This window comes from Gopherus evgoodei, chromosome 23 (genome assembly GCF_007399415.2).
Source record: "Gopherus evgoodei ecotype Sinaloan lineage chromosome 23, rGopEvg1_v1.p, whole genome shotgun sequence".
Taxonomy (NCBI): Eukaryota; Metazoa; Chordata; order Testudines; family Testudinidae; genus Gopherus; species Gopherus evgoodei.
Window position 1 is genome coordinate 2,248,782 of NC_044344.1, and position 68,030 is coordinate 2,316,811.

A 68,030-nucleotide genomic window follows, 5' to 3' on the forward strand; every position below is an offset into this window, starting at 1 on the left:
TGTTACACAGGAGGTCACAGGGGTCCCTTCTGGCTTTAGAATCGAGGAATTTATTAAGCCTCACATTTCCCCTGGCCACATAGTTTTTCTGCAGAAATATTTTCAGCTCCTCCCGTTCTGCAAACGTCCTGCCACCTCGGTCGCCTCAGCTGCTGCTGTTTGCTGGTGGCTGCTGCTGGGCCAGCTGGCTTGGCCTGTACGTGTCCCTGGATGGACGTGGCTGCGGTGCCGCAGGCCACTCGCCGTCCGTACACACCAGACAGATGGAGGCAGATACCGAGGGCAGGCAGCGCGTGCGAACCTCAGTGCCCCAGCTGGAACCAGAACCAGAACGTACCGGCAGGCCGGGACTCCAGCCCTGCTTTGCATGGAGCTGAGAACAGAATCAGTTCCTCAGGCACCAGCCCCACTGGTTCACCTTGTTATACCCACATTGACTGCCCCAGGTGCGCAGGCCAGGTCCTGGCTGGGGGCAACTAAACTAGTGCTTGATTAACCCTTTTTCTGCTGGCTCTCCACCACGGCTGCTGTATGGAATGGGAGGGCAGAACAGACCTGCAGAAACAAAGCTGGTACCCTCAGCAGCACAGCATGGAGAGGGACTCAGGAGTCCGAGGTCCTTGGCCTCGGGCCTGCTGGGTGACTTTGGCAAGTCACTTCCCCGATCTGTGCCTCAGTTTCCCCATCTGTAAAATAATGATACTGGCCTCTGTAAAGTGCTTTGAGATCTGCTGATGAAAAGGGCTAGAGACAAGCTAGGGGTTAGGGTTACCTGGGTAAACCTGGGATAATTAGCAGCACTCAGGTGCCTAAGCCAGCTTTTGGCTTCCTGTTGTTTCTCTTCTGCAGCTCAGACACGGCCTCCAGGCTCAAACTTTCTCACTAACCAGCTTTTCTTCCCCAGCATTTGCTCTGTCTCCTCTCTCCCACACGCCCGGCCTCGAGGCCCCACTGGCTGGATTCTTCACACACAACACTTATTTGATCATGCTAACGACCCAGAAAGGGGGGAGCTGAGTGCTGGGGAGTTGCATGTTCTGCACTCTGCAAGGCGCGCAGCGGCTCTGGTGTAAGAGCCTGCACAGAGCTTTAATCGAGCTCGTGGCTCTAAGAGGCTGCGCTTCTGGCTATTGGGTCTTTAGCTGGAACAGCGTGAGGCAGGCCCCAGGAGCCGGGTGGTGCGATGTAGCTGTTCCGAATGCCTGAGGGGCTTATCCCGTACCCACAAGGTAGCCATTCACAAACAAGTGCTGAGGCTGGGAGGTGTTGGCTGGGGCAGGGAATTCCTGGCAAAGCAGCTGAGCTCCTGGAAGGACCCCAACAGCTGTGGAAGCGGAGCTGTGCCTTACCCGAAGCGGAATCGCAGTCTGATGTCTGTATTTGCTATTCCCAGGATGGAGTGTGCCGGACATTCAGTCGTGTCTCCTCTTTATTCAAGGGCACCTTTCCAAAGGGGTCTCGCACAGTGTGCTGGCCACGCGTCCCATTGCACGCAGGGACATGAGTGTGGGCGTTCTGAGCACACGGCACTAGCAACATGTGCAATAGCGGGATTGGTGCCACGTGAGCCGTCCTGCTCTCCAGCCTGTGTTCCTGCCAGAGAGGGGCCCAGGCACTGGCTGCCGAGGAGGCCACTGCTCAGGGGGGCTGGGGCAACCTGAACATCAGCTGGGCCCGAGAGCGCTCAGCCGTGGCTGAGGTGGGGTTTGTGCGATCCGTGCGTCCCAGGAAGATGACTCCAAATGTCACGCAGCTGGCAGCGGGTCTCAGGGATGCTCTGCCTGGCACCCATAACACTGGGTGTCCTTTGGGATGCACTTTCCTTGGCACACTGTGGGGACTGGAACACGCTCTGTAAACACACAGGGCCAGATTCTGTTCCCCCTCAGCCAGCGGCACAGCTGAGGCTGACAGATCAGAATCCAGGCCTGGCCTCCCTCTTGTTGTAAAGCAAATTTGGCTGAAAACAGAAGAAAACAAGTCAACAGCTGTCTGTGTTCCAGCTGGTGAGTGCAGCGCTGCTGGCTGGGCAATAGGGCAGAGGTCAGGTGCATTGCCTCAGCCCCACTCCCTATATAAGGGAACTCCCTGGGGATTCGGTGCAGTCTGACTCCTTGTCACTCTGCACTGGGAGGGATTTGGGCTGCGAGGTGCCTTCAGCCGACCATGGCCAGTTTCTCCCGCTCTGGGGTTACTCTGGGGCCCAGGCAGAGCTGGGTCTGCATGGTGGGGCTGCAGGCGGGTGTTCTGGGAAGGCTCAGTGTCTGCGGAGGGGCTGGAAGCACCAGCAGCCGCCTGTTTTCTGGCAATGCCAGTATAGTCGGGCCTGGGCTGGGAGGAGGTGCCAGGGAAACAGGCCTCCTCAGCATGAACGAGAAGGACACCATGCAGAACCTGAACGACCGCCTGGCTGCCTACCTGGAGATGGTGAGTGTGCGGGACTCGAGGGGCTGGAAGGCAGCCTCATGGCTAGCAGGAGAGCAAGTGAAACCCAGCAGGCAGCAAAGCTCTAGATAAGGGAACATCCTGTGAATTCTTCCTGTTAACCCTGCTTGGTATGGCAGTAACGAGGGGCCAGCTGAGAACGGGGCCCCATGGTGCTGGGGGCTGGACGAACACAGGGCAGCCGATACACGCACCAGTGGGTTATACAAATACCAGGGCAAGTGCGGAGCTGAGTTCTGGTGAGTGCACAAGCCACGTGGGTGCAGAAATCTCTCTTGCTAAGGCTGCCCATCACCATAGTCTCTAGGCTCCTAGAGCTTTAATATTTAGAGTCTGGCCTGAGGCCGCTTTGAAACCCAGCCCCCAAATGTACAAATAAACCTGCTGTAAGCAAAGTATTTCCCCAAGGCCATGGCCCCTGGCTGCTGATGGTGGCATTGCCCTCCCCTTAAGGCAGTGATGCGGGTTTGGCTTTGTTACCAGAATCCATCGCGGGGAGAGCCCAGGCCCCCAGGCCCTGACAGGTGAGGAGCCTTTTCCATCACCATCCGCTTGGGTCTTCACCTGCCTTCAATGCCCTGCCAGGTGCGGTCTCTTGAGGAAGCCAATGGGCAGCTGGAGCGGCAGATCCGGGAAGTCTGTGCAAAGAGAGCGCTGGCTGGATGCCAGGACCTGAGTGGCTACTTCAGCACCATTGCGGAGCTCAGATCACAGGTACTGGGACTCCGAGTCCTTCCCCTAAGGGGGGAGACCTGGCATGGACTCATGGCTCCATGTCCCCCCCTGCCTCCAGGAACTGCCCCGTGTTGTTACAGGGGCTGGATTTCAGGGGCTGCCCTGTGGGGGCTTGGTGACCTTTCCTTTAACGCACACAAGCCATTGTATCATAGAATCACAGATTATTAGGGTTGGAAGGGACCTCAGGAGATCATCTAGTCCAACCCCCTGCTCAAAGCAGGACCAATCCCCAAATGGCCCCCTCAAGGATTTAACTCACAACCCTGGGTTTAGCAGGCCAATGCTCAAAATTAGGAAGCTAATCTTCCCATTGTGACTCTGGTGTGGCTGGTGCAGAGACACCAGCCTGAGCCGTGTTTGGCCTCAGCCAATAGCTCTGAGTGGTGTGAACTGTTGCTGTTCATCTCAGAAGGGTGTGGACTCTGAACCCTAATAATAGTAATTCAATGATCAGCATCATTCACTATTTCTCTGCTGAAATAGGGACCAACATTTTGTACTAGTGTGAAAAATGAATGTAGCTCAGCAATGGAAAGCAGGAGCATTCAGACAGAGAGGTAGAGTGTGTGTGTGTGTGTGTGTGTGTGTGTGTGTGTGTGTGTGTGTGTGTGTGTGTGTGTGTGTGTGTGTGTGTGAGATAGCAGATGGTAATTTCTCCTCATTCTGATTCCCATCATGCTCATATTTCCACTTCAACTGCAATGGGATTTTAAGAGGCACTATTCTGAGATCTGCTGGGGCTGACAACCCGCCCTGCAGCACTATACCGCTGAGAGCTGGAGTGTGGCACACATAACAGCAGGGGGTAGCCAACAGGCCACTGACTGGACCTGACCTACCCGGCTGTCATCCAGTAAAGCAACAGCAGCATCGTTCCCTCCTTCTGCAGCTCCAGGCAGCGTCAACGAGCAACGCCCAGCTGATCCTGCAGATTGATAACGCCACCCTAGCTGCTGACGACTTCAGAGTGAAGTAAGGGGTCGTCACTGGGCACCCTTCCTCCTCCTCCTCCTCCGCCTTTTTCTTTAAGGACAAAATTTTCAGAGCAGCCTCTGAAATGGCCCCAGTGACATTTGCAAGCACGTCCTCTGCAGGCAAGACAGACATTTGCGCAAAGGAGGTCGGTGCACTGGCAGATGTTATTTATTTAGGGTTGCTACCCGGCCTGGTTTTGGCTTCTATGTCCTGCCATGCCCCACCAGCCCCTAACCCCCACCAGCCCCTGCCTGCAGGTAGGAGGCAGCCCTGGCAGAGCAGGGGTTGGTGGGGGTTGATAACCTGGCTCCTCTCCCTGCTCCAGGTAACCAGGCTTTTGGTCAGGTACCATTTAGGGTTGCCAGGTTCTTGGTTTTCGACTGGAAAGTCTGGTCAAAAAGGGACCTTGGCAACCCTAAATGGCACCTGACCAAAAGCCTGGTTACCTGGAGCAGGGAGAGGAGCCAGGTTATCAACCCCCACCAACCCCTGCTCTGCCAGGGCTGCCTCCTACCTGCAGGCAGGCTCCTTGAGATGATCCAGTAAGTGACGGGGTGACGGGGCAGAGGCGCAAGCGATGGGAGCGGGACCTGGGGGGAAAGGCGGAAAAGGGGTGGAGCCTCCAGGGAAGAGGTGGAGTGGGGGTTGGGCCATGAGAGAAGAGATGGGGCAGGGGTGTGGGGCCTTGGGGATCTGGTTACCAGCAACTCTCTATTTATGACGATTTGTTTTGTGCTAGTGTCTAGAGGCCTGAGTGTGGGTGGAGGCTGCATGGTGCTGAGAGCTGTACACACGTGCTCCCTGCCCCAAAGGGCTCACGATCATGACAGCTGCTTTGAAAACCCAGCTGAGGTGAATGTTTTCCTGGCTGCAGCCACCCATGCACTCTGCTCAGCCCCAGGCACAGGGGCTGGCTGATGGCGTCTGCATGAGGGTCCCAGAGCAGGGCCATTGGTTCGGTAGCACTCCTAGGACAAACCTGGCCGGGTTTCCATGCTCAGCCAGCAGGGTCCCTGCGGGTGTCCAGGACCCACCTAGCGGGGACTGGGTCACTGAGACGCAGCCTCTCCATAAAGGTTTGAGTCGGAGCTGGCCATCCGGCGGGGCGGGGAGAGCAACATCACCGCCTTGCGCAAGGTCCTGGACGAGCTGACCCTGAGCAAAGCCAGCCTGCCGGAGGAGCTGGAAAGCCTGGAGGAGGAACTGGCTCAGCTCCAGAAGAACCATGGGGAGGTGCGGTCACTCGGGGGCCTACAAAAGGAAGACTGAGAAGCTGTGTGTGATTCAGTAACAATTCCCCTCACTCCCCACACTCAGCGTCACAAACGCACCTTAAGCCCGACCCGCAGCCCCTTCTCCTGTTCCAGCCCTGGGCCTCTCACGTACCCAGCTTGGTCTGCCAATCCTGCCACATGGGATGTTGCATCCATGACCTGGACAAACATCCTCTGGGGATTAACTAAACTCCTTCCTTCCCCTTCCCTTGGCTAAGTCACCCACCCCACTGCGCTGTCTGGCTCCCCGCCGCCCACTGCCCAGTCTCCTGCTCCTTCTCACAGGGACTGGCTCCCATTACATCCTGCAGGAAACGGCTGCTCTCCGAGGTCACCTGGGAGGCTCGGTCAGTGTGGAGGTGGATTCTGCTCCCGGTGTCGACCTGGTGAAAACCCTGGCAGAGATCCGGGACCAATACGAGGACGTAATTGAGAGCAACCACAGAGAGGCTGCGGCCTGGCACAAGGAGCAGGTAGGGGCCTCTCAGCAACAAGCCACAAGCTGGTCTGTGCCTGCCCTGTGGCGGATGGTTTGCTCTGCTACTGCTGATCTCTGGCACGTGGTCCCATTCCTGCGCATCGCAGGAGGTTTGGTGGTGGGTGGCTGCACTGACCCGGGTCACACATCCCCACGGTCCAGGTGTCTCTCTCCATCCCAAAATATCCCCTGAGCCATGGGATGGCACCTGCCCTTGCTAGTGCCCCCGGCCCCTGAGGCTCTTCTCTTCTGTGCAGTGTGAGATGGTCGCCCAGGAGTTGGCCACCAGCGCAGAGGCCACCCAGGGAGCCAGGACGAAGATCACAGAGCTCAGGCGCGTAGTCCAGGGCCTGGAGATTGAGCTGCAGTCACTCCACAGCATGGTGGGTACACAGGCCTCTTGCCACCAAGGCTGGGGTCAGAGCGGCTGTAGAATGGTGCTGTGAAAAATGTTCCTTTTGGGTCTGCCTGAGATGCTCCCCCTCCCGCCCCCAATTGTTTAGCTGAACCGAAAAATCGGTTATTGGCCTCGCTCGAATGAGCCAGCCAGGGTGTCACTTCCCCGTGTGCACCTGGGACGGCGTCTGCCGCTGGGCTCATCCCACCTCTGCTTTCAGAAAGAGGCTCTCGAGGGCACACTGGCTGAGACCCAGGCTGGCTATGGGAGCAAGCTGACGCAGCTGAGGGGACGTGGTGCTAGGAAGGAGGCTGAGCTGGTGCAGCTGAGAACTGACGCCCAACGCCAGGCTGAAGAGCACCAGCAGCTGCTGGATCTGAAGACCAGGCTGGAGATGGAAATTGCCACCTACCGGTGCCTCCTGGAGGGTGACGATGTCAGGTCAGAGATACGCAGCTCTGAGCTCCAGGGCCTCAGGCTTGGGGGGGCGGAGACCCTCAGACGGGCAGTACTCGCTGTACGGGTAGTGTGGTTTGGGGCAGGAGCTAGGGGGATGGGAGTCAGGACTCCTGGGTTCTATTCCCAGTGACTCACTGTGTGACTGTAGACAAATCCCTTCCCCTCTCTGTGCCTCAGTCTCCCCCGCTTTAAAATGGGACTAGTGATACTGACCCCCGCCTGTCACGTTATTAATGAGGGTGAGCTTGGCAAAATGCCTCTCTTCGAGCACCCCTTGTGGCCACTGATCAGCACAATGGCAGCCTGGAACTTGAGGAGGAAAGTGAAGAACCCATGAAGGGCAGGGATTGGCCAGGGGAGTCTCAGAGAAGGGCCAGGCCCAGACCACTAGGCCATGCTACCTCAGTGCTGAGGAGAGCCCCGTGTAAGGGTCTCCCCCCTCCCTTCTGTTCTGGGTATTGGCCCCATTCCCTGGTTCTCCAGCAGCCATGAGATGGGGTCTCTGGTGTCTGGCTCAGTGCTGGCAAGGGAGGGCAGGGCCCATATGCAGGTGCCTGGACCTTCCCTTTGCTGCAGCATTTTGGGAGAATCACAAGGGATTTGGGGGCTGGAGGGGCAGGAGCTGCACCTGATCAGACTCCTGGCCAGGATCCCGAGGAGGGAGAGGCTGAGCCCGGGAGGGGCCTTTGGTGGCTTCGGGTTGCTGCTCCATGGCTCAGCTGGGTGCCTGTCCTTTCTCTCTGCAGATCTGATGCCAAGGCACCTGGGAGACAGACACCCCCAGGTGAGTGGAGGAGGGAGAAGGGCGCTGGCCTGACCCACGGGCAGCATCCAAGGGGCTGTGCCCTCCTGGGGATCACCCTGCCCCTCCCCTCTCTTTATTCTGCCTGTTAAATACAGAGTTTGGTGCTGGGAGCGGAGGGGGGCTGGCTCTTGGGGACGGAGGCCCCTGGGTGTCACAGAGCAGGTGCAGCCCAGCCACGGCCTCTGGGACGTGCCTCACATGTGACACCCAGGGCAGCAGGGCACCCGGACTCTGCGGCCCAGCCAGGCTCAGCCTCTCTGCAGGGGCTGCAGCCAGAGACCAGTGGCGGTGCTGGCACTGGGAGAGCTGCCCTCTGAGGGCATGACCGAGCCCGTGGCCCGAACACCCTGGGGGGAGGGAGGGTGACACTGTTCAGTCACTGCTGTCCTGGGCCAGACGGGAACTGGCAACAGACTCGGAGGCTGACTACACCACGGCGGGCAGGGGTCACAGCATGGCATGTCCCTGTGCCCCCTGCAGTGGGGCTGGGGTTCTCCCCACTGCTGCTGGGCAATCACGGGGTGCCTGGCACCGTGTGAGCAGGTGATTCTCCACCCACCCGCGCTGCACAGTTAATCCCGCAGCCCCACTCTCCTGTTTTCCTTCTCCCAGAGGCTGTTAACAGCTCCCCCACCTCCAGGAGGGTGAAGACCATGATGGAGAAGCTGCTGGATGGCACGGTGGTGTCTTCCCACCCGGAGGAGGTGGAGCAGCCCCTCTGAGGCATGCTGGGATTGGGGAAGAAAGGGGGATCCCTCCCCACCAATTGGGTCCCAGCTACCCCTGCCCCACTGATTTTGCGCTTGGTTTTCTGTGGCTTTGGGTTCCAATAAAGCAAGTGGTGCAGCACAGGCTCAGGACGGGGCTGTTGTGTGGGGCTCTCTGGGGTGCGGCCCGAGGGAGACCCAGCAATCTCATGGCATGTGTGAGCCAAGGCAGGATTCCAACCCAGCGTGAGGGCACCTGTCCCCCGCACAGCCTCACCAGCCCCTGCACTGCCCCACCAACCTCCCCCTGCCTCACATGCTCTGCCCCACCAACCTCCCCCTGCCCCACATGCTCTGCCCCCCCAGCCCCTCCACTCTGTGGACTCACATCCGTAGCAGACCATAAACACTGGCTGGTGCTTTGCAGCACTGAACGGTGTGGTCGCAGCCCCGGAGGAGGGAGAAAGTCAATGCAGGAGACAGGCCCCCTTTAGCTGCTGGTGCCTTCTGGAGGCACTGGGCTCCCCTCTGGAGCTGCAGCCAGACGGCAGCTAGTGATTAGCCTCCCTGAGCCTGGTACAACTGCCCCCAAGGAGAGGTCCCTATGCAGGTCCCAGAACTCCAGGAGAGAGAGACCCGCAGTCCTGCCTGCAGGCAATAGGGGCAGCAGCGGCTAGTTCCTCCCTGGCTCCCTGGCCCAGGAGCTCTGAGCTGAGCCCCAGGGAGGGGAGCTGGGTCCCTGGCTGGGGTCTCTGGGCCTGGCTGGGAAGGTGCAGCCGGACAGTTACCTGCTGCACACAGTCTTCAGAGGCCCCCACAGTTCTGAGACCCAGTCAGAGCAGGCTGGGAGAGGGAGCATGTGACCTCAGGCGCGAGGTCACAGCGTGGCCATGGGGAGCTCCCGGTGAACAAGCCCCAGTCACCGAAGGATGGGTCAGATTTAGCCTCCTGCCCCCTTTCCTCCTGTCTGCAAGGGGGGAGGTGGACGTTTCAAATAACAAGGGAGCACAGATCCGACTCTGCTCTCCTGGCCAGGGCGTCCAGGCCTGGGCGCTTGACTGTGGGGCATAACCCTGCCTTGGCAGAGGCCAAACGGAGCTTTTCCATCCCTCTGTGCCATCGCTCTGCTGCTCATTCACCCACCCCGGCGCCCCTTGGTGCCTGAGCAGTTTGGGAGACACCAATGCCTTTGGCCCAGCAGAAACATCCCAAATCCTGCCCAGGGTGTTTGATTCACATTTCCCTGGCACACGTTTTTGCTCCGGCTAAAAGCTTTGTGTCCCCGGCATGGCCACTGGGTGTCAGCACAGACCAGCCTTGGGCACTGCGACCCAAGTAGCCTACATGGAAGAGTCCCAGCTCCAAGCATTTGTTCATCCTTGGAGGAGACAATCCGAGAGTCACCTCTTTTCTGCTCCCCGACCTGGCCGGAGCGGAAGGCCCAGCCGGACTCATTCCCCTCTGGTTGTTGCTAGGGCAGAGACAGCGACTGCAGGGTGCACCCAGGCGCGTTGGGTCAGAGTCACGGCAGCTGCACATTCAGCGACAACCCCCCCTGGTTTGGCTATGGCTCCCTGGTGGCTGCTGTCCCCCACCCGGCTGCCTGTGGGGGAGCAGAGCTGCCAGGCAACGCCCTCAGTCTATACAAGGCCTTTCCGAGGCCCCGGTGTCCTGGGCCTGCGGGATGAAAGGGTCTCGCCTGGGGCTGCAGAGCGACAGGGTTACCAGGGTGTTAATAACACTGGAGCTGGGGCTCTAAGCACTGCAGCTGGAATAGGCTCCCGTTCGGGCAGAGAGCAGGATGTCAATTCGAAGGCCAATATCTTCAGCGGGATGATCCGAACAGGGAACTGGCTGAGCCGCATCCCTGGAATTCCCCTGGCATGTGTCTCTAGACAGGCTGCCTAGCAAGGAATGGCCCCATGCAGTCTGGACAGCAAAGCAGTGACCATCCAAAGAATTCAGCCCTTTCCTTGCCTTTCGATTAGCGGGGCCTGGCCGTACAGGGGTTTGCCAAGCCCCCACTTTCTCCGTGCTCTGAAGTGTGCCAAGCTCCTTTGTCCACACGATGGCAGCAGAAGTGTTCTAATCCAGCTGGGTTCAGCCTGCTTCTCCAGCCCTGCCAAACAGGCAGGTAGCGCCTCTCCAAGCAGCAGAGTGGAGCACGTCTGGGAAGACCTGGGCATTGCTGAGGTTAGGAAGGCAGCCTGGTCTAGTGGGGATACCCACGCCTATTCCTTGGACAAATCACCTGCCCTCCCTCCCTTTGGACTGCAAGTTCTTAGGGGGCAGGGACTGGCTCTCACTGTGTCTGTGCAGCGCCCGGCATAACAGGACCCGATCTCAGCTGTCTCTGTAGCTGTTACTGTAATGAAAATAACAGCAAAGGTGATTTCCCCTTCTCCCTGGCACTTACTGATCATCTGCCCAGTAGCTAGTCTGTGGTGCTGGGTTCTCTGCTCTGAGAATGGGGATTGGTTTGGGGCATCGAAGTCCCAGGAGGGAGTGTTTGGGTCTGCACACAGCCCACCACGTGCCAGTGTCTTTTTCACCCAGAATGTGGCTGGGAGGCCGGAGTGGGCCCGTGTGCTGTCAGAATTCGCACCGGGGATTCCTGCAGCGCCCAGCCCCAGCGAGGTTGGAGGGAGTGCGGTGAGGCTGCTGTAATTCATGGTGGACGCAGACTTTGTCGTCTCCTGCCCTTGGCAGTGCTGCCAAGTGCTCTAAAGCAGAGATGGCGAGTGACGAAATCCCTGCACAGAGCTTGTTAAAATCCCTTGGGACCAGGCACTATCCAATCACACCATGACGTTCCTGTTCCCTCGGGGTCCCTGTGCTGCCGGAACGGTCACCGGCCAAGTGAGTGTAACCCACCCCCCTCCTGGGGGTGGGGGTCTGGCCCAGCTCGTGGCACCAGAGCCACTTAGAGAGAGTTGATGAGTCTGCTCTGTAGCCACTTGGCTGTTAGCTCGTGCAGTAGAGGCTCCCACACTAAGCTCCAGAGGCCCCGGGTTCGATTCCACCTGCCGATGACTGGGCTCTGTCGGGTTACATGAGTGTCAGCCAGGGCCTCATAGAGGATTCCACAGAAGGGATATCAGGTGGAATCAGCCCGCTGCCCTGGGTCTGAACCCTGAGAGCCTCTTGGCATAGCCTGGGCGGCAGGGGCCAGAATCAAAGGTGTCCTGCAGCAAGAGAGGAGCTTTCTGGGGAGACCTTGCAGATTTGCCAGTGGCAGCCGGACATGGTCAGGGCTTGGGGAAGAGGGCTGAGTCAATGTATGAGCTCTTCCCAAACAATCCCACTCCTCTGGTGGTGCTGTTGGTTCATCCTGCCCAGCCACAAGTACATGGTGGAGGACAGCAGGCAGGCAATGGGGTAAAAGAGCAGCCCCAGGCTGGAGGAGATGAGAGGGTGGAGAACATCCTTCTGCCAAGAGGTTACATCGGGATCCTGCCATGCTGCGTTCAGAGCATCAGGATTTCTCTGCCTTGTGCCCCCTTGATGCTCAGGCATCTGCCCAGAGCCTCTCAGATGGCAGCGAAATGACTGTTTCCAGGTGCAGCACAAAGCTACCAGTGGCTCTGTCAGTAAACAAGGCCTCGACCTCCACCTGGGGTGGCTCCCGGAGTCACTGCAGAGAGGGCGGCTGCAGCCTGTGGTCTCTGGATCTGCCATCTCCAGCTGCCTGTGCAGGGGCAGCCCGGGTGACACCCCAATGGGCTGGTGGCTGGTGTGTGCCGCTGGGACCCACGAGGTTCTTCGAATGCTTTCTCTTCCAAGCCCTCCGTCAGCCCCTCAGCAGCAGGTCACTTGTGCCGGGGGGGAGGGCACAGCACAAACCTAGGATTCATGTGAGCAAGAACATCTTGGGGTGCAGCACACGTCCTGACTGGGGTCCCCAAGTCCTGGCTATGTGAGATATGATAATGGGCTGCAGGACTTCCTGGGCCAGCATCAGCCATGCAGACAACCATGGAGAATGGCTGTTTGCTGCTAGAAAGCTGAGCCCCCCAGCGTATCTGTGCCCAGAACGCAGGCCACCCCCAGGTACTGGGGGGCAGGTGAGTGTGGCTAACTGCCAGCTCCTCTGCCACCAGGCTGTTACCAGCCAGGGACAGAAGCCGATCGGACCCAGATGCTCTTGAGTGCAAAGGCAGTCACCGAAATGAGCAGGAAACAAGTTTCCAAACGTTAGAACCTTGGCAAAGGCCAGGCCTGAACTCAGGTTGGTTCTTCTCCAGACTGGCTTGCTCACCTCTAGGAAGCACCATCCATTGGGTTGAGTGTCCCTCTTTGGGTCAGCACCAGTGCCGGAAGGACAGGAGTATGGCTGCTATCAGCTGGTCCACAGAGCAGCAGACGAGCCTCCCACCACGGCCAAGGACTCTGCACCGCCGTGAGCTGCTGGGCGTGTACCGCCGTGGCAAAGGGTGAGAAAAAGAGGGATGTTTCCTGCCAGAGCCAGGGCTGGTGACAGCCCATTGTGGTGTTTATGGAGCTGTACGTCGACCGGACATTTACAGCCTTCCCGACAGCCTCTGATAGGGTGTCTCGCTGTGCAGCCCTGGGCTGGTCCCTGCTTACTGCGGAGTTAGCCACAAACCAGAAGGCTCCCAGAGGCCAGGGCCTTCGGAGAGAGCCGGGCAGCAGGCGTTTCCTCTCCGGTTAGTGCTGGCAGTTCAGCTGAAGTGGAGATTAGACTTCTCCGAGCACCTGTCACAAGGGCACTGCCATCCACTGGGGCGAGCTGGCTCCCTGGTGGGAGAGGGGACAGAGCACAGGACCTGGGCCACACATGGGAGTCCAAAGGGGGAGCCGGGTGGCATGTGGGGGGGTGGGGCCTTTGGACATTTATTTCCAGGGCTCTCATAAGCTCCTTGCTCCCCTCGCTTCTCAGCTGTATGGACAAGGCCTTGCTCAGCGAGGTGGGCAGGCAGCCAAGGCTGCAGAGCACAGTGTTCTGGGAGATCCTCTCAGCTGGGAACAGTGATTTGCGTCTCAGGTCTCTCTGCAGGACCACACCGGATCTGAAGGCAGGCAGCATTTGTGGACCTGCCTGACATTCCGGATCCGTAGTACTGCCCAGCAGTTGTGCATAACCATTGCACTGCACGGCCGGCCTTCCTTTCCTGCCTCGTTGCCTAAAAAACAGCAGCTATGCAGAGCGTCATGGGAATGACACGTGGCCACTGCAGCTAGGTGGGGCCTTGCCCGGGTCAGCAGCAGCAGAGCGGTCTCAGTGGAAGGCTCGGAGGGTCCAGCCAGAGGCTGCATTTGGTGGGCTTCAAGGCGTGATTTTTTTACTCAGATGTTTGGCTTGACAATAGGCGACTGAGTAAGAGGCACCCCCTGACAGCAGCAGAAGGGGAGGTTTTCCACCTGCACTTTTCGGAGGTGTTGGATCTTTGTGTGTTTTCCATGTTGCCAAGGTGCACAGATGCGACGATGAGGGGTGTGTGGAGGGAGGAAGCAACTAAAAGACAATTTGGGGAGAGCCGTGATTTTTACATTTGGTCTTTATTGTAGAGCCAGCTGGACAGACGGATCAAAGAAACCCTCCCACCACCCTTTGTGCAAGATTTCATGACTAGTCTGCGCTTGACTCACTTTTGTAGCAAGCCCTGCCCAGGGAGCCAGTAATTACTTGCACAGGAACTAACCTGGCATCAGCAGCTGGGCTGTTCTTCCACATCGTGATCTGTTTCCACATGCCAACGAGCCCATTGGTGCTAGACATGTCCTGCTTTGCTGGAACTATTGCCAGATGCCCCAGCTATGATCACATCTATCTGGAAAGGCACCAGTCTCAGCAGCCAAGAAGAGGGGAGCTGGGAGACCCTGTGGGTTCTGTCCAAACCCTCATTTCTCTCTAAATAAGAGAGAAAAAGCAGAGTTGGTCCCATCATTACAAGAAACAACCCGTGTGTCTGAGGTCCAAAAGTAGACTTACAAATATTAGCTCTGCTTGGTTTGTGCATCCGAACCTCAGAGTAGGGGAGTGATGGCTAGTTGAGGTCGGAAATGTCTTCTCGCCCTGCTTCCCGGGGGCACTGGCCTTTCCTTTCGTTTTGTGAGAAACCATGTGGGTCTGTTCAAGGGACAGGAGGAGAGCCCTGGGCTGTGCAGTCACACATGGTATCTCTGGGGTCAGTGCAGCAATTCAGTGTGGCCCCCCAGCCACAGACCCCAGGCTAGGCCACCAGCCCCGCTGATCTCCCGGGCCTGGGTCCACACACAGATTGGCCAATGCACTTCATCCTTGACCTGCAGCCTCCACTGCCATCCAGCACCCGGCCCTCCCACAGTGCCTGACCTCCACTCTCACTGCAACTCCAGGCCTGGGCCCATTCACCGCTCTGCCAGTGCCCCTCAGCCTTGACCTGCAGCCTCCACTGCCATCCAGCACCCGGCCCTCCCGCAGTGCCTGACCTCCACTCTCACTGCAACTCCAGGCCTGGGCCCATTCACGGCTCTGCCAGTGCCCCTCAGCCTTGACCTGCAGCCTCCACTGCCATCCAGCACCCGGCCCTCCCGCAGTGCCTGACCTCCACTCTCACTGCAACTCCAGGCCTGGGCCCATTCACCGCTCTGCCAGTGCCCCTCAGCCTTGACCTGCAGCCTCCACTGCCATCCAGCACCCGGCCCTCCCGCAGTGCCTGACCTCCACTCTCACTGCAACTCCAGGCCTGGGCCCATTCATGGCTCTGCCAATGCCCCTCAGCCTTGACCTGTAGCCTCCACTGCCATCCAGCACCCGGCCCTCCCGCAGTGCCTGACCTCCACTCTCACTGCAACTCCAGGCCTGGGCCCATTCACCGCTCTGCCAGTGCCCCTCAGCCTTGACCTGCAGCCTCCACTGCCATCCAGCACCCGGCCCTCCCACAGTGCCTGACCTCCACTCTCATTGCAACTCCAGGCCTGGGCCCATTCATGGCTCTGCCAATGCCCCTCAGCCTTGACCTGTAGCCTCCACTGCCATCCAGCACCCGGCCCTCCTACAGTGCCTGACCTCCACTCTCACTGCAACTCCAGGCCTGGGCCCATTCATGGCTCTGCCAATGCCCCTCAGCCTTGACCTGCAGCCTCCACTGCCATCCAGCACCCAGCCCTCCCACAGTGCCTGACCTCCACTCTCACTGCAACTCCAGGCCTGGGCCCATTCACGGCTCTGCCAGTGCCCCTCAGCCTTGACCTGCAGCCCCTCCCCTTCAGCCAGTCTCGAGCCACTCTCTCCTGGGCAGCGTGGCAATGAGGGCAGACCAGGAGAAGGATGAGACCCAACAAAGTCATTGTGACTCGAGGCAGGATTCCAGCACAGGATGCAAGAGCTGAGAGGTCAAACCCCCTAACCCTGGGCCCACCTGGCCCATGCAGTTGAATGACTCCCTGCTCTTGACACACCAGCGGCTCGCTGCCCTGTATCCTCCCCATGGGGTGTCATTCCCGGGGGTGGGATGCTTCACAGCCGTGCTTCCCTTTCTGCCCCCTGGGATGATTTTCAGATGCTGGAGCCTTTGTCTCTGGCCCGGTCCCTCTGAGCTAACACGTGGGTTGTTTGTTATTGGGATTCACATTTGCTGCAGACCTGGGGCTTTGGTGCCACCTGGAACTGCTGGACTGAGACCTGACTGGACAATAACTCCCGATTCCCAGGTGGGATTGCAGCGTCGGTGGCCTCCATCTTCACACTGCTTGAACACCATGCAGAGAACCAAACACCAAGGGAATGAGCCTGCAGTGAGGCTAATGGCAAAGGCCTTTCAGCCGATGGGCCCTGTCTGGGGATTTGACACGGACAGTTGCATTGGCTCCCCATTCATTTTGGGTCCAGGCCAAAATAGCCCTCCAGGGTTTAACCCTCCATGGACCTGCCCAGCAGGGATCACGCTCATTCCTTGTCCCTCCATCCCGGCCCGTCATTGGATGCGTTCTCTTCTGTGCAGCTCCATGTTACTGGCTCTCCCTCGCTCTGCAACCCCCATCCCTGCGCCTCTGGAACTGTGGTGTGAGTGGGGCCCAGGTCTGGAGTGAGCCTCGCCCTCTGGGGTTAGTTCTGCCGTGGGGAGCTGGGTCACTGGTACTAGATCACACAGAGAGCTGGGCTCCCCTTGTCTCTGCAGGGTCTCTGTGGACGGAGACGCTGGTGTGAACGATGCTAAGGACACTGGTATAAACCAGGGACAGCTCCGCTGAGCTGACAGAGATGCCACATTGGCATACCGGGGGAGTGAGAGGAGAATCAGGGACATGTTGTGTATCCTATTCGCCACCACAGGCGAGGGGGAACGTCGGAAAGGACCCTAGCTCTGCTGCCTGCGCCTGCTCTGGGCCTCAGTTCTTGGCTGCTTTCCTCCCTCTTCAGATTCAGGTTTCACTTACCAGGCAATAAAATCAAAGGGAGGAGCACGTCTCAATCTGCAGCACCTTGCTGGCTCCAGCCCAGCCCCTGCATTCTCCCAGCCCCAGCCTTGCCCCTCGGCCAGGCACCGGCTTGCTCCCTGCCCACACACCCAGCCTCCCCCTGAGGGCCAAACACTGGCTACGCTCCAGCAGCTTCCCTCCTGTGTACCTGGCAACAGGAGCAAAGCTTCCCACGGTGCACAAACACCCCACCCAGCCTGGAAGGGACAACACCCAGCCCACAGTGAGATTTCCATCTGCACGGCACCTTCTACACCCAACGGAGCCATTCTGAGATGGGGGGCACGTTCCCTGGTTGGGACACATGGGGCCAGAGTCATTCCTGGGGTCCCCCTGCTGACTTCTCTAGGGTGACGGGTTTGGCCTGGGGAGTGGGCTTTGCCCAGGCTGGATCCCTCAGTTGCCCTTCAGAGCAAAGCAGGAGCCCGTTTTTTAAATGGCTGCTGCGTCAGGGGCCCAGGCTCTTTTTTACATCAGTCTCCCGGCACAGCCAGGCACCGGGAAGGCTCTGACTCTGGGGATCCGCTCGGGCAGTCGAGCCCAGGGCATTCAGCACAGAAGGGCTGTAGCCTTCCCTTTCCCTCCTGGATTAGGCCCATGCAGTTGTACATTGTTGGGGCATCCCAGCATGTACTGGGCTGCTGGGGTCACACCCACCACAGAGCCTGGCTGCAGCATGGGGCTGGGTCCATGGGCAGCGAGGGGCACAGCCCTTGGGGTCTTGTGATAAAGGGTCAGAGGAGTATTTTAAGGTGCCAATTATTTTTTAACAGTTGCTAAATTGTGCAGGGTAGTAACATGCGGCACCATTGTACTGGCCAGGGGGCAGATTCCTGCGATGTCAGCGCGGGGTGCATGCTGGGACGCTCTGGCGGGAGCTATGGGAAGGTATGTGCTGTGTGACCCATGGCTCTGTGGGGTTGCTGGGAGCCATGCCCGGTGTGGAGCCTTATGGCTGCACGCTCTGCTGCTCCCCACACAAACCCGCCCGTTCTTTGCCCACTTTCGGCAGGGCCGGGGATTTCCTGCTGTCCTGAGCGAGTGTTCTCAGCCTGTCCTCCCAGGCGCATTGGATGGCCTGTGAGCGCACGAGCACATCCCTGCAGGCGACGCAGACTGGGCACAGTGGCGGGGAAGCCTTTGTTTGGGGGATTAAACTGTCTCTGATTCTGGTTACTGGCAAGAAGAGAGCAGAGCATGTCCTTCCCCAACAGCCGGGCTTCCTCGTAGGCAGCACGTGTATCCACCTTCTCCACACTGCCAGCAGCTTACTCAATCAGCCGCACTCGTTCTACCCACCGTGGCTGCAAAACCAAACCACGCTGCCAATGAGCAACGAGGGCCCCAGACATGATCCCACCAGCCCCTGTCCCTTGGCTGCTTGTCCAAGCGGAGAGCTGGCTGGCAGGGGGCCGTTTACTCCGCAACAGGAGACTTGTCTCTCGGTTCGTGACACCCCAGATCGGACGCATTTAACCCTCCTCGCGCCAGGCAATGGGAAAGTCCAGCAGTCACTGCCAGCGGTGTCTGGTAGTAGCTCAACCTGCTAAGAGACCCCAGCTCCCAGCGGCAAAGGATTAGGTCAAAAGCTGCTCTGGTTTGCTCAGTGCGATGCAGCTCTCCAGGCCGGCCAATCTGTACCCATCACCTGTATCAGGGTAGCACCTAGAGACCCTGAACCAAGATTGGGCCCCTTGTGCTGGGCGCTGCACAGACAGTCTCTGCTGTAAGAATTCGCAATCTGCGCAGACAAAGAGGGGAGAAGAAACAGGGAAAGCAACTTGCGTGAGGTCATATAGCAGGTCAGTGACAGAGCTGGGAACAGAACCCAGGAATCCTGACTACCAGGCCACTGTCCTAGCCACTGACCCTCACTGCCTCTCTATGAGGATGATGTTATGTGCTGCTTTCCCCTAATACAAACACTGCTGTGAGTGCACTGATCCGATAGTCAACTGCAAATGTGTCCAGTGTTTTTATAAGCCCGGGGAGAAAGGAGTCTTTCTTGCCATCCTGTGGAGGTGCTCCCCCAATGGGCAAGCGGCCCGTGGGATGTGTCTGCCTTTTGTGCAGCGACTGGCTAGGTCCAGAGTGTTGGCTGTCTGTCCAGCTCCTATGGGCTGATCCCCACTGGGCACATCTGACGCTAGGTACCTGCCTTTGCTCTGGACTCCCCAGCTCATGGCTCAGGCTCCCCTCAGCAATGGGGCCTCTGAAATGCTGGTGATTTGGGAAGGGTCAGTTTGGTTGGATCCGGGAAAGACTGGCCCAAGCCTGCAGCCACATCTTTGGAGAGGGAAGCTTGTCTAACGTCTGCAATGTTCTTCCTGAGCACCCTGGGTCCAGCCTGGAGGCCAAAGCAGAATCCTCCCATGAGAAAGGCTGTTCCCGGAAGCTCTCCAGCCTGGGTCCCACCTGCAGCAGTGGAACTCCTGGGTATTTCCCCAGTGGAGTCTCACTGCTTGTGAGCTGCCCCCTCACTCACAAAAGGTGGGTGCTGCTGGGCTGACGTACTTGGGGCGAGAACATTCTCCCCTTCCGAAAGCTTTAGCTGCTGCTTTGAGGCCTCTCATTTCCCCTTTGATCGGAGACAGATTTGGTTTGAATTTTGGTCTTTGTTTTATCAGCTGTCACTTGCCAAATCCCCTGTAGAGTTTGTCCCAGATTCACTCCTGAGAAGAGGCAAAACTCCTTTGGGACTCTCCTTGGTTCTGGGATTTTCCCCCATGTGTGAGGGGCTCCCAGTTGCCATGGCAGGGGACAGACCCTCACACTACGGTTGCTGCCCACTTGGGCTCTGTGCCCATTGAGGCTCCCAGCATGGAGCTCCAGGCCTGGTGCTTGGGTCAGAGGGATTCATCCCCCAGGAAGGCCAGTGGTTAAGGGATGAGGGTGTAAATTCCACAGGCAGGGAGACTCCTCTTTTAGCTGATGCTTCTGTTTGCCTTTTTCTCTGCTGCTCCCCACCTGCTCCCGCCTTGGTGTTAGTCACTGATTAGCAGGGAGGAGATGTGGCAGCGCCCTGGAGAGCTTCCCTCTGTCAGCACTCCTCGGGCCCACGCTCAGCCAGCCTGCTCTCTCAGGCCTTGCCAAGCCGGGCGTGTCTGCATAACCTGCGTGACTGGACCTGGCTGCCTGTGGCTGCTCCCAGAGAGAAGCTGGGTTTTACCTTATAAGGAAACAAATTGCTGCTGGCTGCCTCAACTGGGAATGCACTGACACAGCCAGCTCTTTGCCCTGGGGCGGCACTGGGCCAGTCCCGACGCGGCCGCCAACACAGCCCCTCTCTGGGCCCTCCGCAGGGACCGCTGGGTGCTGCAAACCAGAGGGATTCAAATCGAAGTCACAGCCCCGCTGGATCTGACCTGACTGTGAGCTGCAAACGTAGCAGCACCTCCCCTGGGTCCAGCCGTCTGACTGCGCCCTCTCCCGCTCTATGGCCTTGGGAAGGAGTGCAGCAGAGTAAGGACATAGCGTGAGGAAGAGGAAGCAGATGGAGAAAGGGCTTCTTTGGGCTTGAGGCTGGAGCTGTCCCATGTTGCAAGACCCCTTCCCCAGTGCGTGGCCTGTGCTGCAGGACCCCCCCTCACACATCCCCAACTGCAGGGTTAGCCTGTGTTACAAGACCCCACCCTGCTCTCCCCATGGCCTGTGCTGCAGGATCCCTGACTGGACGCAGGCCCCACTGCAAGGCCCCTGCCCGTCAGAGCAGTGCAGAGCATGGATGACCATGGAAGGGCGGACAGCACAGAGCACAGACACTCATTCTGTCAGTCTGGAGTATTGCCTTGTTTTCATGCCAGACCTTCCCTGTGCACATGCCCCCCGCCCCCACCCATTCAAAATTCACCTGGGTGACACCAGACTGTAAAACCGCATACTCAGTTCTCAGGAGGTGTTAGTGTCCTGCTAAGGGCTCTTCAGAAAACCTGAAATTAGCAAAGGCCAATACAAAATCAAAGGGTAAAAGTCAGAGGTGGATGAAACAGTGAGTGGTAGAGAGGAGGCCAGTGGGATTCCACGCTGCATCCCACAACACTCTGGGAAACTCAAAGGTCCCATAGTTTAAAAGGACACATGTAAATACACTGATAAATTAACCCCTGGAGCACACAAATAGTTTAATGATCTTCACACCATGACCAGCTGAAGAACAGCACATGCAGTGTGATACTAGCTACCAAGGGACCCCGTTCTCATGCTACAAGGCATTAGCTGGCCCCTGGCTGGGATCAGGAAGAGAGGTTCACAATGGGACAGGATTTCAGATTTAGGTGTATTATAGGGGGTTGGAGAAAAGGGCTTCATACCTTCCAGGCTTCTCTGGAAACAGACTATCTCCCTAGGTCACTCTCTGCCAGTGTCCCATCTTGCAAAGTTAAGTGTACGCCAGGCTGCACTGACAGGGCAGCACTCAGGCATGTTCGGTACACAAGAGATTTTCTGCAGCAAGGCAGCTCTTACGGGGTGTGTGTGGGGGAAGCTGGAACAATGTGTACAGTGGGGGGCTGAGAGCCATTGACCCAAACTGTAAACCTGGATATGACGGAAACCACGTCAAGCCAAGAGGTGCGAATGCCCCCCTTGTTCCAGCACTTCTGCTCTTATACTGCTGCAAGGATGGGTATTTAGACGTCTGGAATCTGAGCCGGATGCCCATGGTGGGGCAGAATGCGAGACCTTTGCTGCAAAGGAAGAAGGGTGTGAAAAGCAGACGCCACAGGGTCCCAACTGGGATATTTACCAGCGGCAGCAGCTGCTCATTAATCCAAGTTCCTTGTGTGTGAACCCTCTGTCCACACAGGACAGGAATATACACCTCCCCAGGGGTTGGGAATGGGATCCCCTCTAGGCCACCAGCAAGAATCCAGCTGGGCTGGAGGGGCTGACGCTCTTTGCTGGACTGTGTGAAATGACTTGGTGGGTTTCAGTCCAGTCCCTACTGCATGGATCCATGTCCCACACTTGACACTATTCGGTGCCCTTTGTTGGCAGTCTCAGAAGAGGGGCCCGGGGACTGAATGGCCCTCATCCCTGGAGGGGATGCTCTACGTTAGTGGGAAGTTTGCCCTGTGGCTGCCTGAGCTGGGCCTGCTCTGAGATAAGCAGAGGCCTGCAGGGCCAGTCATACGATACAGCACCATTCACCAGCGTTGAGTGTACTTCAAAATTATATTATATAAGCAAAAGAATAAGCCAGACTGATGCCCTAGAACCAATCCCCCAACGCCAGGCTCCTGCGCAGGTCTGGGGGGCAGCGGCTCCTCCTGGTCAGCTTTCTGTGCCTCGGCACTCGATAGCGAGTATCCCCTGGCCCTGGCAAGCATCTGCAGGAGAGGTGGGGCCTGCATGAGTTTCGCTGCAGCGCTCCACACCCTTCGCTGGGGTGGGGATTTTCCAGGAGCAGCTGCCAAGTTCACACACTCCTGCCGCCGTGAGTCAGTGAGGAGCTGTCACTAGCAGGCCCTGGAGCATGGCAGAGGACTGGCAGTGAGACATACCGATGGTAAATGGCCCTATTGAGGGGTCTTGGTCATTAATTAAATGTACTTGCTGGCCTGTTTCTCTGAACTTCCCTGCTGCCGTCTGCCCTTTTCTGAGCCTGCTGCTAAACCACAATTTTCAAACATAGGTGCCGAAAATCAGGCCACTTATTTAGGTGCCTCTGTCAGGATTTAAGGGTGGGATTTTCAAAAGCAGCCAGTGACCTGGGAGCCTGAGTCCCACTGAAAGTTGATGATGCTCCTAAGTCACTCAGGCACTTTTGAAAATTCCACCTTTAGATGCTTCTTTAGGCCCTGACACAAGCTGCTGGCTGCTGTGCAGCTTAGGAATCAGGCTCCTTGTTTTGGTGCCTTATTCCCCGGTTTGAGCTTCTGGGACGTAGTGTTGAAATGGGGACAACACAACCGTTTCCACAGCGGTGACATCACATGGGGCTGTCACATGCGAGACCATGACATCGCTGTAGGGTCAAACAGGAAGGGGAGCAGGAGCAATTCTACTAATCAGACCCGAATGGTTACTCCAGTACCTGTCCAGGGTTATGCCACTGAAGACAACAACATGGATGTACCTGAGACAGGAATCTGGCTCTAACTGCTGTGCAGGCCCAAAGAGGAGATGGAGGCAGGATTAAATCACATCTCAGTGGAAATCAGTCGGTTTTTAGGCGCATGTGTAAGGATTCCATGATTCCCTGCAGCACCGGGGAGCCTGACCCAGCACAAAAGAACCGGAGCAAGGAAGACCGTTCTCAAGGTATTGCTAGCCCAGGCCAAGCCAGAATGTATGGAGAGTGCTCTCAAGCTGGTCAAAGCTACGTGGGGCAGAGAAGCTTGGCAGAAACATCTGAGGTCCCTGGCAGTTGTCCAGAGGCTTGTGTGAATGGGCTTAGGGTGGTCTCGATCCAGGCCCGAGGGGGTGTGTCCACATCACAAAAAGCACCACCACAGCTGGTGCTAGCTGCAGAAGCAACTGGGCCAAGCAAACCGAGCATCCCGTCTTCACCACACAGCATCTTGGCTGAGGCATAGGAGAAGGGTGCCCTGCCTGGGTCGCTGCAGGGGCTGATCTGAAGGAACCTGCTGGAGGTTTGTTTGTCACTGAAATAGGCTCCAGAGTGTGACTGAGGTGTCACCAAGCCAGGTCTCAGAGGAGAAGTGGAAGAGACCCCGTGCGTGTCACCCTGACATGACTGCAACTCCAAGGGCCCAGACTGGCCACTGTGTCTTTGAGGGGCCTGATCCATGGGAAGTGGCACTTTGGAGAACGTCTGTCCCAGGTGTGGCCCCATGGGAAGGAATGTAAAACCTTTGAAGTCTTAACTAGCCTGTAATTATCTTCTCACATGTCTCAGCGGGAGATGGGAGGCCGCCCCAGCCTGAGGCCAGAGCGCTGAGATAAACAGTACCTGAAACACCCGTCCTGGCCTGCCTCAGGAATGTGCCTGAGCCACAGACAGCCAGGCCTAGTTTTGCCTGGGTCAGGGGTATACAACAGCTGCCTCTGCCAGGCGAGCTCTGAGGCCTGCAAAACCCGAGCCTGGGAAATGCTGGAGGCAGCTGCTTGTGCCATGGCAGATGGAAACGCTCTGCTCAGTCCTGATCTGTCTGCCTGACCTTAGAGGGAAGTTAGCCTTGGGGAAAGGTGCCGACTTGAGAGCTCTGGAGGCTGAATGGCTCCGGAACCAGAACCAGAACCACCTGCTGTGCTCCTCCTGCCCCTCACCAATCCCTCAGCCCTGCCCCCTGATCAGCTTCACTGTGTCTCCACCTCTTCTCCAATCTCAGCTGAAACTGTATCTGCAGGGACTGGCCGGGATCAGACTTGCCCTCCTTTCGCTTCTGCAGACACAGGCAGGGAACCGTTGCAAGCAGGGGTTTTGCCACCATAGCGAGTAGCCACTCGTTTTACAGGCCTGCAGAGGCCAAAGAGCCCTGGTTGTACCCATCCTAATAGGGGGCAAGGGCTGACGAGGGCACAGTTCCACTCTTGGCGCAACAGAGATATTGAGGCTTTCCTAGTACTGCAGATGGGAGTTGGGGACCCATGTGGGGAGGGGTGGCTGTCCACACAGGCTCGGGACGGGGGCTTATGGAAATCACAGAAGCAGTGAGCCACTTCCAGGCCATCGCTGCTTCACCCTGCTGGGGTGAGCCAGAGGCACAGGGTCCCTGAAGTTGTTACTGCATCGTATCCACTGAGCAGCTTATTGGTGCACAGACTGGAAGCTCTGCGGGGTGGGGGCCGTCTCTTTGTTAGGCGCGCGTACAGCACTGTGCACAACACAGCCCTGGCCTCTAGGCGCAAGTGCCGTGCAGTCACTAGTGGTACTGGTAACTTACGGCATGGAGAGGGTACCAACGGGCAGGCCCCTCGGCGTTAAACCCACCCTGCTGACTCAAGGGCGAGGCCTGCCCAGAAGAGGATTGTCCCAGGGAGGGGCCGTGCCAAGGGCATGACACAGGATTAGTGAGAAGTGGAAGCTCCTCTGATGATACCAGGGAACCCGAGAAACAGACCTGCCTGCGGGGGCAGAACATCCTCAAGTTCCCCAATGGCAGCCTCTCCGCTCCCTTGTAGACATTACTCCCCTCTGCATGCTCTGACGTCCCGGGCCTAGAGACCCCATTGTGGGCGACTGATACCAGCTCCCACCGTCTTCAGAGCCTGCACCCCCACATCCAGCTTCCCCCTTTTGACCCTGCGGCCTGGCTGCACGGCTGCTCCCAGGAAGGGTGGTGGGACGCTTGCGAGCTGTACATGGCTCCTGGCCCTGGTGGCCTGGGCAGCTTGGGAGAGGGTTTCCCTCCCAGTGCAGGGGTGTCAGGCGAGAGTCATAGGGGTTTGAGGGGGGCAGCTCCATGCTCACCTGGTGCCACCAGCCTTCGCCCACTGGATTCCCAGCACCTCCGAGCTGGATGGTTAAGCAGCAGTGGGGTGCCACCTATCAGCAGGAGTCAGTACTACACCCTCCCATGCCCCACAGAAAGGAGAGGACCCCACAAGTTGGCAAAGAAGGAAGCAGGGAGTGAGCAGCGGCAGGGCCAGAGCCGTCGGTGAAGAGATCACGTCTCAGCAGCTTTAATCTGGGAAGCAGCCCTGCTCTGCCATGCTACCTGTGTAGCCATCAGCTCCATGCTGTGCCATTATTTGTACCCGGCGATGTGGGGAGACACGTCCTGGGGGCTGTGAGGCTGGCTGGCCTGGGCAGAAGAAACCCTTCCGTCTACTGAATAGGAAAGAATTCGAGGGACTCCCGCCTGCCTCTTTCCCAAACAGGGGCAGCTCTGGACATTTCGCCACCCCAGGCAGGGTGGCATGCTGCGGGGGGTGCTCTGTCAGTCGCCGAGAGGGCGGCAGGAGGCTCTGGTGGACCTCCCGCAGGTGTGCCTGCGGAGGGTCCACTGGTCCCGCGGCTTTGGTGGATCACCGGAGCCATCGGCCGCCCTCCCGGCGACCAGCAGAGCGCCCCCCATGGCATGCTGCCCCAAGCACGTGTTTGGCATGCTGGGGCCTGGAGCTGCCCCTCTTCTCAACCCTGTATTTTGCCTCAGGAAAGCCCCAGTCTCCCTTCAGTCCATGCTGTACAGAATTGCCACGGACGCTGGGGAAGCCGTGCCCAGCTCGAGAGGAGGATCTGAGCCTGTAACATTCAGACTGCATTGAGTTACATATCCAGTCAAGATTCCCGTTTTTACACGGTCCAGCACGTGTGTACATACGCACATGTATGCCTGTATATTGTCTGTGCGCCTATATTGCAACCCACCTGGGGAAAGACATCTCGGTACGAGCATAGCCACACGCAGCATGTGTAGAAAACCCTGCTGCTTTGCAAAATAATGGGTTTAATTAGACTTCAGAGTCACTGCTGTCATCTGTGACCATTCCTTACCCTGGTCACCAGTCTCGTCTCATCAATTCCTTGCAGCCCCCTCATTGCCTCTTGCCATATACACAGGCTGGAAGCTCGCCAGGGGCCATCTCTGTGTGATGCTTGTACAATGCCTACCACAACACAGGGCCCCTAGGCACTCCACACTACCAAGAAGACGTAATCATTTTAAGTCTATTTTATACACTACTGCATAGAGAAGCGGATCATGTACCCACCACCCACTAGCAGGACAGCTGTGGTGTCACAGCTAGGAAGAGTGGTTGATGTTGTGTTGCAGGGTGCAGAACGAGCTGCTATGACCAGTCACTCAAGTACATCCCCTCTGGAGAACAGTGGCCCCGTTTTTCACTTTGAAAATAGGATGCACTGGCGGGGCAGGAGGATAAATTGCTGCCTGCAGCCACTGGGAGCACCGACCTGCCCTGCACTCTGGAAGAGATGCAATTATTTCCCTGCACAGGGAACCGTGCCGTGTCAGGATCTGCCCCTGAACTACGTTCAGAGTCTGTCTTGCTGCCGCACCGTGTACAAAAGGGATGTATCTTGGAAATCCCCAATGCCAACCAGCAATACCAAGAGTCAGCAGGTGAGGGCAGCCTTGGTGAACATTTGATATGGAGTGGGCGACTCGTTCCAGCACATTCAGGAGGCTGAGAACTTAGGCCATGTCTACATCTAAAATTTTGCAGCGCTGGTTGTTACAGCTGTATTAGTACAGCTGTATAGGGCCAGCGCTGCAGAGTGGCCACACTTACAGCAACCAGCGCTGCAAGTGGTGTTAGATGTGGCCACACTGCAGCGCTGTTGGGCGGCTTCAAGGGGGGTTCCGGGAACGAGAGAGCAAACCGGGAAAGGAGACCAGCTTCGCCGCGGTTTGCTCTCGCGTTCCCGGAGCCACCCTGCAAACCGCAGGGAAGGAGACCTGCTTGCTCGGGGTTCCGGGAACGAGAGAGCAAGCCGGGGAAGGAGACCAGCTTCGCCGCGGTTTGCTCTCGCGTTCCCGGAGCCACCCTGCAAACCGCAGGGAAGGAGAACCGCTTGCTCGGCGGTTCGGGGAACGAGAGAGCAAACCGGGAAAGGAGACCAGCTTCGCCGCGGTTTGCTCTCGCGTTCCCGGAGCCACCCTGCAAACCGCAGGGAAGGAGAACCGCTTGCTCGGGGTTCCGGGAACGAGAGAGCAAACCGGGAAAGGAGACCCGCTTGATTACCAGAGGCTTCCTCCTTCCACGGAGGTCAAGAAAAGCGCTGGTAAGTGTCTACATTGGATTACCAGCGCTGGATCACCAGCGCTGGATCCTCTACACCCGAGACAAAACGGGAGTACGGCCAGCGCTGCAAACAGGGAGTTGCAGCGCTGGTGATGCCCTGCAGATGTGTACACCTTCAAAGTTGCAGCGCTGTAACTCCCTCACCAGCGCTGCAACTTTCTGATGTAGACAAGCCCCCAGTGAGGCCCCAGGATGCCTGTCTCTGACACTGGGAGCAGGGGGATCTGCTGCACTACCCAGTAATCCCAGGCTGGAAAGCGGTGTAAACGCACCAAGTAAAGAGAAATACTTGGTAATAATTAACAACACTATGTGACAGCTCCTTAATTCTGACTTTTGGTCTCCTGCCCCCATCTGCTCTCCTGCCTGTGAGCGAGTGGGGGATTATTCAATTTGGAGCGTCCTCTGGGGCCTGGAAACCAGCCTGTAGTTCCGAGCGATGGTGGTTGGGGTGCAGGAGCCTAGAGGACAGTATCTCTGGGTGGTTCTGGAACATGTCCCTGACAATGGCTCCACAACGGCTCTCCCTGAAGGGGAAAAAACACCTTCCCAGGAATTCTCTGAGTGCGCTAGACAGGGCTGGTTGGCATTACGGCTGCGTTGGTTAGGGCTGGGATTTTTATCACATTCCTCACCAACATGCTGACAAACCGTTCAAGTGTAGGCCAGGCCTGACTCCATCCTAGCCTTGCTGGCTCTCAGCACTAGCCTCTCCCTCGGGAGCCAGTCAGTATTTGCCACCAGGCTCCCAGCCGTTCCTAAAGACCCTGCGAGTGTCCCCCGAACCTGCAACTCCTGCAGCAAAGCCACTGGGCTGGCATGACCTTTACAGCTTTACAGATGAAGCTACTCAGCTCTGTGAACTGACCCAGAACTTCCCTCTCTCCCCCAGTCACTGACATGTCACCTGGTCTGCTGCGCCCTCCTCTCAGCCGCTAACCTTTGAAGAACAGCAGCTGAGTTCTGAGCACACCAGGAGCTGGAAACAGCAGAGAGCCTGGAGCAGAGCCTGGGACTGACGGGAAACCAGACAAATCAGCAGTTTCTCTTTGAGCTTTTTGATTGATTTGAACTTGAAACTTGAAGCAAAATGCAGGTAGTGACCCCAAACTAGAAGCCCCTGCAAAGGGACACGACTGAATGTCTGACCTCAAGCTGGATGGGGGAGGGAAAGGCAGACAGAAGATAAGGAATAACCAGGTTAGGGATAGGAAGCCTTTCTTCAAGTCTGAATGAAAAAGGCAGTTGGGAGAAATTAGCTGGAATATATGCAGCCGTGGAGAGCATCATACCACCCTGGCCATTATAACCATATGGCAATTGCTACTACGGGGCCAAATGTGGCCATCCCACCCAAGTGGCCATCCACCCCTATGGCCAATAGACCTGTATGGCTATTAGACCCACATGGCCGGCTGACCTATACAGCGCATAGATCCAGGTGGCCATCACACCTCTGGGACCATCCTAGGTGGCTATGCTAACTGTACCCACTCCATGGACACCCATGGACATGCACTTCATTCTGCATGGCTGTCAGCCCAGTGCCTCTCACCAGCACAGCATTCACTCTAACAAGTCTCCCACTGAAGAACACTGATTCTCAGCTCCTCAAGTTCTGTTACAGAAGCCAGCCCCGGAGTATTTCCCACTCTGCCTGCTTCTCCTGTGCTAGTGTTTTCTCCTGCCCCCAACTCTGAATTCCTGTCCCACAATGTAAAGGTTGGCCAGTGCGTCTCAGGAGAAAACGTGTGCCCCGAAGGATAATGGGGCAGTGGTTCAGTACTGTCTCAGAGGAGATAGTGCCCCCCATCTATCACTGATGCCTTCTCCTGCAGCACGGCACAGCAACCCCTGCTGCCTGGGACACTAGATCAATACTGACCCAGAGGGCAGAGCACCCTACTAAGTCACCAGCACCAAACAGTCAACTGCCAAGGTGCAGTGTTCCTTATGAGGTGCACCTTCTCTTTGCCCTGCCAGGGCAGCCTTCACGTCTCTGAGCCTCAAGAGCACTGGCAGCTGAGCAGCAGATGCCAACTTACACCATGTTTACTCCCACCGAAGTCAGGTACAGCCCTGACTCCCCAGACACTTGGTCTCCAGCAGCAGGTCCCAACAAGAATCGCCCCAGAAGACAGATTGCTTTCCTAGGAGCAGAGAAGTAGCTGTGTTCCTCCCAGGAGAGAAGAGAGACAAGGTGGGGGCAGGGACTATCTTTTACTGGACCAACTTCTGTTAGAGGAAGAAATAAACTTTTGAGCAGCACAGAGCTCTTCTTCAGCTCCAAACCTTGTCTCTCCACCACCAGAAGCTGGTCCAGTAAGAGTCATTCTCTCCCCTACCCGGTTTCCCAGAAGCGGCACTCTTTGGCTCAAGTCTGCCAGTTCTCCCTGGGCTCTCAGATCCTTTCCATGTTATATTGGGGCGGGGGGGGGGGGGGGAAGAGGCATCTCTCCCAGAGGCCTCAGAGAACTGGATGCACAGGGAGACTAGAGTCTGTGAGATGACCAGTAAGTACTGAGAGAAGAGGCTGTTTGGGCTGACTAGACGGCAGGGGTGTTTGCTACCAACGCGGTTGCCTTGCACACGCAGAGCCCTGTGAGACACACACGACTGGCCGCCCAAAGTGCTACTCCCAGCTTCCCCTGGTGGATCAGGGAGGATGGCAGGCTCGGCCACATGCAGTGCCAAGATGGGGCCCACAAGTCTCACTTCACACAGGGCCCTGCAAGACCCGTGCCCAGCCCCTGCCCAGAGAGGCTAGGGCTTTCAGGTGCTAACAGTAATGTAAGATTTCCATGGGGTCATGGTGGTGGGCCTCGGGGGATTCCTGGTAGGAGGAGGGGAAGACGAGGATTGAAGAGACCGGTGCTCCTCATCCCTCGGGGGATCTCACACCAGACCAGCACTGTGCACCCCAGGGTGGGGGGTGGGGGAGGAGGGCATGTGGTGCTGGGGGGTGTATTCCAGTGTGCTCCATATAGTGTTCAACATTGTCTGCAGCCAACTCCCTGGTCCCTTCCCTGGCCGGCTCAGGTGGGGCCTCTCTAGATACCAGACTTTCCCACATTCACTTCATCAGCTGATCCTTATCAGCCTGTCTCCAGCCTCTGGCAGCTCTCTGGCTCATTTCCTGAGCTGGGCCCTGGAGAGAGACACGAAAGGACCCTGGGCTCCTGCCTGCCCCAGAAGCTAAGCCTGCTGCCTGCTAGCTGCCACATCTCTGTTCGGACACAGGCAGAAAAGTGGCCTGGTCTCATCACCCACAAGTCAGCACAACATGGTGCTGCGACACTCAGCTTTGTGCATTCACCGGCCCTGGGCTGGGCACAGAGAGCTGAGCTCCCGACCTGCCCCTGTGCAGCACCAACTTCCCGGGGAGTGAAGCACCTTACAGGATCGGGCTCCTTGTAAGGATCAGGCACCGCAGGCTGCTGGCCTGTCCCCGCAGCCCAGGGAGGATGGATGCCATACTCTGAGGCTGGCTTAGGCCCTTTTTCTAGGGGTTTCAGTTTTATTCCTTCCCCATGAGAACTGGTAACACAAGTTCCACATCAATCATCCCTTTCTCCCTAACCTGGGGTCTTCTGCTGGGGCCACCCATTCCCTACAGCTCCCGGGAGACACCCACAAGTCGGGCGCTTTTCCTCCCAGCCCGGAGATGCCCTGCTCTGAACAGCTTTGTTCTACTCCTCCTATAGGGCGTCCGCCTGGGATCCCCACTACTGCAGGGCCTGCCACAGGAGCCAACCTGCTCCCTGCCGTGCTCATCACCCACCCCCAGCTCCTGCATCAGCCTCCTTGCCTGGGCTGCTTTTATAATCCCTGAGCCTTAACTGGCGGCTCTCAGCTGGGAGACAGCTGCTCAGTCCCAGGTGAGGCCGGCCCAGCTCCCTGGAAAAGGTCGGCCAACCTGGGACTCACACGTAAGGCTAGAGCTGCAAAGGGATTTAGGAGCCTAAGTCCAAAATTCAGATTGTCAGCCCCCTGCCCAGTTGCCAACCAACCCTCTAGGCACCTCAGTTTGCACCGTGGGTATGTGGGCACAGCTGCCCCTGTCCTGCTGCTGCGTGTTTATGCCCTGGCAGGATCCTCCAGTGAGGCATTCCCCCACCTACCTTGCCCGTGGGGCCACCTCTGCTAGGAGTGCTTACCAGATCACAGCTGAGGAGGGGACGGTTCTGCTGTCTCTCTTATTCCCACTAGCCCAATGGTTAGTGCACTCAGCCATGCTGCAGGAGACCAGGTCCAAATCCCTGCTCTGCCTGGTTCAGAGCAGGGACTTGGCAGCAGGTCCCCCACCTCCCAGGTGAGTGCTCTAACTCTAACCCCAGGATGGCTGGCTCAGTCTCCTGGTGAAACTCTTCCACTTGGTCTAAAATACTCACTTATCCCTTGGGCCAGGGAGCAGGAGAATGACTCTATGGACTAGTGGGTAAGGCATGCACCTGGGGGACCCAACTCGCTCCAGTCCCTGCTCCAATCAATATTTAAGCATTTCATACACAATGGAAGAGTTCCCCAGGAGCGGATTCCTCCCCAGAGTACCCTGGAGCCCAGAGGTTAGGGCATCCAGCGAGGTGCCTGGCTCTGAGAGCAGGTTCACAGCTAGGACTTGTCTCCCTCTGGCCAGGAGTTACAAGGAAGGGTTGTGCTTAGCCCACGCCCCTCTCCCTGGCATTTGCCATGTGCTAGTTGAGGTGGTTCCCGGCTCAACTCGCCAGCTTCTGTGGATCCCACTTGTAAGTGCCTAGCGCCCCCCATGCGCTGTCCAGGGAGCCCTACCTTGGGGCTGAAGATCCCACTGGTGGCAGGGGGCCTCGGGTTGGGTGTTTGCAATGCTGCACCCAAGTGCCCTCAGTGGGCCTGGCCCACACAGTACGTATTGGGCTAAGAGGACCATCTGCACTGACAGAAAGTAGGATAAACCACAGAGATTGTTACCGTTCATGCCTTGGATGTATGCTTGCCACCACCTATGGGGTGGGAAGTATATTTTCCACCCCCACGGTGTAGGGGACACACTTGGATACACTAGCGGGGCGGATTATGGCTTCCTCTGAAGTATATGGCATTGGCTACAGATGGAGACAGCTCACTGGACTAGGCAGAACATTAGTTTGGCAGAGAGCAGGATACTGGACTAGATGGACCACTGGACTTTTCTGATTTAAGGAATGGACTATTGGGCTAGATAGAGCCCTTGTCTGCTCCATACGGGCCCTGTATAACAGTACTCTCTAACTCAGGTACTTGCTGTTTCCAGCAGCAATGCATCCAGGCACTGTTATCTAGAGTTCCAGAGATGCTGCTGACAAAATACAAATCATAATTACCTCTGTCATGTCAAAGTTACCAGCTGTGCTGTGGGCAGAAGGCAGGCGGGGAGCTGAGCTAACCAAGGAAGAGAGCCAGGCCAGAGGCACTAATTGCACCTTCACGTACATGTCTGGCAGAGCGACTTTGTTTTCCCTTGTTGAAGTCTTGTAAATAATCATTACAGCTCCAAGGCGGGGCTGGGAACTGCTGCCAGGAGCCCTGCAGGGCCCTGCCGAATGTAAGAGCAGGGAGCAGAGAGCCCCAGTGCCCACGGGGAGGAGCTGCCATTGGGAGCAGTAAACAAGGAACTCGTGTGTGGCCAGGACACAACACGTGCTTGGGAGTGCAGAGGGGGCAGCCAGCCAGGGGACCAAGACAAGATCTCCCAAAATACAGAGAGAAACGGCAATGGGAATTGCTTAAAGAACTGGTGGGAACCTCTGGAGCTGAGGCTCATGCAGTTTGAGTCTTGACAATGGAACCATAAAACTGGTTGCCAAACACAGATTAATGGGAGGCAAAAATACTCTTGTAGCATGGGAAGCCCTATTAAAGTCTAGTTCCAGGAACTCCTATGGGCGGCGCAGCATGGGGGCAGCTCAGTGACACAGAGTGGGAGTAGCTCAGGTGCGCAGAAGGTGAGAAGCTGATAGAGGCTTGAGGCAGGGAGGTGTTTGGGGTACAGTGGGTAAATGCTCTTTCCTGTCCTGTTTCAGCATTCGGACCCTAGCTCAAGGTGTCATGTAGTGTAGTTATGTACTATGGATATTTACTATAAGCATTTTACTACACCGTGCACAATTAGCCTGTGGAAGTCAGTGCCCCTAGATATCACTGAGGCCAAGAACGTAGCAGGATTCCAAAAGGACTGGATATATATATGGCTAACAAAAAAATCCAGATCTACAGTAACACGGATTAGAAACCACGGAATTCTGAAAGGGGTCTGAACCTGCCTGTTTCAGGGCATAAGCCAGCCTCTCTCTGATGGCTGTTGGGGAGAAACCCTGTGGGCAAGTTATTCCTTAATGACCTATGGCCTCACGAACAACTGGTGCTGGCTCCAGTCAGAGACAGGAGACTGTGCTAGCTGGATTCCTGGGCTGATACAGTCTGGCAATTCCTACCTTTCTAAGGATGCTGTCACTGTAGAAACTGGGCAAACTTCCCACAGTTTAGATCAGAAGCAAATAAGATTCTCACGCTGAGGAGGAGCTTATGCACTCCAAAGCCCTGCAGCACCAAACAGCCTTGGAAGGGTCAGATTCCATGGGCAAACCCAGCCAGCAGATCAGATCCCGGGGGATTCCAAACCCTGTAGTGGGTGGAGTGGCAGCTCGCTCAAAGCCAGGTGGCCAGGCTCAGGCTTAGGCTCAGGGGGTGAATTTCAGTGGAGAGGGCTCTCCGCCAGATGTGGAAGATTGACCCTGAAAAATGAGGTGGGAAATCTCCATGACTATATTCTGTTAAACAGACACCTTTAATAAACACACAACAACTTCAGGATTTTGGCTCCTTGGAGGCAAAGAACTGCTTCTTTGTCTTGATAAAATAAAAGCTGCTTTGTTCTACCACTAGAGCTCTTTGATGTTTCAGTTATCAGTGCTCTATAATAACGTCATACGGTGTCCTCAGCCTAACCTAGGAGATCCCATCCTCACATCAACCAGCGCGGAACGCCGTAGCTTTGCTTATTAAACCACCAATCCAGAACCAGAACTGTCTCTGCGATGGCCTGCAATGGAAATAGAGAGCCCCTTAAGGACAAGAGCAGCCAGGGGCAAGTGATGACCTTCTACTTCATAAATATGGAATCTGAGTTGCTCATGGAGCCTTAGCTCCACAGTGGGGTCGGCTCCATACCACAAAAGGAGGGATAGGTGGGATTGTATTATTAAAATGAGTGCTGTAAATGAGCACTGCTCAGCCACGCCCTGCCCCGAAGAGCGTACTCTGTAACTGGACAGTGAGAGCAGTTACGTGACTAAGAAGGTAAATGAATTGCAGCGCATGCATGGGAACAGCTTGAGTTATCATCTGGAGGTTGTTGCCCTCAGATCTGTCTCCACTCCCCCAAGCAAACCCAAATTAATTGCTGTTCTGTGCATTCTCCTTCCCTTTGGAGGAGGCCACTGAACCAGGTGAATAACTCATTGTGTGAACTGAATGAACTCACAACTGTGAATCACTGGGAATCTTTCACACCCACTGCAGTGACAGAAATTCTTCAGTGCATGTTGCAACTGGAAATGGACAAGCAAGAGTTAGCCAGTCACCCCTCCCTGCCAGAGAGCAAGGGTGCAAGAAAAGAGCGTTCAGGATGGTGCTTTATGGCAGGTTGCTCATTGGTGGAGTATGGCTCAAAGAATTTGATGGGGAGAGAGCCCACATGATGCTCTGCTTTGATGTTCTGCACACAGAAAAGCCCGGGTGCTGGAAGCTGGAAGGAAGGGGTGTCTACCTGCCCCATAACACTTAATTAAATGAGAAAAAAGAAGCATGCTGAGAGCCTTCCGGCTGACGTGGCGTTAAGATAAAAGACCCTCCTAACCTTCGGACTGAGGCCAGGATGTGTATTCTGGGTCCTAACGGATAACAACTGAGCCAGGACTGGCCTTACAATTTGCAAGATCCAAACCTGTTTGGGGCGGGAAAAAGAATCAGGCCTAAAATTGCTTTCCTTCCTGGTGCCAGAGGCAGAATTGGACCTTCTGCTTTGGTGCCACAGCCTCCTTCTCCACTTCTATTGCCAAAGGGGATCAGGCCACGACTTGCCCTCTCCTCCAATCCAATCTTCTTGGCAGGGGATGGGTTGGATGATGAGGGTATGGGGGAATGAAAATGTGCAGGCCCCAAGCAGTCATGTGACATGCTTTTGCTTAAGGCTAGTTTTAAATGGGACTTTCAGAAGAGGGGGGGGTTTCCTTTCCGCCAGTGCTCCAGTCCAGCTGTCATGGGGACTGTACACAGGCCTACTCAGAAATGTGCCTCTGTTGTATACAGGTTATTTTTAGGGGTTCCTTTCATGCAAACACACTTAGGGACATTCTTTCCAGGTGCTGAGTAGGGGGCTGGTAGGAGCAGCGGGGCAGACAGTAAATAGTTAGGAAACTGGACAGAAACAAAAACAACATGCTGGACTCACACCTTGGTATGTTATTGCCTAGCAACACTTGCGTTTCTGTAAGGATGCCTGGCTCAGAGAGGAGAAGGAGAAAAGCTCTTGCATTTCCACTCCTGCCAGTACCTGAGCCCTTTCTTCATGTTACTGTCTCTTTGCTCAGGATTCTGCCCTTTAGCCCTGGACACCGGTTGGTGTCTTTTCCATTGCTTGGTTTCTCTTGGCTGTACGTATCACTGCAAGTAGCACTCACCAGGAAACTGGCCTGAAGGGAAATCTCCAATTGTTTCTAATTAGCTTTTTCATTAGATTAAAAGCGGAGTTTAGTGTTTGATTGTAATTTCTACAACGGAATTATGCAGGTCCAATCAAATCCGTTCCTCACACTGAATTGTGGCATTAGTTGCAGGAAAATAACATCTGCAATGTGCTTCTTTTGGAACAGACTCCGATACCGTCTCCTGCATTATTATTGGGTTTTATCTCAGGTGAATTTATGGCTGGACAGAGGTGCAGGACCGACAGCCTCAGAGAGTGAAGTCCTCTGTTCCTCTACAACAGTGGTTCTCAAACTAGGGCTGCCACTTGTTCAGGGAAAGCCCCTGGCGGGCCAGGCCGGTTTGTTTACCTGCCACATCCGCAGGTTTGGCCAACAGCGGCTCCCACTGGCCGCAGTTCGCCGCTCCAGGTCAACAGGGGCTGCAGGAAGTGGCGCAGCCCGAGGGATGTTCTGGCCACCCTTTCTACAGCCCCCATTGCCTGGGGTGGCAAACCAGTGGGAACCGCAATCGGCCAAACCTGCAGACACTGCAGGTAAAGAAACCAGCCCGGTCCGCCAGGGGCTTTCCCTGAACAAGTGGCAGCCGTAGCTTGAGAACCACTGCTCTACAAAATAGTTACAGCAGAGAAGGCTGCCCTGGCACTGTCCTACTAACGGGAATCAGCACTGGCCTGGGGATCTACTAGGAGTGGAGTGGAAATCTCAGGCTTAAGGGCCTAGTCAGTCCTTGCTGTCCTGCTGTGCCAGCAAGGTGACCGGCTTTGGGAGGATATGGAGACCTGTTCCTTAGGGACTCCACTGGAGGTCAGTAAGCAGCAGTTGAATGATAATGAATTTGGGTCACTATTAGCACAGGTTGGATTCAGCCCGGTGACAGAAAGAGGAAATGTTCCATCACCCATTTCAGACCATTGGCTGGTCTCCTCCTTGGCTGAGATACAGTAACGCATTAAATGAAGATAAATGCCATGGCAGCTCATGTACAAAGAAGGGACCCAAGTCAGAGATTTTATCAGTGAAGGGACATAGCAAAGTTTGGCTGGTTTTATGGCAATTTCAGCCAAATCCGGAGAGCTCTTCCATGCAGGGGCTATGGAAGGGCAAGGCTGGCACTTTTAGCACATTGACTATCTCATAAGCAGCCTCCACTGCCAATTTCAGATTGATTAAGAATTTGAGTTAAGTTGTAGCACTGGCTTTTGGAATGGGGAGCATGTCATCACAGGAACCTTGCTAGCACACAACAACAGGGAGTGGACACCCACACGAAAGGGGACAAGACCAGGAGGAGGAACAAATGTTTGTTAGAATTCACCAGACAAAGGGAGAATGAAACAAGTGAATCTGGAGATTAGAGAAAACGCCATGTGCCCAGACAGAAATGAAAATCCATTGTACATCAAAGCTGAGGCAGTGCAGCCTAGCAGACAGAGCACTGGACTGGGACTCAGCCAAGGACAACCAAGACCCCACTTTAATGAAAGATGTCAGAATGAAAGAGACACACCACAAACTGCTTCCAGAATCCCAAGAAGATCCCCATAAGTCACTGTCTTTTGCTACCCCACAAGCAGAGACGACCCAGGCCAGCCGAGAGTAGGGGAGCAAAGTGAGGGCAGCCGGCTTCAGCAATGTTACTGAGCACGCTCAGTCTGTGTGAGCATGCTGAGTACAAGCCAAGCCGCAAATTGGGCTGGGGGGAGGGCGGGAGGCACGGAACGTGACCCTGCAAGCCCTCCCCACACATGGCTCTGCCCATAAGCATCTCCCAGAGAAAGAAGCATCATTTCAAACTATCTGTCAGGGCTACCCCTGGAACCGTCAGGCCAGTGGGCTGGGTTTGCACTTTGCCTCTGCAAGTGATAGCTGGCTCCTGGCAATGTAAAACCAGAGCAGAGAACAGGGTGACCAGATGTCCCGATTTTATAGGGACAGTCCCGATATTTGGGGCTTTTTCTTCTACAGGCGCCAATTACCCCGACCCCTGTCCCGATTTTTCAATCTTGCTGTCTGGTCACCCTAGCAGAGAATGGAACAGTGCTGCTAATCCCGGCCTGGTTTTCCTGTTGCTTCCTCACACCAATAGCTGTCCAACACCGTTATTACACTGATTACTCTCAATCCCTTAATAACATATTACAGGAGCTGCTCCTTTCTTTTCAGACGGCTTTGTTGCTTCATCAGCCTTTGGGTTTTCAGCCCTGCCCTGCTCTGTCAAAACTGTCTGTTTCCTACTTACTGGTTAGTGTCCAGTGCTCAGTACAAACGCAAACACTGCCCTTAACCCATCACACACTCTGAAATATTCTCCAGTTCTCCTGCTAAATTGGCCTGGACAATATTCTCTTGTGATTGCAAAGGAGCTGAAATACAAATTCATACAGAAATACACATTAAAACTGGTCACACCCCTCCCAAAGGAGCAGCATGCAGTGTGGCCAGGGAGCTAAACTCTAATGTTGTATCAGTTTGTATACAGCCCATTCTCTAACATGAGACTAGATTCTGCCTTAGCAGGGCAATGGGCTGACGTTCTTAGATGTTTTCCCAATCCCTTCTATGATCCTAGCCAACATCAGTACATAGACAGAAACTACCAGTGGGAACAGTCTGTGGAGCTACAGTGTTTTTGCCCTGCAGGGCTCAGAGAAGTTTTCACTGCTGCTGCCTGGTCTGTACCTGTCCCATGGATAAAGGGCCTGACTGGAAGCACTCCAGTGACTTCAGTGGGCTTGGGATCCAGTCCAAAAGATTTGTTCCCACAAACCTCTCACATCAGCACCTTTCGCAAACAGATTTGTAAATATTTTCATTTAATTTAAGATGGATTCACAAACTGCTAGGTGGAGTCTGAATGTCTCTGTGTCTCCTGCGTAACAGGGTAAAGGTATGTTAAAATGTGGCCTTGAGCAATGAGCCTGCTATTCTGAATCACACCTCACCCTTCCTTTGGGAACAAAAATGAAACATAGAAACACTCTTTGTGAAGTGAAGTGTTTCTAGCGAAATGTGACAAAAGCATGAATACATCAAGGAGAAAAATGATGACTCTGGAAGTTGGCTCAGACTTTAAGGGTGATGAAAACCCTGGGGAATGTAAGAGAGAAAAAAGGACCTTGCAGTGGCAACGCCCCCTGTTGTGGGTATAAAAGGAGCTCAGAGTCAGGGAAGTTAGCAGCACTCTCCTTCTTTCATAGCTGAGCTGGGCGACTCTCTTGGGCTTTAGATCCTCAACTACCTTTCACCATGACCACCAGCGTCAGGCAATATTCCTCGTCTACATCCCTGAAGGGGTTAGGTGGATTAAGTGGATTAGGAGGTGGCTCCACACGGGTTTCCTCTGTGAATCTTGGAGGTCCCTACAGAGCCCCAAGTATTCATGGGGGATCTGGTGGCTTTTCTGTCTCCTCTTCTAGGTATGTCTCTGGAGTAGGAAGTAGCCTGGGTGGTGGCTATGGGGGGAGCTACAGTAGTAGCTTTGGAGGTGGCTATGGGGGTGGCCTTGGAGGTGGCTATGGGGGTTGCCTTGGTGGTGGCCTTGGAGGTGGCTATGGGGTTGGCTTTGGAGGTGGCTTTGGTGGTGGTGATGGCATTCTCCCTGCGGGTGAGAAGGAAACTATGCAGAACCTGAACGACCGCCTAGCTTCCTACCTGGACAAGGTGCGTGCTCTGGAGGAGGCCAATTCTGATCTGGAGATTAAGATCAAGGAGTGGTATAAGAAGCAGGGACCCAGTCCTGACCGTGACTACAGCCCATATTACAGGACAATTGAAGACCTGAGGAGCAAGGTATGACACTATTGTTAAAAAGGTCGGATGTCTCTTGTCTGAGACTCTTCATTAAACTGGCACAGGGGCACTGAATAACAATTCTGTAACTAAAAGCTGGCAATAAAAGGCAATCCAATTTTCTCCTGTGCCAGATATCAAGGAAGGGGATTTAGTAATTTATCAACTTCAGTTATTTAATTACATTCCTCCAGAAAGAACAAATGGTGTATTTCTTATTATTTGATTGTATGAAACAGACATAAGAGGCAGTGAAGCAGCAGCAGAGTCTTATAGACATTGATCTATGTTGATAATATGGTACAGTTTGAATACTCTATAAACAAACGAATCTAGAGGTAAGGCAAACCAGGATAGATTTAGTATTATTGTATATGCACAGAATCAAAGAATTTGCAAACTCCTGTCAATTGCTTTAACTCACAGCACTAAGCTGAGTGCAGAGGGTTAAAAAGAAAAAGGTCGAAGCACTGATAAATTCCACAGCCTTCTTCCAGGAATGATCAATGCAAGGCCTGACTTGTCCTATAATCTCAAAACCAGGAGCATGTGGAGCAATTTCTCTCCATTCTGTTTTGGTTTCCTGGCTTCGTATCGTGAGAGGAAAAGCCCCAGGGCTGATATTTTTCCTCTTACTGTCATTATTAATCTCTTACAAACCATCATTAGTAATCATAAGGGAAATCTGAGGAAAGCAGAAGCAGAAAGCCTCAGTGATGCAGGGGCAGGAGCAAACTAGACACATTATTTTCCCTTCCTCTCACTGGCACCATTTTTGATGTTCCTTCCTCAAAACCTGGCTTGGAGTTCTCCTCTGGAGCCTTGGGTGGATTATCTGTATCTGAGAATGTATCACAAAAATTAGATATGATGAGGACCTGCTCACTACGTTCTGGTCAGCTTCCGCAAGGAGTTAATGTGAATGAGCTCCATTACAGAACACATGGACACAGGCTTGGACATACAAGAGCACACTATGGGTCCACATGTACTGCCTGTGGCAGCCACCAATACCTGATGTTTCCGAGGATGGCTAGTCTCCCCTCCCCCTCCGACAATTGCACACAGCAGTACATGGTGGTGGGGCTGGGGAGGGGAAAGGTTGGTTCTTTCTGGAGCCACATGGGATCAGCAAATGCCCTGAAGCATGAGACTGAGTGTCCTTATCAGGCCTTGCACGTACTCAGATATTATCATGCTGCCTTTTGCAATTCATCCTGATGGATAAGCAGGATAGGGAGGCCGCAGTGCAGTCAGACACCGCCCAGTCTAACTCAGCACTGTTGCATTTCTCCATGGTACAGCTTGATAAATCCCTCTGCTGCTCCTGGCCTGTCCCTAACATTCACCACTGCTTGGATCCTACAATCAGCCAACCACATGAAGAGCTTTTGAGGCTTCTTTCCCACGTGCTCTTTCATTCTCTTTCCCCCAGATCCTTTCTGCCACTGTCGACAATGCTAGCCTCCTCTTGCAGATCGACAACGCTAGGCTGACGGCCGATGACTTCAGAACCAAGTAAGTGCTGCTTCCCCTGGGAGTGAGATCCATATGGGGATCCTTTTGTGCACGTCAAGCTTCCCCACATGCATCATGACTGGAAAAGAGGGAGAGTTCCTCTCTAAGAGGGAGCTTCCTATTCAGTTCCAATGAGACAACTGACACAATGAGGAAAAATCACTGGCAAACAAGGCATTTAAAATAAATGTGCATTTTGCAAAGCAAATAGGGACTAAACATTTGGGCAATGTCTTGCTTCCAGTAGAACCTATCTTATTTTATTTAGTTTGCATGTAGGACTTGATCTAATTTACATATCACTCAGCACACATAGGCCCGAGGCAATGGAGCTACCAGTATTTTAATGGGAGGCGAGTTACAGAAGCACTCACCTTGGAGCTCAATACAGAATATGTCTCAAAGCTGCCCAGTAGTTACTGTTCTTAGCAGAAACTTGACCAACCAGCGCTGTTCCATCCATTGGACACTGCATCTCACTCACTGTGTCTCTCATTCACGCAACCCCCCACGCAGCACAGAGAGTTCTAAGACATTGAAAGGTTGAGTGACAACTCAGCAGTGAGCACCCTTTTTATGCTTGAAGGTTTGAGACGGAGCAGGCGCTGCGCATGAGTGTGGAGGCTGACATCAACGGCCTGCGGAGAGTCCTGGACGAGCTGACCCTGGCCAGAGCTGACCTGGAGATGCAGATCGAAAACCTGAAGGAAGAGCTGGCTTATCTCAAGAAGAACCATGAGGAGGTGAGGACAAACCCAAGCACAAAGGAGGGGATTTGTAAGTTGTAGCTAAGGTACAATGAAAATCAGGCCAATCAGCAGGGCTATTTCCAAGTATTAGGGTTGTTGGGAGGGCATCTGGGGATAAAGAAGCGGGGAATAATTAATTTTGCACAACAACATGTCCCCCGTAGGCCCCAGGTCAGACTCACCAGTATCTACAGCAACAGAAACCTGCTTCCCAGGCTGTGGAGCACCTGTCTGGGATTTAGTTGCTGGACAGAGGCAACTGAATCCCCATATGGAGATTTCTTAGAAAATTATTTTTATTATTTTACTTGTTGTTGACAGTTAGGGTCACAGTCCCATTGTGCTGAACAAACACACATTAGGAGATGGTCTCTTGTCTGAAAAGCCGCAAAGTGAGAAAACCTCCTCAGAGGCACTGCAGTGGGTCTGGGTAGTTAAGAGGCAGCTGAACATAGCGTGTCTCTCTTGTCACAGGAAATGAAGATACTACGGAGCCAGCTGGGCGGAGATATCACTGTGGAGATGGACGCCGCTCCTGGGGTTGACCTGACCAAGATCCTGGCCGACATGAGAGAGCAGTATGAGAGCTTGGCAGAGAAGAACCGTAAAGAGGCCGAGCAGTGGTTCTACACCCAGGTACACAATGCCTGAATGAAGGGAAGCACTCTCCTGACACTTATGGGGGGGGCAGAGCTTTACACACATCATTCCTGCAGTAACTAGATTGTTTTCCCTTGTTCCAGACAGAACAGCTGAACCGAGAAGTAGCCATGAACACGGAACAGTTGCAGAGCGGCAAGTCGGAGATCACAGAACTAAGACGCACTGTCCAGGGCCTGGAGATAGAGCTGCAGTCCCAGCTCAGCATGGTAGGTGCCACTGGCTTCCCAGGGAGACACACACAAGGGCAGGCACAGAACTGAGTGACCCCCTCACTGAATTCTTTCCCCTCTACTCTGCATTCCCAGAAAGCTGCTCTGGAAGGCACCTTGGCGGAGACAGAAGCTCGCTATGGCACCCAGTTGGCACAGCTCCAGGCCCTGATCACTAGCGTGGAGGAGCAGCTGGCCGAGCTCCGATGTGACATGGAGCGCCAGAACCACGAGTACAAGATTCTCGTGGACGTTAAGACGCGCCTGGAGCAAGAGATTGCCACGTATCGCCGCCTGCTGGAGGGCGAGGATGCCCAGTACGTAAAGGGAGTCAATTAGATAGAGTGCCATGAAGCAGGGCTGGCTAATAATGACACGGCTAAACAACTGAATAACCTGTGTCCCTAGAGGCTCATTTTTAAATAAATAATCCAGATTCCTAGGTAGTTGTGAAGAAGACTAATAAGTGATGGCTCAATGGTTTATCCCATTACCATCCTCAGTGAGAACTCTGTCCTGGGAGTTATTTATTGTCTGAATTATGGAGTGTAACATAACATTTCCATCTTGGAGAGGCAGCATTGTCTAGTAGCTACATGAAAACTCTAGCTTTCAAGGCTGTTGGGGGTCTATTCCTGGCTTCTTCGGCGATTGCATGACCCTGGAAAAGTAGCTAATAACACTAACGAACCTCACAGGAGGGTTGAGAGGCTAACATAATGTCTAAATCCCTTCACACCTTGAAAATCCTTCCAAGATCACATGTTCTGCTCAAACCTTAACTCTAGACAATTTCAAGGAGAGGACATTGGGGACCTGCAAATTGACATAATAATGAAATTCATCAGACTTGTGTCAAAATAATTATTTCTCCCCATAGGAGATCTGCACCTTTATTCTCTCACTGCGCCCTCTCCTCTGGTGTTTATATGTCTAATTTTCTCTCTTTTTTCTCCTCTTGTAGCATTGCCTCCCAGTACGCTTTAGCAAAAGAAGGTAAGAATTTGTCTTATCCAAAGTAATGATCACACATTTCTGCATCACATCCTTAGCAAGCTTCTTTCCATAGGCTCTAATTCATTAGTGGATGCAAACCTGGAATGATTCCTTTGAAATATTGAAGATATTATTCAGACAAGTATTTGTGTAAAATAGAATATAGGATATGCCTTTATGACACTCAATTCTGCAGATACACTAGCTAGGATAAAAATTCCAAAGGATGATCAGATCCTTAGGACAGCTGATAGTTTCTTCTATCTCTTCCTCCCTTGTAGCGTCAATGACCACCCGACAAGTCCGTACAATTGTTGAGGAAGTCCAAGATGGAAAAGTGATTTCTTCCCGCGAGCAGGTCCATCATTCCTCCCGCTAAGACTACACACCACTCCACAGGCTCCAGTCCTGAGCACCTTAGATACATCAATGTAGAGATTGTCACAGCAAAGGAAAGAAGACTCCAGTCCATGTGCTGTAGATGTGTAATACTGTCACCAAGGCTGTGTAGGACTGGGCTCCATTCGTGTGTTCCTTCCCTTTACATCCTGCCTCTGTTTCCCTCACCCTTGTTTGAGTGCTATGCTGTGCTCTTCCCACAAATGTCAAATAAAGCTTCTCTTCTCATTCATGCAAAGTAGAGTCTTGTCTCGGTTGTTCAAGAGGGCTAACGACACAGGCTCTCTAGGGGGAGATTGGTGCTGTTTGCTAGAGCTTCCATCAGCACTCGTGGGCAGCTAGAAGGAATTGTTCAGATGGTCACTATAAGGCATTGTACGCTAGATCATTGAGTGATGTGAATTAATACCCCAGGACTAAATATTAAAGCAAAGAACTAGTGGCTTTATTGATCACATCCAACCTGGCTCAAATTCTGCAACTGAACTGTATAAACAGGGTCAGATATTCTGCTCTAAGTTGCAATGGTCTCAAAATGTGAAACCTGAGAGAGAATCCTCAGGAACAGTCTCCGATTTGGTTGTTTCACAGTTCTGCTCAGGGACCATAAGTGGCCATTCCACAAAGGAAGGTAGGAGATGGGGCTTCACCAGCTCACTGAGTCTGAGCCAAGGTGCATGGTGCACAGTGAAAGAAAATGAATCACATCATGCCAGCTCCCTGCCAACTGTCAGCCACACACCTCTATCAGTGCTGGCTGTATTACATAGGTCACAACGCTTGGTGGTAAAATTAACTTGTGTGGCTGTTGTGTTAACGGTACCATTGGCTGACCCCTTCCTCGGTAACACAATTTCCGTTTTATTCAGTGTGACTTTCTTGGAACTGTCCAGGTGTTTCCAAAGGGTCAGAAAAATGCAGACCCCTCAGATAGCTGTCAGGGGGTGCATGACCTGCTCAGGATAAGGTTATTACATGCTGTGTTTGGGCTTTGATCCCCTGTGCCAATTTGTCATTACTGCCCATTCCTGATGCAGTGGGACACTGGTACACTCCATCTTGACTGGCAGTTCCCGGAAGACAATTTCAGATATCAGGGTACGTCTGCGCTGCAATCAGGGGTGTAACTGCAGCACGTGCAGACATACCTGAGATCTTTAACTGAGCCAGCTCACGCCATCATAGCTGTGAAGCCACAGCGGCATGGACTGCTCCGTGAGCAGCCATCCAAGTAATTACCAAGGGCCTCAGGTAGGCTTATCCAAGTACATCACTGCCATTGGTACGTCACGCCTGAGCTTGCCCTGATTTTACCTGGCTAAGCTCTGGTATAGCTAGAGAGAGCTCTGGTTCTCCCTGAAAAGGGGGAAAGGAGCCTTTCTGTTCTCTCTCTGGTACTTACATGACCCCATCATCATTCCACTCAGGCTCTATTCAGGTACATTATAAACATGAGCCATGAATGCAGGGTTATGACCAGCAAAATGACTCTGTAAGATTAGCATCCTCTTACCGAACGCATCTGTGCATTTATATAGCATCATTGATGTGCCTGGCATTTTACAGGAGGAAAATACATGGACAAGATTCCTCTTGTAGAGGATGTGTCATTGGAGTCCTGTCTGCTCAGTTCTTCAGCTGAAGGCAGGAAACTTGCCTTTGTATGTTTCTCTTGTAAATGCCAGGTACATCCACAATGCTAGAAGACTGTTTTTGAAAGAACAAATCAAACAATTAAAGAACTAGACCAGGGGTGGGCAAACTTTTTGGCCCGAGGGCCACATCGGGGATGCGTAACTGTACAGAGGGCCGGGTAGGGAAGGCTGTGCCTCCCCAAAAAGCCTGGCCCCCGCCTCTCCTACTTCCCGCCCCCTGACTGCTCCCCTCAGAATCCCTGACCCAGCCAACTCCCCCTGCTCCTTGTCCCCTAACTGTCCCCTCCTGGGACCCCCGCCCCCTATCCACCCCCCCTGCTCCCTGTCCCCTGACTGCCCCGACCCCTATCCACACCCCTGCCCCGACAGCCCCCCCGGGACTCCCACCCCCTATCCAACCACACTCTGCTCCTCGTCCCCTGACCACCCCCTCTCGGGGTCCCCTGCCCATAACTGCCCCCTGGGATCCCATCCCCTTATCCAACTGCACTCTGCTCCTCGTCCCCTGACCACCCCCTCTGGGGGTCCCCCGCCCATAACTTCCCCCTGGGATCCCACCCCCTTATCCAACCCCCCTACTCCCTGTCCTCTGATTGCCCTCCCGAACCCTATCCACACCCCCGCCCCCTGACAGCCCCCCCTGGACTCCAACCCCCTATCCAACCACACTCTGCTCCTCGTCCCCTGACCACCCTCTCTGGGGATCCCTCGCCCATAACTGCCCCCCCCGGGATCCCCTTATCCAACCCCCCCCCGCTCCTTCTGATCTGATTACCCTCCTGACCCTATCCACACCCCCACCCCCTGATAGCCCCCCTGGGACTCCCACCCCCTATCAGAGCCCCTGACCACCCCTCTGGGGACCCCCCATCCCTAACTGCCCCCTGGGTTCCCACCCCCTTATCCAACCCCCCCTTCTCCCTGTCCTCTGATTGCCCTCCCGACCCCTATCCACACCCCCGCCCCCTGACAGCCTCCCCCGGGACTCCCACTCCCAACCCTCCCTGTTCCCCAACCCCTGACCCCCCCCCCACCAGAACCTCCACCGCATCCAACCGCACCCTCCTCCCTGACTGCCCCCGAGGACCCTCCTCTCCCTTACTCAACCCCCTGCTCCTTGCCCCCTTACCAACAGCAGGAGCTCCCAGCTGCGACACCCGGCCAGAGCCAGCTGTGTTCCCTGTGCTGCCCAGCAGAAGCGGCGGGCCAGAGCGCGGCCTGCACATTGGCCCAGCTGCAGGGGAGGGGAACAGTGGGGGAGGAGCCAGGGACTAGGCTCCTCGGCCGGAGGCTCAGGGACCAGGCAGGATGGTCCCATGGGCCAGACGTGGCCTGCGGGTCGTAGTTTGCCCATGTCTGTACTAGAAGAAAGAATTAAAATGATTTCAAATGTAACTAGAGAAGTTCAGATTCAAATTCTTTGGTGTGTCTGCTGGGTCGTGAGGGAGATGGTTACGGGTTCCTCTTTCTCAGGTTGCTTGTAGACTGCCGCAGCACAGGTAATAGTATCCCAAAATTGATGTGTGAGCTGGGGAACCATGGTCCCTGCCTGCCCGACACCTGTGCTGCAGGGGGATTGGCAAAGCATCCAGCCACACTGGCTCTGTTTTAGCAGCAGACTCGCCTACCCCAGGAGCATCCGCACATGAAAGAGAGAGGTTATAAACCACACACTGGTTTAATAACACAATTAACCGTTACCTCAACTGGGATCTGTGTTTCTTAGCTAAAGTACAGACTGGAGAATTACTATAAACTTCAGGGACAAGGTCAGTAGGATCGCTTCACATGTGATCCTTGCTCTCTGCAGCTGCCAAGCAAATCAGGCCTTATGGTCGTTTAGGTCTTATACCACTCTGGATGGTACCTTACACATTTCTGTGTTGTCACTACATTCAGGTGGGACAATGCAGGAAGTTTCTGGTTCTTTTCTTCTTTTTATGTTTCTGTCATCAAGTGGGGGAAAGAATCTGGACCTCAAAATTACAGGCCTTGCCTCGCATCTTGTGTTGTCATTTACACCTGGACAAAGGGAGTGTAAACTGCCACCACGTTGCAATGGTAGGATCTGACACCCACTTTGTACCCATGTTGTACCTGTGGATGTGACCATTCATACATGTCATAGATTTTGCGGCCGGAAGGGATCTCTTGAAATATCAGGTTCACCTCCTATCTCACCCGATGCTTGTACAAAGCTGCTTCAGTAAATTATAAACACATGAAAGCTTTTGTGCCATCTTTTTCTCTGCTATATCTAGAATTAGCTGTAATGTAATAGTAGCAAATATCCCAAAGACACATCCATCCCTATTCTCACTCATCAGGTCCATCCGCTTTCCTGTAAAATGCTCCAGCCCGGGTGGGACGGAGCTGAGCAATCAAAGCCTGCTCAGAAATATACATCTGTTGCTTGTGGGACACAGTCTCTTTCCCCTTTCATGGAAGCTGATCTAAGGAACGTAAGTTTTAGCTTTGGGGAAGGGGACTGTTAGGGCCTGTCTAGGAAGACAGTAAAGTGGTAGACATGGTACAACATGTGAAGAAATATGCTTTCCTCCACACCCTGGACCATTATTAAATAGTGCCACTTAGATCTGTACCCGAGGGTTTTCAGCCTGGTAGGGAGTTTAGTATTGAGAACTGAGACAGCAGAGCTCGACCTTATTCAACCCTGCAATTTTCTGAGCACCTTGGCTCTTCACAGGCAGTTAGCATCTCTTGAGCAGTTTGGTTTACATTGGGTGTGTACATCACTCAAAGGATGCTCTCAGGGCAGGGAGCCACAAGGAATATCTCTGGTAACATCTGATTAACTTGTTCATTAGATTAACGATACAGAACTGTGTTGTTCTGAGCATTATTTTCAATCCCCAATTCTTAAATCCAATAACCGGTCCCCAGGCCATTCAGACTGTTTTCTTGGCTCGTTCTTTACACTGAACTCTCCTCTTTCTTAGAGAGTTCCATAATTTCTAAAGTTCTTCGCTCTGATAGCCATGCCCTGGATTTTAAAAAATGACTCGGGGGATCGCAGTCTAGTTCTTAATGTCAGATGTTGACATCACAAAATCAATGACCGCATCCAGCACTAACTGGGCCTCTTAATGGCTGCCTCAGCAGAGAGGCCAAGCATTGAACTGGCCAGGGGGCTGAAGTCTCCTCTCACCTCTATAGGAGATCTTCCAGGATGAGGTGAAGGTATGTTGCCGGGCAGCGTTATGGAGGAAGCCTGCACGTTTGCTGCCAATTGTGTCTGTTCTGTGGTTACACAGAAGACTTGGGTTCAGAGCTGTCCACCATACCTCTTTCACCAACACCATACTCACAGAATTAAAGACACACATTAGAGCAAGGGTTCTCACAACAATTTTTTTGGTGGTCTCAGAGTGTGACCACCAACTCTTGCTGGTGGCCACTCACACAATTTTTCCTAAAATACTTAATGAACTTTAGGAAAAACAAATAAATATGCACATGTACATGTTCAAATCATAATAATGTATTTATGTAGGGTTTTTTTTTGCAGACTCAATAATAAAAATAACGTACAGTTGTCTCTATTCTTTACTGGACCTAAATAGAATAGAAACACAAATAAGGTGCTTTGCATGTTCTTATCTTTTGTTGTTGTTGTTGTTCCTTTTGCTTTTTTGGCTGCATTTTTTAGACTTGCCAGCAAGTAAGTCTGCTTCTATGAAAAGCAATATTGGTATGTTTGTTAATATCACTTTTCATAGCAGCAGACTGTTAGCTGGCTGAGAGAAAGTGAGAGGTGATATTAACAAATATACCAATATCACTTTTCACAGCAGACCTACTCAGCCTTGGCAAGTCGGGGAACAAATTAAGACTTGGATGGGGAGGTGGGTAGGGAGGCAGTGGGGGCAATGGGTGGGGTGGTGCGCCTCAGGATGGAGGCTTGCAGCTGAGGGATGGAGCTCACTGCCTCGCAGTCAGAGCCAGTGGCAGGAGCCTGCTGCCACATGGCCGGAGCCTAGGGCTGAAGCCAGAAGCCTGAGCCCCACTGCCCCGGGAAGGTGGGGAACTCACACCGGCTGTCTGCTCCCCTGGTGTTTGTGGCTCCAAAGGAGGGCAGGGCCCAACCCCTCCTGGCAGCCCCAGAGGAGGGGCTGCTACTTTGTCCCCTGCCCCCCAAATCACCATCCTGGAGGCTGTGGCTGCAACGAAAAGCCCCCGGTGGCTAAGGTGGCCGCATATGAGAAATGCTGCATTTAAGGTTTTATTTAAGGTTCTTCCTTAAAACAGCAACTATCACAAGAGATTTACTAAGCACGCAGTAATTACTGAGAATGGTACTCTATAAAACCCAAGAAAGAAAGATTTACTTCACAGAAATGCACTGGAGGAGTCTGAATGGCTCTGTCTCACATTCAGGAGCGTAACATAATGTAAAAATGTAGCCTGGAGCAATGAGCCTCCCACTTTGAATCACACCTGGCTGTACATTTAGAAACAAGAAGAAACAGAGAAACATTCTTTATGAAGTGAAGTGTTTCTAGCGGAATGTGACAAAAGCAAGAACACATCAAGGAGAAAATGATGATTCTGGAAGTTGGCTCAGACTTCAAGGGTGATGAAAACCCTGGGGAATGTAAGAGAGAAAAAAGGACCTTGCAGTGGCAACGCCCCCTGTTGTGGGTATAAAAGGAGCTCAGAGTCGGGAAAGTTAGCAGCACTCTCCTACTTTCATAGCTGAGCTGGGTGACTCTCTTGGGCTTTAGATCCTCAACTACCTTTCACCATGACCACCAGCGTCAGGCAATATTCCTCGTCTACATCCCTAAAGGGGTTAGGTGGATTAAGTGGATTAGGAGGTGGCTCCACACGGGTTTCCTCTGTGAATCTTGGAGGTCCCTACAGAACCCCAAGTATTCATGGGGGATCTGGTGGCTTTTCTGTCTCCTCTTCTAGGTATGTCTCTGGAGTAGGAAGTAGCCTGGGTGGTGGCTATGGGGGGAGCTACAGTAGTAGCTTTGGAGGTGGCTACGGGGGTGGCCTTGGAGGTGGCTACGGGGGTGGCCTTGGTGGTGGCCTTGGTGGTGGCCTTGGTGGTGGCTATGGGGGTGGCCTTGGAAGTGGCTATGGGGTTGGCTTTGGAGGTGGCTTTGGTGGTGGTGATGGCATTCTCCCTGCGGGTGAGAAGGAAACTATGCAGAACCTGAACGACCGCCTGGCTACCTACCTGGACAAGGTGCGTGCTCTGGAGGAGGCCAATTCTGATCTGGAGATTAAGATCAAGGAGTGGTATAAGAAGCAGGGACCCAGTCCTGACCGTGACTACAGCCCATATTACAGGACAATTGAAGACCTGAGGAGCAAGGTATGACACTATTGTTAAAAAGGTCGGATGTCTCTTGTCTGATTTTGTTTATTACAGATTGTCTTGTGTCTAAAAACTGATTACCAAGGGATTAACTGATTAGAGGCAACAGGTATAATAAGGGCTACATAGCAGTCCTGTGCCCAGACACAAATGAAGGAGATTATTAGCAATTCAGGGCTTGTCTACACTGGCACTTTAAAGCGCTGCAACTTTCTTGCTCAGGGCTGTGAAAAAACAACCCCCCCCCCAGGCGCTGCAAGTGTCAGTGTAGACAGTGCACCAGCGCTGGGAGCTACTCCCCTGGTGGAGCTGTTTTTTTATAGCGCTGGGAGAGATCTTTCCCAGTGCTGGTGCTGCAGCAGCGCTTTAACATTGCTAGTGAAGACGTGCCCTTACGCTCACCTGTGATTTAATGATATTCCTTCAGAAGGAGCAAACTGCATTTCCTGTTAAATGGTTTCTAATAGGGAAACTGACTTCGGGGCAGGAAAGTAGCAGCAGAAGCCTACTGGTTCATGTTGATTAGCTGTTCTGTCTTGGATGCTGCAGCAACAATAGAAGGAAGCGGGCTGCAGCAGCAATACTGCTGGTAGGATTATACACAGATGGCCAAGTACCGGATATTACTTACGCTCCAAGTATGTGCTTCTTTTGCCAGATGTTTAGCTCATCAGAAGGCTGTGAGCTCTCAGGGCAGGGCCGTGTTATCTGTTTGGCACCATTCACCTATTGTAGGACACTTTGTGAACACACGGATGCTAAGATAGTCATAATGATTATAATAATCACTTCTAGCCTGTTACTAGGCTGAATTTAGAGGTTAAAAAGACACCAAATCAAAGGACGTGAGACCTTTGCAATTCTGGAATGGCTGACACAAGACCTAACATTTTCCATATGCTCAAAACTAGGAGGATTCAGAACAATTTGGGCCTGATTCTGTTCTCTCTTACACCAGCGTAGGTCAGGAGTAACTTCACTCAAGTCACTGAGAGCAGAACCAGTCCTGTCATCTTCATTCTAATTCATTTTTGTGTCTCAGCCTTTGCACAGTAAGGTCTCAGGAAAAGGCTTGAGGGATGCCCTCATGGCAGCACCAACGTTCACGCCACTCACTGGTCACTTGTGTCGTTTGCATTCATTTTATTTTACGTTCCTTTCAGTAGGCTAGGTTGTGACATCCTTACTCAGTCCTTACCCAGACAACCCTTATTGAACGTGGAGTCATTGGGGGTCACGGGGAGTGTCTCCTGAGTAAGGGTGCAGTCACAAATGCAACATTTGTCTCGCTGTCACTATCTTCTCCTTACAAAGCATCAGCAGTGAATGTCAGCAAAACATCAGGTGTGCAGAAAGTGAGACTCTCAGAGAGGCAGGTGAATCAGACTTCGAGCTAATAAAACTCCCATGGTATTTTCTTTTCTTCATTTTGGCTCCACTTTGCTAACTGTACCTAGAGTCCCAGGTTTGCTTTTCCTCTCCCTAGAGCTTCGGGATAGGTTCTAAAGGGAGCTCAGACACAGCGACATTTTCTGCTCAGAGAATTCCACTCAGCTTCTGTCCCTTCCTCCTGCATGACAGTGTGACTGACAGCAACGGAAGTCCTGGAGCAAGAGACTCAATGATTATTGTTACTTATTCTTTGTATGACTGTTGTGCCTCGGAGCCTTGGCCAGAGAGAGTCAAACCCAGGCCCAGCTTGAAAACTGCTTCACGGAGGTTTTTAATGGACTCAGAACTGAAAAGCTCTCAGCTGCATTGAACCTGAACTGACCCCCAAACCAGTAACTGGTTTAAACCAACAGGTTCAGTGATCAGGTGCTGAGAGATGGTCTTTGGGCGTGCCGAGGAAGGGTCTCTCTCTGCTCCCACCCTAGAGAGAGCGAGGCAGGGGCCACACTTCCCAGGAAGCCATTGGAGGAGAGGACACTAGAGGGAGGCAGGAGAAAGGCATTCTGGGACTGCTGGTTCCCCTGTCTGGTATGCCCAAGGAGAGGACTGTCCACGGAAGGCAACTACGACTCCCAGAACACCTCCCTCCCCGCTTTGTCCCCTCCAGTTTCTTGCTGAGTGCATGTTCCTTCCTGCTGGAGAAGTCAGCATAGAAAGGGCATTTTCTGGGCTGAGTTTCCTTTTCCATTTCCTCGTGATCAAATATGATGGACAGAGTTCTGGAGGATGTTGTACTAGGGCGTGCAAATAATTTGTTTAAAAATATTTTTTCACAGTGAAATAAATATTTATCATTGTACTCTCTGGTTAGAAGTTACAGTGCAAGCTTAAGAGTGTGTGACATTAATCTGCTGGCAATGTATCTGAACTGGTTCTTACTGTTCAGGAGGTTGCATTGGTCACTGATCCATCGTTCGAAGTTAGTGTCGGAACCGAACAGTTAGGAAGTATTGATGAACCTGAACTGGAACTGCCCCCAAATTGTAATGGTTCGACTCCTTGCTCAGCCACTGACCAGGACCCGATTGTACATAGGCGCTGGATAAACACAGAACATAAAGAGAGTTCCTGCCCCAGAGAGATACAGTCTAAGTATAAGACAAGAGATAACAGGTGGATAGAGAGAGACCAGCGGGGAATCACAAGGAAACAATGAGACAATACTGGTCAGCTTGATGTGCAGTGGTCTCGGCACACCAACAGCCTAACCATTTTATACAGGCTTTATCATATTAGATCTTACCAGTCGTCAATCGAGTCTCATATGCCACTTCCTGTATGACTAATACATGATGATTCAGAGGAAGGCAAGCCTGCCCCCTCCATACTACACACAACGCTGTAGGTGAGGAGGAAAATCTTTCCTGACCTCTGTAATTTACTGTCATATGTCCTGAAGCATGAGGTCTGAGCACCATGACCTTAGCATGTAGCTGCAAACATTATTAGTCTTTAAATTATCCAGCTCTTTTTAAAATCCAGCAAAATATTTGAAATTGAAGGAGAAACCATATGGGATGAGACACTGCTTGGTCACTACCTTTCTTTCAAATGAGCACAGTTCCCAAACTGAAGACGCAGAGTTTTAAGGCATGCAGGTGATACAGAGATATGTACAAAAGAAATATAGGGTGCCTGATCCTCGTTTACACTAAGCTCATTTTATACAGGCTGGCCATTTATAAGGTGGGTATAAATTAGATTTGCACACACTTTAGGGCCTGTTTACACGACTAGAGCAGTGCAAAGGGCCCCTAGTGCAAATGAGAATTTGGTCCATACCAGCTTGGCTCATATCTCCACGGTATAGTTATACAAATTCCACCATACAGGAGCAGAAGGTCAGTGCTGCTCCTGGCCCTTCTCCTGAGCATTAATTTCTGTTTGCATCCCTCAATTAATCAGCAATATGCAACTTTTGAAACTTCTTTTTCAATCCCTTTTATCCCCTCTTTTCTCTTCCCCAGATCCTTGCTGCCACTATCGACAATGCCAACATTGTCTTACAGATTGACAATGCCAGGCTGGCAGCTGATGACTTCAGAACCAAGTAAGTCCAGGGCTCCTTGGAGCTCTGATGAGAAGGGAAATGTGTAAAAAAGCCATTCTGCTTGAAGATCTCTGTTGTTTATTGCATTTGAAGATGCTTCCCATATTCCTATGTTATGGAATGGGGGAGCCTGTGTCAAGCGTGACCTTCATTTTAGCTTCCATGAATTCAGAAGAAACTTTTGAAACACCAAAGGAAACTCTGTTAGCAAACATGCCATTCAAAAATACATGAAGGTTGGGGAGGAAAAGGGAGTGAAAAATCGGTATCAACTGGACGTGCCTGAGTTTTTGACCTTTTTTACACTTCAAGGTTTGAGACAGAGCTGTCCCTGCGCATGAGTGTGGAGGCTGACATCAATGGCCTGCGTAGAGTCCTGGACGAGCTGACCCTGGCCAGAGCTGACCTGGAGATGCAGATCGAAAACCTGAAGGAAGAGCTGGCTTATCTCAAGAAGAACCATGAGGAGGTGAGGATGAAACAAGGCACAAAAGAGGGACCTGTAAATTGTAGCTAATGCACAATGGAATCAGTACAGGCCAATCAGTAGGAACAATTCCGAGATTTGCAGTTGTTGGGAGGGGATATGGGCAGGTATATGGGCAGGTAAAGAATAACAGACTTTGAACATCTATTCTGTAGGTACCAGGTAAGTTACATCCACGGCTTACAATTCAGGTAGTTTCTACTGGAGCCAAGTCATTGGGTATAGGAACAGAACCTTACATTGCTTGCTAGGTTGAGAAGCCACCTGATGCTTGGGATTTTATTAGCCAAACAGAAACAATTGAAACCCCTATAGTATTTTTTTAGGTCTCTATGCAGGGTGCAAGTGGGAAAAACCTCCTCAGATGCACTGCAGCGGATCTGTATAGTTAAGAGGCAGCTGAACATAGCGTGTCTCTCTTGTCACAGGAAATGAATATACTACGCAGCCAGCTGGGTGGAGATATCACTGTGGAGATGGACGCCGCTCCTGGGGTTGACCTGACCAAGATCCTGGCCGACATGAGAGAGCAGTATGAGAGCTTGGCAGAGAAGAACCGTAAAGAGGCTGAGCAGTGGTTCTTCACCAAGGTGCACAATGCCTGAATGAAGAGAAGCACTCTCCTGACACTTACGGGTGGGGCAGAGCTTCACACACATCATTCGTGCAGTAACTAGATTGTTTTCCCTTGTCCAGACAGAAGAGCTGAACCGAGAAGTAGCCATGAACACGGAACAGTTGCAGAGCGGCAAGTCGGAGATCACAGAACTAAGACGCACCGTCCAGGGCCTGGAGATAGAGCTGCAGTCCCAGCTCAGCATGGTAGGTCCACTGACTTCCCATTCAAGGGCAGGCACAGAACTGAGTGACCCTGTCAAGGTTCCTTCCCCACTCTGAACTCCAGGGTACAGACATGGGGATCTGCATGAAAGACCCCCTAAGCTTATTTCTACCACCTTAGGTTAAAAACTCCCCAAGGCACAAATCCTTCCTTGTATTTTGGATTAAGTAATGCTGCCACCACCAAGTGATTTAAACAAACTTTTAGGGAGGGCCACTTGGAGCCCTACCTTCCCCAAATATCCCCCAAACCCCTACACCCCTTTTCCTGGGCAGGCTTGAGAACAATCCCCCAAGCCCCTATACCCCCTTTCCTGGGGAGGCTTGAGAATATATCCTCACCAATTGGTACAGGTGAATACAGACCCAAACCCTTGGATCTTAAAACAATGAAAAATCAATCAGATTCTTAGAAGAAGAATTTTAATTAAAGAAAAAAGGTGAAAGGAGCGCCTCTGGAAGATTAGAATGGAAGATAATCTCACAGGCGATCAGATTAAAAACACAGAGGGTTTCCCTCTGGGCAAAACTTTAAAGTTACAAAAAGAAAACCAGGAATACCCTCCCTCTCAGCACAGAGAAAATTCACAAGCCAAAATAAAAGTAAAACTAACGCATTTTCTTGCTAAATAATTACTGATTCTATAGGAGTTGGATTGCTTGCTTCTTTGATCTTGCTCTGGCCAAAGCCGCATGGAACAGTCAGAACAAAGCCTCCCCTGCCACCACCCAGATTTGAAAGTATCTTGTCCCCTTATTGGTCCTTTTGGTCAGCCAGGTTACTTGAACTTCTTAACTCTTTACAGGTAAGAGGATTTGGTGCCTCTGGCCAGTAAGGGTTTTATAATACTGTATACAGGAAGGTTGCTACCATTTCCTTTATATTTATGACAGACCCCCTCACTGAATTCTTTCCCCTCTACTCTGCATTCCCAGAAAGCTGCTCTGGAAGGCACCTTGGCGGAGACAGAAGCTCGCTATGGCACCCAGTTGGCACAGCTCCAGGCCCTGATCACTAGCGTGGAGGAGCAGCTGGCCGAGCTCCGATGTGACATGGAGCGCCAGAACCACGAGTACAAGATTCTCGTGGACGTTAAGACGCGCCTGGAGCAAGAGATTGCCACGTATCGCCGCCTGCTGGAGGGCGAGGATGCCCAGTACGTAAAGGGAGTCAATTAGATAGAGTGCCATGAAGCAGGGCCGGCTAATAATGACACGGCTAAACAACTGAATAACCTGTGTCCCTAGAGGCTCATTTTTAAATAAATAATCCAGATTCCTAGGTAGTTGTGAAGAAGACTAATAAGTGATGGCTCAATGGTTTATCCCATTACCATCCTCAGTGAGAACCCTGTCCTTGGAGGTATTCATTCTCTGGACTCTGGAGTGGTTAGAGCAAGGGACTGGGAATGAGAAGAACTGGTTTCTGGGCTCTGGTACCAATTCATTGAACAAGCTTAATAGTTAATTGACTTCTCTAGCCCTTGGCTTTCCCATCTGTAAAAGGGTGTAAATAACATTATTACTGTGCCTCACAGGAAGGCTGAGAGTTATCTGACAGATTAAAGTGATGTGAGATGCTTTGATCTTTTTGAAAGGGTTTTCTCCTAGTGTTATAACACTGGACAATTTCAGGGAGACTCAGGCTGTTGCAGGATGTGAAAAGCAAGTCAGAACAAATATTGCCAGGTGTCATTCTAAATAATTAATTTACATTTTTGGTGGTCTGTGATTTTTTATCATCTGTGACCTTGCTGTCTCTCCTCCAGCACTGAATGCAGACTGTGGGATTCCAAAGCCGTGTTCATGTTTCTAATTTGTCTTATTGTTATTCCCCTTGTAGCATTGCTTCCCAGTACTCGGCAGCGCTGTCCTCGCAGGGTGGGAGAGATGGTAAGGATGTACCTTATCTGAAGTGTAACTTGGACACATCTGTAACAAGCGGCTTTGCAGTCTACAAGCTAATCAGTTAACAAATTGTGCAATCTGATTACTAACAAAGTATTCTGTGGAGAATGGGTGTTTGGAGAAATCTGAAAAATCAAATAATACCAAAACCTTCAAATGGTCACCTAATTTTGTTTAGTTGGGATCAAATGTGAAAATCCATCACTGGAATCTAGAGATGGAGGTACTGATTCAAATATGAGCTCAAAATTATATACAAATAGCTCAATCTTCACTTTAAAGGTCTACAAATTGTGGTGAACTTTTCTATGAATCCAGGTTGAGATTTTGCTTTCTCTTGACTTGTTTAAGTGATTTATACAAGTTAACGTTTGGAATCACATTTTTTCTTTCTCCCCTCAGCCAATGAAGGATTCTTTGAAACAGTATATTCAAAATGCCTAGGGAACATACATAATATCTTCTCTATGCTCCAAGTAACTGTTTTTCTCTCTTCTTTGCAGTAATCTCATCCGCTCGTCAAGTCCGCACTATTGTTGAGGAGGTCCAAGATGGAAAGGTGGTCTCTTCCCGTGAGCAGGTTCAGCTTTCCACCCGCTAACAGTACAGAGAACTCTATGGATCCCGGTCCCATGGCCTGCGCTGCTCAGAAACAATAAAGCAAGAGAGTCATTGAATGATCCAGTCGCTGTATCTAACTGAGCCATGGGGAATACTCAGCTCAGTTTGTGCTTTCTCTTTCACCTGTCTTTGAGTACCGTACTGAAGTCTGCAAACGTCTAATAAACCTTTTCTTCTCATTCATGCAAAATGGAATCTTGTCTTTGTCACTCTAAAGGCCTGAGGCAGGGGCCCTCTCAAATCCTTGGTGGGATGTACCATGATAGACAAGAGTCACCCATGGGCAGCCAGAAGATGGAGTTGTTCTGAAGGAAGAGAGCGAGAGGGATAGTTTTCCCAAATGCAGCATAAAGAATCTTGGGGAATGTTTTGTTACTTTGCGGATTGCTAGGAAGTACCTGGGAATGGCTGAGTGAAGAACTTTATAGGATTTATTGCTGGTGGAGGTGATGGTTGGGGGATTATGCTTGAGACTCAACAAAAGTAACAGTTTGCAGGAGTGCTCCTTAAAGCTAACAATACTGGGCTCAATTCTGTAACCTTTGGTCACACTGAGAAGCACCTACAAAGCTGTATCATTGACTTCAACAGGGCTAGTACTTTCATAGGTATTACTCAGAGCAAGTTAGGATTGCAGCATTGAGCCTACTGCAATTTAACTGACCAATCTAGCCATTAAAAGATCTGCAAAAAGGACTCTGTTCGTGAGAGACGAAGGTTTTACTTTTATGAAATGTTCAATTTGAGGAGCTCCCACTTTCATGACTTGCACAGAGACATCATTTGGATATATTTATCAGAAAAGGATAAAATCACTCCAAATCCCTCTCTGTACAGAATTCCACTGTATTTCTAAGTCACGTTATAAAATTAGAGTAAATTAAATATAAAGCTACAAAGCACAAATGTCATTTCAATTCCTGTTTTCTTACCTAACTTATACGGTAACTACTTTATAGGCATATTATATATAAAATATTCGCATTACCGTTTGATCACATTTAACAGACAGCAACAAAACCAATAAAGTTTTAGAAGACCTGACCTACTAGGAAAGGTTAAAAACCTCGGCATGTTTAGTTTTAGGGAAAAAGTAAAGAAGTGACAGAAAAGGGGAATCCCTCACAAACAATTCAAAACTTGCTTTTGAAACGCTGCACACTTTCAAAATGAAACAAAATATGCTGACTTTTTTTTGTTGAAAAATAAGAGTGAAATATTTTGAATGAAATGTAAACTGATCATTAGCTTTACAATTTGTGAAAACAAGATTTTGACCAGAAATTCTTGTAATTTACCATTGCTACATCTCCACCAGTCATAGCAATAGCAGAGACTGTCGTGTAAACACAGGCATTTCTATCAGACTGTCATCTAATTCTGCTCAGAGATGAGTTAGATAACCTGACGGTAAAAGTGTACAAGGCTTGTCTACACTACAGTCTCACTACTGACATCACTAATGGAGCTGCAATAATCGTGACTTGTGTGTCCTAAATTTGCCGGTGTAGCTGCAGCATAAATTACATTTATTAATTATGGCCAAGGTATTGTTGGCACCACAAAGGGCTGAAAATAAATAATCAAGAGCACCTTTGAGCTATTATATATTTATGGTGACAAGATGAGCTCAGCCACATAGGACAAACAATACTTCGGAAAGCCAGGCTCTGCAGGACAGGACACACTCTCCTCGAGGATGACAAGAGGTTGCCAGAGAAAACGCTGAAGAGTGAACTTCTAATGGGTAAAATAAAGCAAACACAGGAAAAGATGGACTGCAACATATAGGGAGATACAAGGGCAAACAAATGAATGTGGGGAACTAAAGAACCATGTGACAGATCAAATTTCCAAGTAAGCTGTGCTGTATTACATAAGGTAGATGGCATTTCTCTAATTGAGAAAGGAGTTAGAGCCCAAATAACAAACACTACTGCATTTTTCCTGCCCTCCCCTGTAATGGGACTCCTCTAGCTATCTCTTCCCTAAAGCAGTGGTTCTCAACCAGGAGTCTGGGGCCCACTGGGGAGCCCCACAAGCAGGTGTTCAAGGGGTCCACCAAGCGGGGCCTGCGCTAGACTTGCTGGGGCCCAGGGCACAAAGCCGAAGCCTCACCACCTGGGGCTGAAGCCCGGGGCTCCAAGCCCTGCCACCCAGGGCTGAAGCCGAAGCCTGAACAACTTAGCTTCACAGGGCCCCCTGTGGCATGGAGCCCCGGGCAATTGCCCTGCTTGCTACCCTCTAATGCTTTTATAGGCAGAAAAAATAGCTGTTGTGGCACAGACAGGACATGGAATTTTTATAGCATGTTGAGGGGGGGGAGGGTTAAAAAGAAAGAAAAAGGTGGAGAACCCCTGCCCTAAAGGAAAACCTGCTCAAAAGTTGTAGAATGGAAGATAATCATGTGCAAAACTAGCTATTCCAGGCAGTAGCTGACAGACTGGCCAACCTACAGCTTCTGGGAATGTCTATTCAGGAAAGGAAGGAGTGGGCTGGTGACAGGGTACTTTCTTTGCCAACTACCAGGCAAAGAAGAGTAGGGTGGAGAGGTATTTACAAAAATCTTCAGGGAGACAGGTGGGTCCAACTGAATTATTGAGAGATGCTGAATAATACAGCAAAAGATTCACACAATAAATATTTTGATAACTTCTCTTGTTCCTCAGAGCAGTATCGTAGTTCTGGTGTAAGAGATTCATGAGCAAGCTGAAATGATTGGATTCATTGGTATGTCTTATGACAGATGGCTACGTTGAGCTTTGTGAGACAGGACTGAGGACAACATTCCACAACTTTCAACTTCCCTGCAGAGAACAGACTCTTTGATATTGGAGATAGAAAAGACACATATAGATGGCTTGGCTGGCATATCTGTCTAGAGCTACAGACCTGTAACATTAGTCCAAGTCAGTTCAGTGAAATGAGCAGGTTTGATTCATCAAGTTCCTTCAGTTCATTTATGTGGGAAAAGCTGACGCTAGAATTGGGCAGATTAGATTTAGTTTCTATAAAAGCCAAAAGGAAAATATATGACAACATGCACCATTGAAAAATGTAACATCCCCATGCAGGATCCGCATCCCAGAGTGACTAGAACACCCAGGTAGATCTGGAGACATGGTTACATGTAGGAAAGTAATTCTCCTCCCTAGCACAACAGTCAGTGCTGCCCACTCCATTTTGGTTAATCATCACCCTCAAAAGCACAGTGCTTGTAGAACTCATTGATACCCAGGGAATGCTGCTCTGCTTCCAGGGACAAATTCACAACTAGCGTAGGCAAGTGTGACTCTGTTGACTTCAGTGGAGATGTGACCAGCACTAGAGATGTGTCAAAGATGAGTCTCACAAAGAAGCTGGTCACTGGCTCCCAGAGGCGGTTTTCACTGCTTTTTGCTCCAGAAGTGAACTCTCTATGTTTGCTGTGGGTTCTCTATGCAGGAAATGAATTGTCTGAGAAGCCAGTCAACTGGTGATATCAATGGAGGTGAGTTCTTGTCCTGGTCCAGATCTGAGGAAAATCCTAGAGATGAGATGCCAATATGAAACTATGATGCAGCCCTGTAGCCAGAATCCAGCTCATTTTCTAGACCTTGGTCTCTCCCCTGCTGACAGTACACTCGGTTCTCGTGTCCCCTCTCCTTTTAATTTCACCCTTCAGCCCCAAGTCACAGGGCATGGCTGCATGGAGACTATGATGGGATCCATGGGGTGCAGCCTAGAACTATGGGACCACTGTGCCCCCTTAACTCTTCAGCCTGAGTTGTCTCTCACAGTGCCTTGCTAGTGACCAGCAGTAAGCCCCTCCAGGTGCTGTTATCACTCAGCACGACCGCATGTGGAGCCCCACACCCTGCTAGATGCATGAGTGCTCCCAGAGCCACTCATGAATCAGACAGATAAAGGCACCAGCCATATCCCCCCAGTTCCCAGCCTTGTACCTCAGGAATATACCATCTTGCACTACACAAGACCCTTTCTTGAGCAATGTAAGTTTATTAATTGGTTCACCACTTCATCAATGGAAAGTGGACTTACACTAGCCTCTGTAACCTGAGCAGATTTATCAAACAATCAGGCAAACTCACTGGTAAAAATAAACAGTAAAACAAGTTTATTGACTACAAAAGATAGATTTTAAGTGATTGGCAAAAAGTCAGAGAGAGTTACTAAAGAAAATAAAATCCCAGCATGCAGTCTAAACCCTAACCCTTACCATACCAGACAGTATTTAGATCAAGCAATGTTCTCACCCCAGTGATCTTACAGTCCTTAATATATAGGTTTGTCTCTTAAACCTGGGCCAGTCTTCTCTGTTGGACTCTTCATTCTTCTGAGCATTCTTGTTGCTTGCAGCATAGGTGGGGGCAGGACAAAAGGCCAAGCCTGTGGCCACTGTGTTCTGTTTTATATCCTCAGCCCATGTGCTTGGAGAGCACAAGTCCAGGCATGTCTGGTGGGCATTGCTGAGTCACAAGGTGAAGCAATACGCCAGTGTCTCTCCTGTGAGTGAGCCATTGAATGTAACTCCTCTGCTGGACAATGGTGATGTCTGCTCAGCACCCACCCAGGTGTTGGCTCCCCTCTTGTCGTTGTCTCTGGAGTGCTAGTGTCTGGGCATTTCCCAAACCCACAGCATATTTTAGTGAAAACCATACAACACAATTCTTATAAGTTTATATGCATTGATGGGATACATATTTAGATTGGACAATGGCTTTCAGCGGATCATAACCTTTCCCCTGATACCTCACATGGCCTGCTTTATATGCAATATCAAAATTATATATAACTGAGGAATATGGTGGTTACAAGGTGTTCCTCCGAGGTATAGAGTGTCACAGAGACCATTGTTCTCAACATTGACCACAGGTTAGTTCAGTGGCTCTAACTACTCTTTCAGCCACCTGCTCTGCAACTCAAGGAATTACTCAAAAAGGTAAATTATAACCAGCATCTTTAGGAGCTGCCTGCTCTGTGAGTCTGTGTTCAGACAAGAGACAGTGTTTAACCCACACAACATCTGGGTGTGCTAGTGTAGCCAGCCCTGTGGCAAGACTATTATTAACCTTATCTCTGGAGAGCTCTGTATCCAGTTCACCTAGTTCATCTCTGACAATAACTGGACCCAGGCATTTCTCTAGTGCTTTGGTCACAGCTATGCTTATACGGCACCCTGAGCTAAGTGTGCAAAATGCTTTACAGAAAGAAAAGAAGGCACGGTCCTTGCCCCAACAAGTTTCTAATCTAAATTAGACAGAGGAAGTGATGACAACAGGCAAAGATGAAAGGAGGGAAGGGAAGAAAGAGGGTTACAAAAAGGAGAGAAGACGTGATTCATGTTAGGTGGGGAATGCCATTTACAGGCTTTACGCTTTTTTCTTTTCTCATTTTTCCTATAGGAACAACGTAGAGCAGGAGAGGACGAGCAGGTGATTGACAGGCCCAGGCTTAGGCTGAAAGTCATGAATAAGACTAACATTTTGTCATGGTTATTTTTAGTAAAAGTCATGGACAGGTCACGGGCAATAAACAAAAATTCACGGAATCCGGGACCTGTCTGTGACTTTTGTTGGGGCAGCTCCCTAGTTTCCCCCATCACCGTGGTGGCTGGGAGCTGTGGGGTTCCCTCTCCACCCATGGCAGCTGGGAGCAGCAGGTGACCGTATTTCCCAAAGAGAAAATGGGACACTCCAGCCGCTTGCCCGAGGTGTCCCCCTCCCCCCTTGTGAGGCTGGAGCCTGTCGCGGGAACCTGAGTCTGTCACCTGTTGCTGGAACTTGGCAGGGGGCCTGTCACTTGTCGCTGTTGCCAGTGGAACCCTGCCAGGGCCCCACTGAGTGCCAGCTCCAGAGTTCTGCAGCCCCTGGGGCTGAAGCAGAGAATGGCACCGAGGTCTCTGGAAGTCACGGATTCCATCACTTCCATGACCTCTATGACCTAACCGTAGCCTTTGTCATGATTTTGAAGAGGAATTTAAAGGTGGAGTGAAGATGTTCGGTGCGCTGGGACAGGGAGGCTGTTCCAAGAGTAGGAGGCAGCATGAGCAAGGCACTAAGATGCAAGTAGGAGAAGGCAAAGAGAACAACAAGGAAGAAGTGTGGGCTGAGCACAAGGAAGGAGTCTCAAGGCTCAGTGTGGAATGGATCTTGGAAAGCTGTCAGCACTGATGCCAACAATCAAAGTGGGGGAGGAATAGCTCGGAGGTTTGAGCGTTGGCCTGGTAAACCCAGGGTTGTGAGTTCAGTCCCTGAGGGGGCCATTTAGGGATCTAGGTCAAAATCAGTACTTGGTCCTGCTAGTGAAAGCAGGAGGGCTGGACTCAATGACCTTTCAGGGTCCCTTCCAGCTCTATGAGATAGGTACATCTCCATATATTATAACAGTTGTGGTCAAAATGAATTGTGCTCCCATTGGGAGGCAGAATCACCAGCCCATCCATCCATGGGGAAGTGAAAATGAATACAGATTACAGCATCATCAAAAAGAAATTTTTGTAGGGACAAATGAACAGATGCTACAAGGTGTGAATGAGAATACTGAGGTTATGGCTACACTAGAGCATTTACAACAGTAGAGCTGGAGCAATCCAGCTGCACTGCTGTAGGTTCTGTAATGTAACTACTCTAAGCTCACAGGAGAGAACCCTCCTGTCAGCTTAACAACGCCAGCCCTGCCAGCCGCGGTACTAGCTATGTCAGCGGGAGAAGCTCTCCCGACAACTGTCTAAACTATCTATCAATCTGCATGTCAACACTGGCAGTTAGGTTGGTGTAATGTACATTGTTCAGGGGGTGGCTCTTTCACATCCCAGAGCTACATAAGTGCTTCCATAGACACCACTAGTCACATGTTTAGAATCATCATGAAATACTGCATATTGCAAAAAAAGATACAAGATTATGTTTATCCTAGATTTTTTGAATACTCGTGTATTTTATGGTATGATGTAGCTACTCTAAATTCTCCATAAAAGTCTATTTTATGATGTAGATCTGATTTTCTGTATTTATTTATTGTACAGTTTGTAACATTTGTAAAGATTTATGTAAGTGTAAACTCCCATGATGATTACCAACCCTCAGGCTGTGAGCTCTCAAGGCCTGAGACTGTCCTCGTGTTGTTTGTTTGTCCAGTACCTAGTACAATAGGGCTTCTCTACTTGTATGGGATCTGTATATATTACTGCAATAAAAATAATATTTCACACCTAGTCTAACACTTGCTTAGTATCAATGGCCATAAAAGCTGAGGCAGTCATATGAAAGAAACTTCATAAATGTATTGTATGATATTTGTACAAAATTTAAATATAAATAAAAGAATCATTTAAGAAGAAACAGCAAGTTGGATATCTATCTATCTATCTATCTATCTATCTATCTATCTATCTATCTATCTATCTATCTAGCGTGACAAAGTTCCTCCTCTACCTTGGTGGGTCCTGCACTTATTGGCAGATTTTCTCGCCTCACAGATTCACCCTGTGGGTTGGGAAACAGCCCAGAGACCTTCCCATCTGGTAGAAGCCACAGTCCAGGTCAATTCCTCCTGTGTCTGATCAGGAGTTGGGAAGTTTGGGGGGAACCCGGGCCCTCCCTCTACTCCTGGTTCCAGCTCAGGGCCCTGTGGACTGCAGCTGTCTAGAGTGCCTCCTGGTACAGTTGTGCGACAGCTACAACTCCCTGGGTTACTTCCCCATGGCCTCCTCCCAACACCTTCTTTGTCCTCACCACCGGACCTTCCTCCTGGTGTCTGATAACGCTTGTACTCCTCAGTCCTCCAGCAGTGTGCCTGCTCACTCTCAGCTTCTTGCACACCTCTTGCTCCCAGTTCCTCACACATGCTTCCTCTCCTCTGGCTCCCCCTGGCCTGGCTGGAGTGAGCCCCTTTATAGCATCAGAGGGGCCTTAATTAGAGTCAGGTGCTTAACAGCCTCACCTGACTCTTAGCAGGTTAATTGGAGACAGGTGTTCTCATGAGCCTGGAGCAGCCCCTGCTCTGGTCACTCAGGGAACAGAAAACTGCTAATCCAGTGGCCAGTATATATCCCTTCTACTACTCTGCTGTTCCCAATTGGCCTGGGTCGGTTGGTCGGTCTGTCTGTCTGTCTGTCTGTCTATCTATCTACCTACCTACCTGGCTGTCTGCTTGCATTGGACTGACCACCTAATGTCTGGTGTTTGAAGCACTTAAAATAGTCCAGCTCTGTTGCTCACTTCCCACATTCACACAGTGCTCTACCAGTACATTTCTGTGTTCAGCTGCAGGCTCTGGCATTGTCTCCTATTCCAATCCATCAATGCACACACAACCCAGCAAGAAAATATAAAAGGAGGATGAACAGGCTTTGCCTTCACTCCCATTTCATTCTTCCTGGTATTCCCTAATGTAAGTTTCTTTGGGTTCTTCTTTGCCATGATGATCGATCGACGATGATGCCCCCAATATGTAAATGCCAGGATTCTTTATTGCATCATGAAATATCAGCAGACTCTGCAAGCAGATTAAAGCCTCCAGACAAGAAATCGAGGAGGTTAGGGATAAGATTCTATGAGTAGATGATTCTGTTCTTGTTGCACACGCTCTACCACACCTGCACTTCATCACTAACAAATGTGCTGAGACATCTCAAAGCTACGAACTAACCACCTGTGTGAGCGAGACTGAAGTAATGTACAATATGGGCACCTTGGAAGGCATATTTAAGACCTAAGACCACAATCAATGTTGCCACATTCAGCATGGTAATGATTTCATTTACCTGCTTGGAATTTTGTCAGACATGGTCATTACTGACCTGTGAATCATTAGCCCGATAAAAAGGCATAGTCTGAATTTGAAAGGTTGCAACAGTAAAACTGCAATCAGCACAGTATCCCACACCCACCCACATGCAAAAATCAAAGTCCACAGTTACTGTAGAGTCCTGATTTCCAACTTACTCTCTGTCACACATCAAAGATAATAGATGACGCCTGGCAGCAATTATGCAAATTGTAGAAGGTAATTCTGACAAGTGACAAGATAAAATCATGTCTAACAAGGTTGCACAAACATCAAGGAAGCAATGCTTACGAAAGAAAGCTCTGCTGCTTTGGACAAACCCTCCTCACAGAGCACCCAGGGCTCGGAGAGAAAATATTCTATAGTGGACTTTTGATGAACAAAAGAACCAGACAGAGAAAGAGAGAGAGATGTCCTGAAAATTAACTCTGCCCATTGTTATAAAAAGCCATCGGTGGGAA

At 52.0% G+C, this 68,030-nt stretch overlaps 3 protein-coding genes across 5 annotated transcripts; all 3 read left to right on the top strand.

Annotated features, from left to right (window-relative positions):
• The first annotated feature begins 2,128 nt into the window (after positions 1–2,128).
• On the top strand, positions 2,129–8,399 carry LOC115638879 (keratin, type I cytoskeletal 19-like). The gene is made up of 9 exons (XM_030540905.1): positions 2,129–2,427; positions 3,031–3,159; positions 4,073–4,155; positions 5,235–5,391; positions 5,744–5,905; positions 6,168–6,293; positions 6,528–6,748; positions 7,513–7,550; positions 8,184–8,399. Exons 1-9 carry the CDS (start codon positions 2,167–2,169, stop codon positions 8,291–8,293), a joined length of 1,287 nt encoding a protein of 428 aa, XP_030396765.1. The 5' UTR covers positions 2,129–2,166; the 3' UTR covers positions 8,294–8,399.
• A 30,943-nt stretch (positions 8,400–39,342) lies between these two features.
• Positions 39,343–44,566, top strand: LOC115638870 (keratin, type I cytoskeletal 14-like). Of its 2 annotated transcripts, XM_030540892.1 has the most exons (9): positions 39,343–39,436; positions 39,533–39,885; positions 41,321–41,403; positions 41,990–42,146; positions 42,627–42,788; positions 42,896–43,021; positions 43,121–43,341; positions 43,989–44,020; positions 44,302–44,566. In XM_030540892.1, the coding sequence occupies exons 1-9, from the start codon at positions 39,343–39,345 to the stop codon at positions 44,397–44,399; spliced, it is 1,326 nt and encodes a 441-aa protein (XP_030396752.1). In that variant the 3' UTR covers positions 44,400–44,566. The 2 variants fall into 2 exon arrangements, with proteins under 2 accessions (XP_030396752.1, XP_030396751.1); XM_030540891.1 differs by having other exon boundaries at positions 39,343–39,885.
• On the top strand, positions 39,637–58,945 carry LOC115638866 (keratin, type I cytoskeletal 14). 2 transcript variants are annotated; one of them, XM_030540885.1, is made up of 9 exons: positions 39,637–39,676; positions 51,198–51,418; positions 54,841–54,923; positions 55,236–55,392; positions 55,839–56,000; positions 56,107–56,232; positions 57,187–57,407; positions 58,094–58,143; positions 58,662–58,945. In XM_030540885.1, exons 2-9 carry the CDS (start codon positions 51,248–51,250, stop codon positions 58,757–58,759), a joined length of 1,068 nt encoding a protein of 355 aa, XP_030396745.1. In that variant the 5' UTR covers positions 39,637–39,676; positions 51,198–51,247; the 3' UTR covers positions 58,760–58,945. The 2 variants fall into 2 exon arrangements, with proteins under 2 accessions (XP_030396745.1, XP_030396744.1); XM_030540884.1 differs by lacking the exon at positions 39,637–39,676 and having other exon boundaries at positions 50,802–51,418.
• The last annotated feature ends 9,085 nt before the right edge of the window (positions 58,946–68,030 follow it).

Bases quoted from the DNA above. Each gene is read 5' to 3' on its own strand.
- LOC115638866 (XM_030540884.1), top strand. From the start codon at position 50,840: ATGACCACCAGCGTCAGGCAATATTCCTCGTCTACATCCCTAAAGGGG. The intron at 55,393-55,838 runs GTGAGGATGAAA...CTCTTGTCACAG, and splicing joins TCAAGAAGAACCATGAGGAG to GAAATGAATATACTACGCAG. The intron at 57,408-58,093 runs GTACGTAAAGGG...TTCCCCTTGTAG, and splicing joins CTGGAGGGCGAGGATGCCCA to CATTGCTTCCCAGTACTCGG.
- LOC115638879 (XM_030540905.1), top strand. From the start codon at position 2,167: ATGGCCAGTTTCTCCCGCTCTGGGGTTACTCTGGGGCCCAGGCAGAGC. The intron at 3,160-4,072 runs GTACTGGGACTC...CTCCTTCTGCAG, and splicing joins TTGCGGAGCTCAGATCACAG to CTCCAGGCAGCGTCAACGAG. The intron at 5,392-5,743 runs GTGCGGTCACTC...TACATCCTGCAG, and splicing joins TCCAGAAGAACCATGGGGAG to GAAACGGCTGCTCTCCGAGG.
- LOC115638870 (XM_030540891.1), top strand. From the start codon at position 39,343: ATGACCACCAGCGTCAGGCAATATTCCTCGTCTACATCCCTGAAGGGG. The intron at 39,886-41,320 runs GTATGACACTAT...TCTTTCCCCCAG, and splicing joins TTGAAGACCTGAGGAGCAAG to ATCCTTTCTGCCACTGTCGA. The intron at 44,021-44,301 runs GTAAGAATTTGT...CCTCCCTTGTAG, and splicing joins GTACGCTTTAGCAAAAGAAG to CGTCAATGACCACCCGACAA.